This window comes from Benincasa hispida, unplaced genomic scaffold, assembly GCF_009727055.1.
Source record: "Benincasa hispida cultivar B227 unplaced genomic scaffold, ASM972705v1 Contig491, whole genome shotgun sequence".
Taxonomy (NCBI): domain Eukaryota; kingdom Viridiplantae; phylum Streptophyta; class Magnoliopsida; order Cucurbitales; family Cucurbitaceae; genus Benincasa; species Benincasa hispida.
The window spans coordinates 161,951-234,039 of NW_024064879.1; the positions used below are offsets into that span (position 1 = coordinate 161,951).

General features: G+C 34.8%; 2 long non-coding RNA genes across 4 annotated transcripts; both read left to right on the plus strand.

The window, feature by feature from the left end:
* The first annotated feature begins 3,474 nt into the window (after window positions 1-3,474).
* On the plus strand, window positions 3,475-7,770 carry LOC120069550. 2 transcript variants are annotated; one of them, XR_005479578.1, is made up of 6 exons: window positions 3,475-3,943; window positions 4,059-4,296; window positions 4,415-4,521; window positions 7,100-7,155; window positions 7,237-7,278; window positions 7,448-7,769. It is a non-coding gene; the product is annotated as an uncharacterized LOC120069550 (long non-coding RNA). The 2 variants fall into 2 exon arrangements; XR_005479577.1 differs by having other exon boundaries at window positions 3,475-4,296; window positions 7,448-7,770.
* Window positions 7,771-23,691: 15,921 nt separating this feature from the next.
* On the plus strand, window positions 23,692-48,452 carry LOC120069546. 2 transcript variants are annotated; one of them, XR_005479572.1, is made up of 3 exons: window positions 23,692-23,774; window positions 24,043-24,103; window positions 48,059-48,452. It is a non-coding gene; the product is annotated as an uncharacterized LOC120069546 (long non-coding RNA). The 2 variants fall into 2 exon arrangements; XR_005479573.1 differs by lacking the exon at window positions 23,692-23,774 and adding an exon at window positions 23,806-23,944.
* Window positions 48,453-72,089: the final 23,637 nt, after the last annotated feature.

Sequence of the window (72,089 nt, forward strand, 5' to 3'; positions counted from 1 at the left end):
GGGTATCCTATACAATGAGTTTGCATATAGACTAGACCACGAAAATAGTCACCTTTCTTTATAACGACCGTTTATTGTTAAAACTGACTATTTCATTTTAAGTAACCTAGGTTAATTCGATTTTAATCTTGAGCTAGCTATGAACTCTTGTTTCTTCGGGATTATCCTTTGATCTGCATGGGTGAGAGGAGTCCAATAGCACTACTCAATAAGCCTTCCATTTTGGAGATAAGACCGGATGAATAACTGGGGACATAACCCTGCAAGATGAAATCCACTCCTACCCGATTTAGGGTTAGCAGATAGGTTGTTCTCTTAAGTACTGATTCCAGGTCTTGAACAATCGGGGCCCCACCTTCTCATGATAGAGAAATGACTTCATTCATAGGTATTATGAATCAAAATTATTCATTAGAGGGTCAGTAGGAACTTAAGGAACGAGATGTATTCACAGGGGTAAAACGCTAATCTTGGACCCAACTGTGATTACAACGATCTATGAAGGATCGACTTACAGATCATGGTTATATCAAGTGGACATAATATTTCTACAGTGAGGGGAGTTCAATTATGGGCTTTAGTGGAGTGACCGATTAGTTAACGAATGGGGGTTAATTCGGTATAATGAGTTTAGCCAATTAATCTCAGATCGTTGGAGCCCGTGATCTGTAGGTCTGCAAGGTCCACCTACTAACTCGTAAATGGATTAGCTTTAGAGTAGCATGATAAGTTAATTTGAAACGTTCAAATTAGAATTAAACAGAATAGGAGAATTTATATTTAAATATGATTTAAATATATGAAAATGGATTTGTGTAAAAATTATTTTAATATTTGATATTAAATTAATTAGAATTAATTGAATTATTTAAATAATTATTTATTAATTTTATTAGAAAATTAATTTATGAAATTAATAATATCTTCAATTTTAAAATCAAATTGATTTTAAAAATTGGAAAAATGACACAAAATGAAAATTTGGTTTTTTTTAATTATCTTCAACTAGCTCACACAAAACCCATTTATATTTGCCTCAATAACTCCAAGCATGAGCTGCATTTCATGTAGTCATCTTATTTGCATGAAAGACCTGCAATAAATAAAGAAGATTGGAGTGGAATTGAGGCATGCATTCAAAGAGATTTTACAGAAAAATTTGGGCTGAAGAAACTGTTCTTCATGTGGGTTGCAGCAGTGACTTCTCTCCAACTTTCCTTTCATTCAGGCTGTTCTTGAGTCCTATAACCAATTCTAAAACTCCAAGAGTATAGCGGGAAAGATCTTGAGGTAGTTCACAACAAATTTCGGAGAAGTTCATAGTTGAGAATCAAGATCTAAAGGAGTTATACAAATGTTTGGCTTCAAACCGAATGTTAGATGAGCATGCTTTAGTTACTGCCAAAATTAATGAATTATAGTGCTTATTGATTCTTGATTCATGAGCTTATATGTGTTCTCAAGAGTCTGTAATTTATTTGGAGTCATTAGAGTTGAAATTAAGATGTAATTGAAAAAATAAGTGAAGAAGGCCGAGCTGCAGATTCCAGTTTTTCAGCTTCTTCTCAAATATTGTCGTTGAGGTATAAACACTAAACGATCGTGTAGCAACAGGCGCTATACGATAGCACTACACGATCATGTAGCTTTATGTGGGCGTTCAACAATGTCAATAAACCCTAGACGATAGAACTACACGATCGTGTAGCTTTTTGCGGGCGTTGAACAATCACAAAAAGTGCTATATGATAAGCACTACATGATCATGTAGCTTTGTCAGGCGCTATATGATAGCACTACACGATCACGTATCTTTGCCGGCACTATACGATAAGCACTACATGATCATGTAGCTCTGCTCGACACTAGACGATGTCGATACACGATAGTTAGAAGGTGATAGAGATCGTGTAGCTCTGCCCGACACTAGACGATGGCGATACATGATAGTTGGAAGACATTACACGATCGTAGCTCTTCTCGACACAAGACGATTGTGCTAGATGATAGACATCAGTGCTACACGATGAGCCTTAGCAAGATTTCGAGTATTGATTGAGAGCAACTGGTTCGACTGGTTTTCTCAATGTCTTGTCCAGTTCAGCCTCAAAAGATTTTTGGCTGGTCTGATTCAGACTTTTTCGGTTTGGATCAAGTTATTTGGGTTCAGTTTGGAGTGGTTCGAGTGGTTTTGAAGCCGTTTTGTAATAATTAGGCATTTGTTTGCTTGTTTATGCCAAAACTAAAATCATATCAGTTTGTGTTTAATTGTTTATGCATGTGATTAAATAAATCATGTATATGCATACAATATGCTATGTAGATTTAAAACCCCACCGTAGGAAGCATGTTACATGCATGGAAAGTATGTTATAAAATGTTATAATATATAGTATGCATGTTAGGGTTTCTTTTATTTAATATAATTATTGTATTAGCACTACTACAAAATGGACCTTACTTGACACTTGTAGATTTTAATTACTTGACGTTTCTTTGGAAAAAAAACATTTTGCCACCGACAAATTAAATAATCATAACTACACAACCTGGGAAAACACAATCAATACAGTTTTAATTATTGACGGCCTGCGTTTTGTAAGTAATGTGATTTTGGACAAGAAAATGTCAAGTAAGAGGATTAAAAATCCAGAGATTGATGGAATATTTCGGATATTTTCATGCGAACCTTTACTCGACACAATTTTCGTGTCAAGTAATAAGGTCGTGCTTAACACGTTTTTCGCGTCAAGTATAAGAACCTCTTACTTGACATATTTTTCGTGTCAAGTAAAATATAAAAATAATATTTTTTTAATCTTTATTTTTTTTGTTTCCCTCCCTCCCCATTTTCATTTCCCTCTCAAATTTGGTTTCCCTCCTACCAAAATTATCAAATAAATTATTATTTTAAACAAGTAAAAGGATTAAATGTCCTAGTAAAAAAAAAAAAAAACTCCTCCCTCTCCGAAACCCTTTCTTCGCAGAACCCCACCAGTCTCAACTGACTTTCCTTCTCTCCACTCAAATGTTGGGTAATTTTAATTTAATTGTATTAAATTATTTGGGTTTTTATTTGCTTGGAGCTAGAATTTGAGATAATTTGATATGATAATTGGTTCAAATATATGGGTTAAGATATTTAGAATTTTGGATTTGATTTAGTTTAAATTTTAAAAAAAATGTGGAGGGATTTGAATTAGCTAAAGAATCTAAGAGATTAAAAAAGGAAAAGTGTAACACCCCAAATTTTTATTAATTGAGGGCATTTTTTGAAATTTTGGACTTTAAGTGTAATTGCAGGAGTTTAATTACTGACTTTGAAAATTATTCAATTTGAAAATTAATGGCAGGACTTCATTTCAATTTGCGAAGGAAAGAAATTCAATAGAATAAAGTGGAATGGGAAAAGAATAAAATAAAATAAATATATAATATTTTATTTTATTTTCCTTTTTTTTCTTTCCTTTTTCTTTCTTTTTTTTTCTCGTTTTCTTTCTCTTCCTCTTCCCTTCTTTTTCCAGCTGCCAGACCCCCCATTTCCACCTCTCTCTCTCGCACCTTTCCCTCTCTGCAACCCAATCGTTCGCCGGCTCCCAGCCGCCAGGCGTCGCAACGTTCGCTGGATCTAAAGCCATTCGCCGCAGCTCTGTAAGTTGTGTCATTCGCCTAGCTGTCCCAACCGTTCGCCTAGCTGTTCTTTGCCGTGCCGTGTCGTTCGTCTAGCTGTCCCAACCGTCGCTCGACTCACAACTGTTCGCCTAGCTGTCCATCGTCGTTCGACTCATTCGCCTAGCTGTCCGCCGCCGTTCTGTCTATCTCACGTAGGGACTGCTGCAGTCGACGACTTCCTTCGGGTTGTGTTTAACCAACCATCCGACGACCGCTTCTCAAATCTGGTCGACGCCCATCAGTCTTTTTGTTGTCGGACGTTGCCACTTAGGTTTTCGCTGGATCTTGAGTTTTGGTGTAAATTTTTGGGTTTTTCTTGAAAATTTACCCATTTAAATTTTTGGACAATACTTATTTAACCCATAAATTTTGGATGTTGGATTCAGGAATTTGAGGATACTAAACCGCCATCTAATGGTGTTTGAGGTTCGATTTTGGTGTTTTGGGTTAAATTTGATTTGCACTTAGGTTTTAGGGCCTGAAGTTGAATTCTTGGAAGGAGTTGTGTAGGCAAAAGTTTGTTGTCCAGTTGTTTCAGTGATCGACTTTGGAGGTTGAAGTTGACATCTTGAGATAGTTTTGGATCAAACCACTACTGGGTAAGGCGCGCCGTTAATTTTTTGGGTAAGGGGTCACAGTTAGTCTCATGTTCTATCTTATTTAATTTATGCATTAAGGTTACAACTATTAGTTATGATAATTTTTAACTTGTTTAATTTCTACTGTTATATTTATATCATAGGAGAAGGAAGTTGTTAGTGCATCAACCACACATGAGGAAGGGAAGAAGGTGAAGGAGATGAAAGTTATTAGTGTACAATCGATCTTGAAGGTGAATTGTATTATGAGGTAAATTTATGAGTAAATTTACTATTAGTTACTTATAAAATTATAACTTGGTGGTTTTAGGAGAAAGTTTCAGAGAATGCGGGAAAGGGTGAGGAAGTGATTGATATTAGTATACCATCGATCTTGAATGTGAATTGTATAAGTCCCATGTTCTTCTATCTTATTTAGGAATGAATATTTGATTGTGTAACAACCTAACCCTTACATACTAAGATCCGATCGCTACGACATGCATACTTAGATTTTTCTATCATGAGATGAGTTTTGGTAAAAATTTCAAAAAATATATCTAAAATTTTATTAATTAGGTAGAAAACTGTATAAAAAATTTATTTTACAAAACACCAGGATCCATAAAACATTTAGCGTAGTGATACAAAATGCATATATGACCATAATAGTGAGTTTGATGGTTGGCCCTTTTTGCAACGTCTAGTCCTGCCGGTTCTTACCTACAAAGTCTATAAAATAGGATGAGTATATAATAAGGATGAATATATAATATACCCAGTAAGTAGTTTTCACTTAAGGTAGTGATCAAATGCACAATCACATGCAACATGTCATGAAAACATATGATTGGGACCCAAAATATAAACTTATGATAACATGAGGTGGTCGGTTACACTTCCAACGTAAATTCCTCCGCCCTGGTAGGAAGATGAGGACTTAAGCAAAAACTAACCTATCTGATGATTAGCGGGCCATGCAGTCAGTAGGGCCAGAGTCGCATCCAACGTCAACCATTAACATAAACGTAAGGTTGGACTAGAGGGGTGCAACCATACATATCCTGCTAGTCCCTAGCATAAACATAACGTAAGATTGGGCCTAGAGGAGTGCAACCATATATGCCCTACCAGCCCTGGAAGCATAACGTATACCTAATTAAAACTTGATCTTAACATGATCATGAACAAACATAATACATGGGGTCTCTTATAGATAAACGTGTTTTAAACATGTAATGCAACATAACAATAAGAACAGCAACATAACAAAGGTACACTACCATAAAATGCTTAAAGAGAAGGTGAGATAAACTACTTATCTTGATTGTGATTCTTTTATTCCTAATTATTGCTTATAGTTTGGTCCTATAAATTGAATTATTTATAAACACTAGCATTAGGACTAGTAATATAAGTAAGGTATATTGTTATTTAATTTGTAAAAGTATTGTAATTCTCTTTATAAATTTTAATAGAGCTAATATACTTATTAAGTAGTGAAATATAATTAGTTATGAGAAAAATATATTGTCCAACAATAACCCAACACTAATAATAGTGAATATTGAAGGTTTGGTAAAAGGATAATATTAATTAAAATAGATGCTTTATAATTTTAAAGTTAGTTTATCACTAAATATTGTTTTTAATTAGAAACAATATTGTATCATAATTTACTAAAGTTATGTACATATGTTACTGCATAATATTATTTAACTTAGGTAAGTTTGTCTCATGCATTACTAAATATTTTAACATATATAGCCTAAAAGTTGAGAAAGTTGTAAATTCAAGTATTGACAAATATGTCAAGTAAAACAATTAAAGAGAAAATGGATTTGTCTACTTAATTACTTAAGGTTATATCATAAATATCCATATATATATTAATTGAATTGTAAAAAAAAATAAGTGGAAAGAAGTTTATATATATATAAATATATATTAACTTAATAATTAAGTAGAAGTGTTTAAGAATAGGAAAGAAAACAACTTACTTGATAATAGCAAAACTTCAAAGTGTGTGCGTGTTTTTTTTTTCTTCTTCTTCTTCCTCTCCAACTTCCTTCTCACCACTCTTATTTTTCAATAATAATAATAATAATAATTTTATTATTATTATTTTTTAAATTCACTCAAACCGACTTTCCTTTTGTGTTTTCTTTTTTTTTAAACCGACTTTCTCACTTTCTCTTCATTTTATTATTATTTTTTATTTTATTATTTGTATATATATACATTTTTTTTTTAATATTACTCAAATCGACTTTTTTTTGTTTATTTCTTTTATATATATATATATTATATATTATGTTTATCTTCTATATATATATGTATCTTTTTTTTTTTTTTAATGTTTATCTACATTTATATTTATCTCTTTCTTTTCTCTTTTTTTTTTTAAAAATATATCATTATTATCTTAACCCGTTTACATATTATTATTATTTATTATTATTATTAATATTATCTGCTTACTATTATTTACTTTAACCGACATACATATATACATCGACATACATGTATATAATGGTATATATATATTTTTATTTCCTTTAATTTATTTCTTTACTTAACCGACATAGTCATATAATAATTTATTTTGCTTTAGAAACTTACTAGATTTTTCTTCTTAAAAATCTTTCTATGCCATCTTTATTTATTCCTTAGATATTTACTTGTTTAGATATTTGTTTAATTAAGCTTTTATTTGTCAATTATTCAAGGATATCTATGGACCAACTTTTAACCTTATGTATTAAATCTAAAATTGGTCTTCTCTAACAAGTCTTACAAAATAAAAAAATTTCAACTTGTAATTTATGCACATACTTGGGTTGTTACAGATCGAGTTTTGTAGCATGCAAAAAGTGAAGACTTTATCAATGGTGGCTTATATCGTGTAAGTAAGTGTTATTTGTTTATGATATATTATCACTTTATTAATTAGTAGTAAGTTAATGTGTTCAATCTATTATTGTAGGTACCTACACTCGTTCATTAGTTATTGCTCCTTATAATCCCGGTAAGTATAATTAGTTATGTTCTACCTTTTCCTATTTTTTTCCAATGTAGAATTGTGTTGGGATCATTGTACTTGAAAGCTCCTTATACTCATGTTCTATCTTATTGTAATGAGCTACTTCATGTAAATAGTAAATAGATATATATATTTCACTTTCTATGTTTTATAGATTGATACGAGGAGCTCGTACTCGCAACTTGAATTGGATGAAGTACGCGTGGCAGGTTGAATATTTAGGTCGCTATATCTGATGGACTTCCTATAAATCTTGTGTATGTGGCTACATGGGAATGCCCAAAACTTTTTTTGTGTAAATGTTTTGTTCAACCATTATAGGTTATATACTTTAAAGAAATGTGTGGTGGAGGATAGAATTTTAGTCTTCTGATTTTTGGAATACATAGCACATATAGATTGGTCTTACAATTTTGGAATTATCATATATTGGGGTGGGTTGATAGAGTATATACTGTTGTACGATTGGTCTTATAAATTTTAGAATCATTCATATAGACATAAGTAATAGAAGAATAGAATTTTTTATTTTAGTACTCTGAATTGTTACGTTGGATATATTGGACTGATATGTAGACCTGAAATATGTGCAACTATTTATTTTAGTTGATGAAATTGTCTTATTGGAACAAATGTAATGCAAGAAATGAGAAATGAAAATTAAATTCGAATGTTTAATTTGAAAATAAAAAGCATAGATGGGAAATGTGTCAAGAATAAGATTACTTGACCATTATTTCGTGTCAAGATAAAAATATATCTGACAAATAAAAAATGTCAAGAGTAATCACGATAATAAGTATCAAGAATTAATACACTTGACATGTCATCAGTATCAAGTGTATTATATTTCTTGTCATGAAAATTGTGTCAAGAATTATTTCTCTTGACGTTTTTACAGTATCAAGTTATGACATTATACTTGATAGTCGAATAGACGACGCTTTTATTAGCGTCAAGTATACCCTCTACTTGATATCGAAAAAACGTCAAGTAATCCAATTTTTATAGTAGTGTAGATATTGAATGCCTTTGTTGTATGTTGTGGATGTTTAGCATGTCTAAATTTTGTAAGTTATTATAAAATTGGGTTAGACGTTTAAAATCCATAACGAAGAACAGTTGCATGCTCACGTAGGTTAACCAGTCGTTTTAATAGTTAAAATAGATCGTTAAATTGTAAAACTCAGGTTACAAACTCAACCGGTATATAATCCTGTCTAAAGCTGGGGGGTACTTAAGTTAGTCTACAAAACACCTCCTACCTGGGGATTATAGCTGAATTATTGAGCGTTGTTAATCGGTTTTATGAGCATACGTGAGCAGTGTAAGGTTTAAAACTAGTTTAAGCACTTAGACATTGTAAGGTTATATCCAAATATAATTGTTATACTTGGATAAAAATGATATAGACTTAAGTTGTTTAAATTTAGCCGTCTTATACCTACGTAAATACCCAAACATATAGAACACTTCAGTGGGAGATTAAGAATATATTCGATATGTAGTTATTAGCTCTCACGCCCTCAAGAGTTCACATCGTGAGATCCATGCTCGGTTTCATGTCGCTTTTACCGCGATTACTCCATTCGGAAAGTGTTTGCATGGGTCAATAATAAGGTGAATGAGGGAAGTAGCTCATACTAAGTGAGTGAAGGAAATGTGTCAACATTGTCCTACGGTCTCCTCCATTAGTTTAAACGTGAGATTCCTATATTGCGCCTGCTGTCGTTTTTAGATGGCACTAGCTAGTCGTTAACCACGACGATCCCCTTGGAGGGTTGTAACATACGATTCGGAACAACCCAGGCTTCAGTAAAATGAATAGGGTCTTATAGTTCCGTCTTGGGTATTGTCTTCTATTTCGAGGGCATATTCATACCGTTCTATAAGATCTGGAAATGGTGGGTCACACTTCCAAGAATTACTAATTGTTAGTAAAGATTTTGACCGAAAACGATAAACAAAAGAACTATAGGAGTAAAAAATTATTCTGATATAGTATTTGGTCAAGAATTTTCTTGCTTCAGTGAAGGAATTCTTGATTGCCCTTCAGTAGCAATTATTCTAAATCACTAAATTATCGTTGCAAAGAGATAAAGATTTATTGGGTACTTTATTAGTTTGCTAAAAGTGGATTTAGATGCATAATTATTTAATAGAATTTGTTTAAAATGTTTCAGTAATGTAAAATTCAATCATACAATTGCTAGCTTCCGACAAAATTTAACGGTGGAGGATATTCAAACTGGAAATCCAACATACAATATTAGTTCTGGATGATTTGAGGTTTGTGTTGACGGAGGAATGTTCTTCAGTTTTCAGTACAATAGCGAACCGAAATATTCGGGTCATCTATGATAGGTGGGTAAGGGCTAATGAAAAAGCCCGGGACTTAGCAAGTATATCTGATGTACTTAATAAGAAACATGAGGTTATAAAAATTAATTTGATATTTGATATTAAATTAATTAGAATTAATTGAATTATTTATTAATTTTATTAGAAAGTTAATTTATGAAATTAATAATATTTTCAATTTTAAAATCAAATTGATTTTTTTGAAATCATTTGATTTAAAAAATTGGAAAAATGACACAAAATAGAAATTTGGTTTTTTTCCATTATCATCTTCAACTAACTCACACAAAACCCATTTACATTTGCTTTAATAACTCCAAGCATGAGCTGTATTTCATGTAGCCATCTTCTTTACATGAGAGATCTGCAATAAATAAAGAAGATTAGAGTGGAATTGAGACAGACATTCAAAGAGTTTTTACAGAAAAATTTGGGCTGAAGAAACTGTTCTTTGTGTGAGTTGTAGCAGTGAGCTTCTCTCCAACTTTCCTTTCGTTCAAGCTGTTCTTGAGTCCCACAACTCATTATAAAGTTCCAAGAGCATAGTGAGGAAGATCTTGAGGTGGTTCACAACAAATTTTGGAGAAGATCACAGTTGAGAATCAAGATCTCAAGGAGTTCTATAAAAGTATGGCTTCAAACCCTCTTATGTTAGATGAGCATGTTTTAGTTACTGCGAAAATTAATGAATTAGAGTGCTTATTGATCCTTGTTGCTTCCGCTGCATGATGATATACTCTTACAGAGATGACCTGCCCCGTTACAACTTGCGGAGTCATGTCTCTAGCCTTTAGCTACTGTCAGGAACTAGTTTCCTGTAATGAAGAATAAATGTGGTTAGTGGCTCTTGAATCAAGTATCTAGGCGGAATCGTCATTTTCCACTAAACAAGTTTCTAAAAAAAGTAAATCATATTTACCTTATTTCGTCTTCTTCTTCTCGTCTAAATACTTTAGGCAATTTCTTTTCCAGTGCCCATCCTAGTTGCAATGAAAACAAGTTCCCTTTGCAACCTTGACCTTTTTGTCTTTTTGGGTAGCAACAGCAAGTGTGATAGCTTTATTCCCCTTACCACATTTCTTCTTCTTCCACTTCCTAGAGTTTGAGAAAGAAGGCATAAACTTAGTCGCAGAGGTAGAACCCCTGTGGAAATTTTTCGAAAAACTGACAACATTTGTCTCTCTGTACTGTCCTTTGACTTTCATCAATGACTTATAAGTCCGCAACTTGCTAAGAAGGGTGGTAAGGTTATATTCTATTTTGTTCATGATAACATTGTTGTGAAACTATAGGTAACTCTTCGGAAGAGTTTCTAGAATAAAGCTTACCTGGATTGACTCATTTATGACAACCCTGTTCATCTCTACCACATTGAACTAGCCCACCATATTAAGAATATGCTCCCTAACAGATGATCCCTCGTTCATTCTGGCATTGAAGATGTACTTTAGAGCTTCATGCCCGAGACGTATGGCTGGTTGCCCAAATATTTCACACAATGACTCCATAATCTTGCGAGCAGTGATCATGAGCTCACACTTTTTGGCTAGGACTTTTGTTAAGTTTGCCAAAATATAGACTTTGGCCTTATCGTTGGCCTTAGGCCATCTGTCATAGGTGTCATGACATTTTGTGACGCTGCATGTGCAAGAACTGGAGGACATTCCTCCGTTAAGACGAATTTGAGGTCGTCGATGATCAGAACGATGTTAATCGTATTTTTCTAAGTAGCATAATTTTCTCCAGTTAACTTATCAGCACCAAGCAAGGTTATTACCGCGCTAGTCCTATTTATAGGATGTTGATACAAAACAAATTACTTATATTAGATATGCAAACAAAAACTCATTTAATCCAATCAATTTAGCAAAAAATTTTAATCAACCCTAAAACCATTTATTTTTGCAATGATACTTTAGTAATTTAGGATAAATGCCATCTCGGGGTGAACAATTATTCCTTCACTGAATTTAGACATTCTCAATTAAATATTACACCAGAATAACCTCTTATTCCTATAATATTTAATTACCACTCATTTGGTTAGAAATCATTAACTACCTTAATATTTTATTGTAAGTGTGACTCAATTGACTATAGTGATCTTATCCATTTTTGGAGTTTGTTGTGTCCTTTTCCATGCAAACACCTTGTCAGGTCTTTAAAGGATGTATATTTTCTATGTTAATTTTCCCAAAATAGTATTGATTATTTACTTTAATTGATAATTTTGTATGTAAAACGGTCTCCGAGATGTTTAGAAGTCATTACAAGAAAATTGTGCCAAAAGGATTAAAAAAAATGACCAAGAAAATCAACTAAATTAAAGAGAATCAGAAAATTACCAAAATGCCATCGATATCATCAAGTACCATCGAGTATAATCAAGCATCGAGTTTTACCATCGAAAAAATGCTAGTGAATACCATCGAGTAATCGACCATCGAGTAAAGATGTCGAGTAATTGAGTAAATCGATCATCGAGTAATCGGGTACCATCGAGTTTCTTCCTATTCTTTTTTCCATCGAGTAAATGCTATCGAGTAAAGGCCACCGTGCATCGAGTATCGAGTAAGGGCCATCGTGTATCGAGTATCGAGTTGGAGACAGAACACTCGCTTTTTCTGCAAAACTTAATGTGTTGCAATGCTCCCTACAACGTTGCAATGCTCCGGATTTTGAGGTGATCCATCCCACGCACCTTGCACAACCAAGCATTAGCGCAACATTGCAACGTTCGTCCAACGCTTTTTGTCTTTTCTACGATTTAATGTTGCAACGCTCGCCTTGGCATCACAACGCTATCCCTGTAACTATAAATAGTTTTCTTATTTTTGCTGAAGGGAGGAAGCACAATTTCGATGGAGGCTAGAATTTCTCTCTGTATCAATTAGTCTCTATGGTAATTTTGTTTCCTACCTAGGTTAGATTTTGATTTCTTTTCTAATTGTAATCAATAACTTGTAATTCTTCATGAATTTGTCTATGGATTTGTGAAGTAATTCAATCTTGTTTCTATTTCAAGATTTCTTGCAAGTTCTTTTGAGTTTTCTACTTTTCATTATCATTAGAAATTTGAATTTGAGCATTCTTGAATCTGTTTTTAATTCTTGAAGGATGTTGAATAATCCATATCTTGAGCATGTTTAGCCTAGATGCTTGGTTTTGTCATATTCACTCATGATTGAATAAGTTGCTTTTAATGTGTTCGATATAATGTCTAGCCAAGATCTCCAAGAGGCAATAGTAATTGTGTGTTGAATGGCTGACTATCCTAGGACGCACTAATTACTAGATTTAGAGAAAAACCAGTTAATTGAGTAAGCTATCTTGACAATTAATCGACGAAATTGAATCCTGGAACCTAATGCGTGTGTTTTCTCTTCTATATGGCCACTAAGGAGCCCAATAGAGGTAGAAACATGATAGATTAGGATTAGAGCTATCCTACCTTAATCATTGATTAGGACGCTTTCTTGACTAGGTTATGCTAATTGTCCACCTTTGTAAATACTACTTTAATCTAGATTAAGTAAGTAGTTGTGTGCTATCCGATTGTGATTTAAATTTGTAGAATTCAATGATAATAATTGCAATGAACGTCTAACTTGAATTAGAAGCAAGATTGTTTTAAACTTGGTTACAACTATCCTTTATCTTTTGATTTTTAGCATGTTTCTTGTCTTAATCCCCCCGTTTTATAGCTTTCATGCTTAAGCTTGGTTAAAGAAAAGATTAAATAACATTTCCCTATGGATCGACCTCTTACTTCCACTTTAACTATGAGTTAGTTAGGTTGTTATTCGAGCTTTATAAATATTGTTTGTTTCGAGTCAGGTAGAACTAACGACACCTACTTAGCTCCGAATACACCTTCCTAAGGGGGACGCTCCTAGGGCGACACGAGGTCGAGCATGGAAAAATATTACAAACTAATGAAGGAGACCGTAGGATGTGTTGACATACGTCTTTCTCCTACCCACTAGAAACACTTTCTTCATTCACCTTGACATTGACCCATGTAAATACCTTCCTAAGGGAGGGTGCACCTGGGGCACCACCAGGCCGAGCATGAATCTCATGATGTAAACTTTTAGGGAGAATGCAACTCTTGATTATAGAGTTGCACTCCCAGATACATTCAGCCTGTTGTATCAATTTTTCATCAACATCAATACTGGCAATAACAGATTTTTGCAGGTTGATCTTAATACTACAAGAAATTTGGTTTTCTCCAATGTTTTTCGATGCTTAAAAAAGTGTCGAGAGAAGCTATTTTCCCAAATATTTATTTAGGGTCATGAAAATAGGCTCTCCCAATGGTTGTTTTACTGGCATCGAGAAAAATAGGCTCTCCTGACGCCATTTCTTGGATTGTTGACATAAAAAACGTTAGGAAGAATTGTTGACCTCTCCCGACTCTAAGGTTGAGGTGTTGGGAGATAGAGCTTATCCGGATGGTATAGGAGAGCCAACAAGATAAAAAAAGTTGAGAAAATCTTTTTGAAGGCTCTTCCGATGAAAAATTAAACAACCGTTGGAAGATCCAACTTTGCCCAACGCCGTATAGAAGCGTCGAGATAGGATGATTTAAAATCTTTGTTTTTTTCCTCATTCTTTTTGCATATGCCACCGCCCAACCCAATTTTTTCCTTTCCCCAATTTTTTCACTCCTTTGTTCTTCAGTCCTATGCTACTTTGTCGGACTCATGCCAATTCGTGCCGACGAGCTCACACTGTCCAAGCTGCTTTAAGAATCGATCGTCGGTGCTGGTTCCCAATTTCTTGAGAGTGCTGCTGCACGATTCGATGTCGGCATTGCTAGCTGCTAGACGATTCTGCTTCGACAACCCACAACGATAAATTTGCTGCCGCTGAACTCCACCTACGATATGTTTTACGTTGTCTTTGCTTATGAGATATCTATAGGTTAGCATTAAACTTGTACGCTTGAACTAAAATTATTATTCTTATAATTGTGAATCTTGTTGGATGGTTCTTCAGAAAATTGAGAGGTAAACGAGCATCATAGGTTTCTTCAGAAAAATAATATATAAATAATGTAAATATATGTGAGAATTGAGAAGACCTATTGAAAATCATAGACAAGACCATGCCAATTTGATTGTTTGATAGGGTTCTTCTAGAAAGGAAATTCCCAAGTCCTTTGAGGTAGAAAGCATATAATAAAATGAAACATCATTATATTGGGTGTTGTTTGTGAGCATAAATGTTAGATTCAAGTTGAAATTTTAGATAGGTTTTAAGATTAAATTTCATATTTATATGCTTGAAACTAATTTTAGATAAATGTTAGATTTAAATGTTATTATTTTGAATTTCATAATTAATTTAATGTTGAGTTAAGTTGTTTGTTTTGGATGTTGAGTTAAATTGTTTGTTTTGGAAGTTGATCAGTTCATTGGTTTATTTTGGATGTTGAGTTCATGTTTGTTTTGGATGTGGAATTCAATGGTTAATTTTGGATGTTGAATTAATTGGTCTTTTTGTGTGTATGTAATTTAATATGTTAGTTTTAGATGTTGAGTTCAATGGTTTCTTTGGATGTTAAGTTAATTATTTTTTTTTTTTATGTTGAGTTAATTGATTTGTTTTGTATATTAGTGTTAATTTGTGGGTGAATATTATTGTTAGATAATTTGGGATTATTATTTGGTTTAATTATTATGTATATTTGGAATTGTGGAAAAATAAGTCCACTTCCTTTTGGCTTAATATATTAAAATACAATTTCTCTTTCAAACTATTTCAAGGAAGATAAAACTTAATAAGTTTGAATCCACTAAATGGACTAGTATATTAAAAAACGAAGATTGACACTTTTTATGCACTAAGTTTGAATCCACTGAATGGAAATTAAGAATTTTGTGTTTCTTTTGGTTTATTTACATTGCATTACTCATTTCACATTAATTTTTCGTTTTATTAGAAAATGGCGGAGACTAATAAAAAGAATTGATCGGCTCTAATGTTCATTCATATAATTAGTTCTAAGACTTTCATACGCTTATGAGGATCCACAGTAGAAACACAAATATTTTTCCATTTGATTTGTAAGAAAGTATTATTAACATCTTTTATGTGAATTGTTTTACAAATAGGACCCGATGATATCAAGAAATTGACCTAGTAGACTTGTTTAAGCGTACATGATAGCTCTCCAAAGGAGTTATCTATTCCCGACTAAATTTAGGTACATTTTGTATCAAGACAGTGCAACAGCAAAAAAAGGAGCAAAACTACTATTTTGCCCTTGGAGGTTGTGTAGCGGTGTCTTGCTCGGCTTCATACACTGCGCTCAAAGGAAGTATGCGTCCAAGGCGAGAGCGTTGCAATGCTGTCAACAGCAGCAACACTTCACTCATCAGGTGCAACGCATCCCTGCGTGCGAGGCAGGCACTATGGCAATGAAGGCCAGAGTGTAGTTGCGCTCGCCAACGGCGTAGTGACGGTCGAAAAACCTTTATATATAATCCTTTGAATTTTAGGGAAAAATAATGCAATGGATGAGATGATGGATGAAATTTGAAGAGAAAAGATGGAGATCACAGCTAACCAACCCAATTTTCTCTTATTCTTCATCTTTTAGCTTAGGATTTTATTTCTTCTGGGTTGTATCTATGTTTTGTAGCATCTTCCTCTTGTTTGTCTATGAATCTATGAGGTAAGTTGTGTCTAGTTTGTGGGAGAAAACCTTAGTAATTTTGTGAGATGTTGTAAATTAAGTTTAATAAATTCAAACTATGTTTCTTTTGAATCTTGTACTTATTTATTCGTATGTTCTTGAATGGATCGACTCTCCTTTCCTCGAATGTATATTTTTGCTAAATGATTTAGAGCTCATACGTTTAGTAATTTATTCATCAACGCTTGAAATCAATTAAGTAGCAAAAGTTGAAATTTGTATGCTAGGGCTTATAAGGTCTTAGTTGTGTGTATCTTGGCTTATTTCAAAGGAGAACTAGGTTAATTAATTAGGGCATTTCTATTAGTTAACCATGCAATTGAACCCTTAATCTTAATGCTCATGACTAAGGTTTTTATGATCCCTTAGAACTCAATAAAACTCGAGGCTTGAAGTTTATTTAGGGCATAGGCTTTAATTAATAATTATGGTGCTTTTTTTGAATCGTTCCAAATTAGTTGTCCACAAATGTAGAGTCTAGTCATTCTAAGTCAGTAGTTGTGAATGCATAAGTTGAATGTATGTTTAATCAACAATTTTCATTGATCGAAACTATTAGGAATCCCTCAACTCCCATAACTAGATTTTCCAATTTATTATTGCATTTACCCGCTTTATCTTACTTTATGCATTTATTTTACCTGCGGATCGACCCCATGCTTGCCTACTTTTTGTAGTAGTAGTTGATGAGTTTGGTAATTTATAAACTTTGTTTGATTTTTAGTCTTTTGCGAGCGACGACAAAAGGCTCAGGTCAGTATACACTCTAAGAGTGATAACTTGTTTGTTAATTAGGTCACCAATGATGCATATGGTAATAACTATGCATATGCATATTCCTCAATGTAACTTTAATTATATAAAATTGTCATACATTTATTTGTTTAAATTATTGATGAAGTTCCAAATGGTAATACAATCCTTAAAGGCTAGATTTGACGAAATGGCTAGATTGGATGAAGCCTAAAAAGATCAAGAAAAGAGAAACATTATCGAGTGCATCCTCCTCACAATTTATAGCTTAGCAACTACAAAAGATACAATCCTTAAAGGCTAGATTGGATGAAATGGAAGAAAAATGACAAATTGAGATGGATGACTTTAGCCATGATTTTATAACTCATGAAATCACGAGATAAATTGACTTAAGTATGAGCTCTTCAACTTTGGTAGTAAACTAATTAGAAGAACGTATAGTTTGAGATTAAAATGTGTAGATTTGGGTATGCTATATTGAGTTTGAGAGGTTAAAGGGTTTAAAGTTGGTTTAGGTATAAATGCATAGTTATGGTTAAGTTTATGTTAGATTTTGAGTTCTATATTGAGTTTGAGATTAAGTTTGAGATTGGTATATGGTATATTGAGTTAAGTGTCATGACCCTCTCCCTGATTTCCATTCTTACCTAAGAGAAGGTGTGATGTTAACTGATGCTACTCTTTCATGAAAACTATTGACGTTACCTTATTAGTCTTTTTTTTTTAAACAATATTTACTACAGTAGCGGAAAATCTTAATGGAAAAAATGGTTACACATGCTTTATTTAGGAAACTAGTTTACAAATTTAAATTACATTTACTAGTGTGGCACTACCCCGACTACAAATTTCTTTTAGTACTATTTCTAAACTTATGGCAGACCGTGACCAACTTCGTAACCTAGACTCTTCTGCTACCTGCGAGAGAAACACGGAAAACAAACCATGAGCTTTTACAAATCTCAGTGAGTGGAATCATAAATACAAGTCTTTTCAGATCATAAGCATTATATCATGAGGTTCCAATGCAAACCTACATCATTCCATGAAGCTTTTCACAAACCTACCTACACACACGGTAGATAGTTAACATTTCATATCTAAAAATATTCATTAACCTATGTGCACATAGTTCTCCCTTTCATGGGCTTAGAAGCTAGACCCTTCGACCCTCTAACCATCCCATTCAAGGTTTTTCCTTCCCACAGACTTAGGAACTAGACTCTTTGGTCTCCTGACCATCCTGTAAGGATTTATTTTGGGCTTAGGTTCTAGGTCCATAGACCCCTTGACCATCCCATCCTCATATTCATCTCATAATATAAACTACAACATATTAATTCTAAATATGCTTAAAAGAGTAAAAGAAGAAACCACTCACAATGACCTGCTGAGATTTCATTTTCCTCCCAATTCACCCGGTTTCCCTTACTCTTCTGCTAAACCCTATTTCATATTTAACTTTAAGCTTAGATTACTCACTCTTCCATGCCTCATCTCAAGACATTTCCTTCTTTAAAAATGTGTGAAATTGTCATAACTAGTTTACCTTAGAGTTTCGCCTTCAAGTTCCTTGGTGATAGTTTGGAGTCTCGAGTTCACTCCCCCTGGCCCGACTGTTTCCCTACTGGTGAGCACCTCTCGGTTTTCCTTAAATTTGATAGTTTTAGAGTTAGAATTTCATTAAGGTAGCCCTTACACCTTATCTACATTAAATTTAAAAACTTTTGGTCTAAAAATCATCTGATTTGCACGAGTAGTCCGGAATAACTTCTCGTTTGAATGCCTAAGCGTCTGTCCGTACACCTAGCTTCCTTCAGTGCCTCTGTTCTGACTTTCGTTCGATCAGCACCTCTTTTCCTTCGTTCAACGCACGAATGTCTCTTACTTACTCCTTTCTTTGTGATCTTTAGGAACTTAAATGGTTTGTGGGTTAAAGTGAAGCGTTCTGCTCCTTTTATAGGCATCTTACCCTTCTCCTTTACCTAACACCTCCTCCTTTGATCACATCCAGGCGTATTCCTCTCATTCTACCAATGCCCAGCCTCATCCACCTCCTATATATGTCTTCTTCATGCATCGAACTCACTTTGCATAAATATTTATTCGTCCAGCTTCTACTATCTTTGTTTCAGACTTCTGTTGGTAAAGCCATTTGTCCTGATGAGATTATCAATCTTGCGTAACGCAGTCCTCAGCACTGCTCCATCGTTTAATTCCTACATATATCGCTTAGCTCCAACAGCCCATCGTGTAGCTCAATCGTTTAGTAAACGATCTCGCTTTCAACGATCTCGCTCTCAACGATCTCACTCTCAACGATTTTGCTCTCAACGATCTCGCGCATAGCCTATTGCTTAGCTATTGCGCGCATCGTTTACCACAATTGTTTAGCGCAACACCTTATCATCTAACTCATCCACTAATCGCTTAGCGTCATCGCCCAGCGCCTGTGTCTATCGCCCAACGCCTATCGCTTTGTATTTCGCCTATCGTGTAGCGCGTCTGCTCATTGCCTAGCACAACACGGCTATCGTCTAGCACCTACGCCCATCGCGTAGCACCATCGTGTAGTCCATCGCTTAGCGTCCGCGCATCGCTTAACGTTAAACGCTATCGTCTAGCGCTATCGTCCAGTTTCTACACTTATCATCTAGCACTTACACTGACCGTGTAGTACTTTTCCTATCGTATAGCTCGATCGTCTAGTGCGTTACTTCTCATCATTCAACGCCGCGTGCATCTTCACGATCGTCTAGCGCATCGCTTAGCTCTGCGCATTGCTATACGATCGCCTACCTCATCGTTTAGCTCCCCGCATTGCTACACAATCGTCTAACACCCCTCTACACGATCATCTACCTCATTGTGTAGCGCCGTTCACTTACTAGACGATCGCCTACCTCATCGTGTAGCACTGCTCATTTGTTACACAATCGTCTACCCAGCGCCTTGCCTTTAACCTCTCGCTTTCTCTGCTCTTGCTCATGCGTTTTGAACGCATGAGCGAATTTCATGCAATGCGTTCAACTTCACAAATTCACACATGATTGTCCTTGTCTTAGTTTTATTTTATGTGTTTAATACCGAACGCCTGGTTCCGTGTTAACCTTGCACTTAATTAAATTTCCATTAGTTAAATTCCAAACTTTTTTTGAAGAACATTTATTCAACACTTAGAGTTCTTCCTTTTTAGCATAGGGTTTCATACCTAGTCAGATTCTCCTAGTTATTAGCCTAAATAGGGAATAGGAATGCAGGTTTCACATTAAGTTAGATTGTAGATTTGTATTTTAAAGGTACTTTGTGGTATATGATTTGTGGATGTTATGTAATGTAATTTCAATACTTATATTTTGTGGATATAATGTAATCTTATTTCAGAGGTTAAGAATTTATGGATATTATGTAATGTTTAAGATCAGTCTTACTAATTAAATTTATCATTTTTTTATTTTAGTTTATTCGTGATTTGTAAGATTCAAATAGGTTTGATATTTGTTCAAAAAAAGTTTGATATTTAGTAAATAAAAAATATATATATTCCTGATGGTAAAGGCATCGGAAAAAGTGTAATTTCATGAATTTTGTTTATGTCAATATGTCATCGAGAAAGGTAACTTTTCCCGTCACTAAAATAGGTTGCCGTGGGGAGAAGGTAACTTTTCCCGACACTAAAGAAGGTAGTCATCGGGAAAAAGGTAATCTTTCCCTATAATGCCCCAGGCCCAGGATTCAGAATCCGGATTTGAACCCTAATGGCCTTGGCATTCCCCTACGTCCCCTGTGACCTGGCTATGTCGTCCTTATGTCATCCTCCCTTCCTCCCTTGCCTTGAATGGTTTTTAGAAGTGAAAGTTATCTCCATAAACCAACACGGGTCCTTTCAACATGCTTTGCCCTCACTCACATGCATCCTAGGAAAATTAGGAAAATTCCCAGGAAGTCAACCTAACATAAGATTGTTTCAAGCTAAGCACGCTTAACTTTGGGTTTCTTATGATTGAGCCACCGAAAAGGAAGGTGCATCTTGTTGGTATAGGTAGTAACTTTCAGTTCTTTTAAGTTTTTCTTGGCCATACTTTCATGTCCTCAGGACCTCCCTCTTCGGATATAATACCGGTTCATTCATGTACCCCTCTTGAACTCGGGTCGTTACATGCCCACCAGATTTCGCTTGGTTCGTCCTCGGACCACATCTTACTGGGAGAGGTTCTGCTCTGATACCATCTGTAATGCCCCAGGCCCAGGATTCGAAATCCGAATTCGGCCCCTAATGGCCCCGACATTCTCCTACGTCCTCTGCGATCTGGCTATGTGATCCTTATGTGACCCTTCCTCCCTTGCCTTGAATGCTTTTTAGAAGTGAAAGTTGTCCCCATAAACCAACACGGGTCCTTTCAGCATGCTTTGTCCTCACTCACATACATCCTAGGAAAATTCCCAGGAGGTCACCCAACATAGGATTGCTTCAAGCTAAGCACGCTTAATTTTGGAGTTCTTATAATTGAACCACCAAAAAGGAAGGTGCACCTTGTTGGTATAGGTAGTAACTTTCAGTTCTTTTAAGTTTTTCTTGGTTATACTTTCATGTCCTCAGGATCCCCCACGTTCGGATATAATACAGGTTCATTCAGTACCCCTCTTGAACTCGGGTCGTTACATTCCCAACAGCTAAATTATCGATTTGGCGTTGGGATGAGTAATTTTCGTATCACCCTTAACCTTCTGCCAACGCCAATACAAACCGTTGGCAAAATGTATTTCTCCTAGCAGTTCAAGAACCATTTGTAGCGTCAGGACAAGTAACTTAATTATTTCATGATCAAGTTGGAAAATTATTACGTTAGCTTGACCAACAATCTAATGGTTAGTGAAATAATTTGTGTGACGGCTTGGTTACTGATTGTCTATTTTACAAATCATTTATTAGTTTAAGAAGGTTAGTAGATATCTCAAATATCATTTTTGTTAGTATAATTGGAGCGCTGGGATTTGAATCACATACTTCTTTATCTTTGATATACTAAATGTTGGTTGAGTTATACTCACTTATGTTTTCTTTTAAAAGAAAAGAGCTATTTTCATTTGGGCAAAATTGGAAAGGGATTTTCTGTACAAAATATCCATACTTGTATAAAAAGCCAAAAAAAAAAAAAAAAAAATTAAAAAATCCATGAATTTCGCCCAACTTTTCAAACTTAAGAATTTTACGATTTTACTTACATCATCATCCGTTAACATTATCAAAATACCCTTATTTTTGTTTTTTTTAAAAAAAGAGCTAAATATCCATAGTTGTATAGAAAAAAAAAAAAAAAAAAATTAAAAAATCCATGAATTTCGCCCAACTTTTCAAACATAAGAATTTTACGATTTTACTTACTGATCCATTAACATTACCAAAATACCCTTATTTCTCTTCCTCTTTTGGATTCCCTTTTCTTGATTGATTATGGTTTCAAATCATAAAAAGCTATCCAATTAAAAAAAAGGAACAGTTAATTTGGTTTTATAAAACTGGAGAAGAGATCTTTGGTTTCAACTAGAATAATTGTCAAAGCTTTCTTAGTAGTAATTTTAATAAAAAAGCAATGTAGAAATATTTGTAAAATGATTAATTATTTCAATCCTATGAAGTTTTGCACACAATTAATACAAAAACAACCATAGATGTGTAAATTAAATGTTCATAAAAAAGTTAGGAGAAGTAAAGAAAAATAAGGCAGAAAAATTTAATTGTTATGTGAATACAATTATGTGCTATGGCAATGGATGGTAGTACGTGAGGTCATTCTTTTAAATTTTCACTCTCTTTAATTTCAAGGTACGAAATGTGTTGTTATTCTCTGTTTGGTCTCTAATTTAATGAAATTAATTAATGTAATTAAAGCTGTTATCCTATTAATTTTTTTTTTTTAACTTAGGCATTAATTATGATCCAACAGTCCAATAATCACTCAAATTTCTGTGCTAATTTATAGATTTTGTTTCTTCCACCTTCCATGTAAATTAATCTCATTAAATTTTGTCATTTTAATTTTGGAGAAATTTTCACAAATAGAAAAGATGTCAAATTATTTAAAGAAATAATAATTAAAAAAAACACGAATAGACATTGTTGGACTGTTATCATTCTCTATCCATAGACTTGTATCAATTTCTATAATTGATAGATACAGATAAACTTCTATTAACCTTTATATGAAGAAAGTCGATGATTAAATTTTGCTATTCTATGTAAATATTTTCCCTCGTTTTTATATTTTTGAAAATCTTCAGAAAACCCATCTCAGCCCCTTTTTCTCCGGTTATTTTATGAAGTAGAGTAACAAACTATTATTATTTATTATTATTTGAAAATAAACAAATGAATATATATAATAAATAAATAATATTGACCACACTAGTTATTTTCTTTTAAAAAAATAATATTGAACTTGACGCGCACGTCACATATAATGTGGGCAGTGGCTTAGATTGTTTTGACCAGCAACGGCTAGTTGACCGGTTACATGCAACGACTACTTTTTGTAGTGGTGATCGGTTATAAAAGGGAGAGCGGTGGCTCCTCTGCAACGGCTAACTTTTTGAACAATATTTTCTTGTTAGGGTTTTTATTTTTACGAATTCGAATGAGAACCTGCTAGCTAACCAGGTAACTTAAATTACTTTTACAATTCATCTTCTTCGTTAATTAAATATTGGTTGAATTATGTTGTTGTTTTTGGTTAATACTTGTGGTTTAGGGTTTTGATGTGGCCACGATCTGTGAAATGAAGCCTCTGTTTTTCTCTTCTTCTTCATACTATAACAACCCACTGCTAAGTTATTTCATTTACCTTTGTTTATTAATTGTCTTCAATTTTAATTATGTGCATCAAACATTGTTTAATTAATTATTGTTATTATGATTCTAATTTCAGATTAACATTGGACAATGGGATGAAAATGCCTTATTTGGCCCATTCAACTGCTTTCCCTCAGGTTTTTCTATTTCATATTCTTTCATTTTTTTGTTTTTTGCAATGATGTCATTATACTCCGACTTCTCGGTATTTCGTTTTTGGGTTTTTGATTTCTGGGTTTTTTGTTTTTGGGTTTTTTGATTTCTGGGTATTTTTCCTTTGTTTTTTTTTTTTTTTTCCAATTTCAATTTTAATACTTCTTTCTCGTTATTTTATTTTTGGGTATTTTGATTTTGTTTTTGGGTATTCTGTGATCCTTAACTTTTCTTCTTCAAATCTTCTAAAAGCCTTTGCATCCTTTTAACTTCTACTATATATATATCTTTTTGTTTTTGTTTTCCCAAAATCTCTTTTCATAAAATTTTCATTATTCTTTCATACTTTTTTCTTCTGTAAAAACTCTCCTTCAAAAAACTCTCTTTCAAAACATTTTCTCGAAATTTTATATTTCAATTTTGTTTTTATCAAAAATCAGTTCCAAAATAATTTTTTTTCACTTTAAATTTAATTTTAGAAGTTCTCTTAAAAAAAACCCTTTCAAATGATTTTCTCAAACCTTCTTTTTTTCGTTGTCAAAAACTATCTTTCAAAACACGTTTTTCCTGTTATTTTTTACTTTAAATTTTGTTTCAGAAACTCATTCCAAAATATTTTCTCAAACTTTTTTTTTCATATTAATAAATTTGAAATGATTTAGGAAAAATTGATTGACCGGGAATCAATTTTCCTATTTCATCTGTTTTTCTAATTTTATTTTCATAAGTATCTGGTTGCAATTTAGTAGTTAATGAATACTTTGACTTTTATATAATTATTTTATCTTGTTTTTCTCTTATTTCTCTTATGTTTCCTTTTATTTCACATTCCTTATTTTCTAGTTGTCTTGTAGATTTACACTCTACTTTTCAAAGGACTTCAACCTCTTTTGAAAAATTATGGGTTTTTTTTTACTGTTCTTTTAGTTTCATTTTTTTTGTTATTCATACATTTTCTCATTTTTTAAAGTAGATTATTATTATTATTACTACTAGTATTTTTTGGCATGGTAGGATGGTTCAATTGTTTTCATCCTTTCTTTTTATGTGACATTCTTTTGGTTCCTTTGATACATTGCACTATAGATTTTGCGATTATGTTGTTTGTTACATTCTTTAATTAATCCACTTTTTTACTATTTATTTTATTATTTTTTTATGGTCGTGTATTTTTACTTTTTGTATTCCCTGTGTTGTTTCTTTTAGATTACATTTTTATTTCTTTAGCTTTATTTTGTTTGGCTCTATTAATTTTTGATACATTTTTTTTTTTTCTAATGTTGTACTATGGATTATTTCAATTACCCCTTTGACTCTTTTGGTGTGACATTCTTTTAGTTTCACCATCTTGATGAATTGTATTTTGTATGAGTCTTCTTCATTTTTATATTTTCTTTTCATTGGAATATATTTATCTTTCTTTTCTGGTGGTTGTAAATTTACTCTACACAATCAAGAAGTTGTTTTTCTTCTTTGTGTCACTATATATAGATTGATAAGGTTTTAAATTTTTTCACAGATATCTATGTTGTTTGTCTTTTTTGTATGGGACATTCTTTTAGTTTTATTTTGTTTGCTTTCTATCATAAATAATTTGGTAAACTGATTGTCCAAATATTCTCGATAGTTTCACTTTATTTTTTCTCTACTTTGTTATTCTTCATATATTTTTTTATTTTTTTTCATTTGGCATTTTTTTAAATAGATTATTACATTATATTTCTTTTGGACTCAAGGTGTAATTTATCTATTTATTTTGTTTGCCAGTTGATTCTATTTTTCACTCCCTCTTTTGGTTCACTTGTTTGGTATTTGGTTTCATTGTTTGGTACATTATATGGATTATTCAAAAAATTTCACTTTCTTTATTCTCTATTTTATTATTTTTTGTGTATAGATCTATTTTAGACATTGGTTGCATTTACATTATATAACCTTCTTCTGTGTGACATTTAATTTATTCTCCTAGTTTAATTTTGTTTGGTTCTCTATTATTGTCTGTTTCATAATATATTTTTCAGTTTCACATTGTTCGTTTTATCTTATTTACATTTTTTGTTTATTGAATGATTGCTATCGTTCTTTCTCTTCTATTTTTATATTCATTTATACTTTTGTATGCTATTTTCTTTTTAGTGACTATTATTTGCTATATTGATTTGTTAGTTTTGTGAATAATGTTGCACATTATTATTATTATTATTTTACTAGTTTATGTGACATTCTTTTAGAGTCTTGTTTAGTTCTACAATTATTTGATACATTGTTTGGACTATAATTATTTTCTTAGTTCCTTTAACCTTCTTAACAAAATATGATTTTTTTTTTTTTTTTTTTGTCTTTTATTCTTTTTCTCCAGTCTCCTTTATGTGACAATTTTTCTTTGGTTCTATTATTATTCGGTAGATTGATTTGTTAGTCTTATATATAACACATTATTTTATATATATGTTTTCGGTAGGTGATTTTTTTTTTTTTTTTTTTAATCTTTATTCAGGTCATTGTTTAAAATAGATTGTTTTTCATATTTGTTGATTTTCTATTGCAGTATAATTGTTCATATTTTTTTCACTTTCTTCTATTGAGTGAAAGTTTGATCATTTTTGTATATTTTTTTTTCTCGAAGGAGTTTATTATTTTCTTAGTTCTACTCTTATTTGGTATATTGATTTTTGTAAGTATGGCATATCAGTAACAAATTAATTTTTCATATGACTAATTTGTTTTATATATATTTTTAAATTTATAATGGTAGTTAAACCTCTTTGGTGATTCATTTTATTTACTTTCTCAATTCTTTAAGGATTTTTTTTCATGGTTAGCAAGTAGAATTTGAAATATGCTTTCCACGCAATTTTTATAATTAACACTTTTGATAAATTATCTTTCGATTGCTTTTTGTGTCTTGTAGTTTTATTTCTGTGTGTTTCATTATTTTTGGCACTTTTTCTTAGAATTTATTTTTCTTTTGAGATTTTCAAATATGTATGGTTGAATTTCTTTCCATCTTCACTCTTATCGAATATGACATCCTTTTAATTTTAATTTATTTACTTTTAGTATTATTTGATACATTGTTCTTCTCAATGGGTTGTTCAAAATTTATCATCTTTCTGGTACGGTCTCTTTTATGTGACATGTTACTTTCACTTTGGTACTTTAATTTCTTTTACTAATCTAGTAATGTTTTATTTCTTTGGGATCAAAATATAGATTTTTTTTTTTTTTTTTTTTTTTTTTTTTTTTTTTTTTACATGCATATGTGTAAGCACTATATATGGTTTAAATTATTTTATCCTTTTCCTCTATTTGTGTCGCACCCCACCCCGTGCCCACATTCCTGAGCCCGGGGAGAGGCATGAGGGACCACATATTCCCTTTTGTGATACCTACAATCCATCTGAACCTCTTTACTCTCAGTAAACTTTTTAAGTCAAGAAGATAAACAACAACTGATAAAGTAGGTCCATTTTATTATAGCTATGTAATATTTATACAACTCCAAGACTTAACTACAAAGTTTACGACAACCACTCTTAAAACCCTCCGAAAGTGTAACTGTGGCTTGTGGCAGACCTTGACTTGCACCCTGGAACTCCTCACCCTTCGCTACTTGGGAAGAAAACATAAAATAGCAGAATGAGCTTCACAAAACTCAGTGAGGTAAACAACTTCTAGATTACATTCAAACCTCAGCTTTGAATGTGTCTATTCTCAACTCTATCTACATGCATGGTAGATAGCTAAACTGATAACTATTTAGAATGAGTCTATTCTCTACACACACGTTAGATAGTTAACTGATACTAATCATGAACGCTTACTCTTTTCGTTTCCTTTTGTTCCTTATGTCTTCTATGTGTACATAGCTGGCTCATGGGCTCAGAAGCTAGGCCTGTCGGCCCTTTAACCATCTCATACGAGGATCCTCCCATAGGCTTAGGAACTAGACCTCTCGGTCCCCTGACCATCCCGTGAGGTTTTGCTTTCGAGCTCAGGAACTAGGTCTATATACCCCTTGACCATCCCGATCGCATAATCTCATTCTCATGCTAGATACTCATTCATAACATAAGCACAATTGACTCTTAAAGGGAAAGTACCACTCACCTTGGTAAGGATAGGAATCTTTCTCTTAGAAGTTCCTCGATCTTCTCGGGCTCTTTTTTTTAACCCTAAATTCCATATTCAATTATTAGCTTAGATTACTCATAGTTCCAGATCTTATTTTAAGATACTACCTTCTGAAAACATATTCTAAAATGTCTCTGAAGTTTGCCCTAAAATCATAGCTCAGAACTTCTCGTGGTTTGGCTGGAATCATCAAAACATCAAGGCTGGCACAAGCTTACCTGACAACTCGACCCTTCTATCTTATCCTCATTCTCCAGCCCGACTCCTTGGAGCTTCTTCTCTAGTAGCCCTACCCTGAAAATTAGACTCTCAGAGCTTTCAAGTGGCTTTGGAATCACTCTAAACGCACGAGTATTCTGTGAGAACTCCTCGTGCCAAGTTGATGCTACTTCTAGACCACTGTCCGACAACACTCTTCTTGGAACCTCATGACCGATGCATGGTTTTGCAACCAACGCATGCGTTCCTTCATCAACAAATAGTCTCCTCCCAATTAGTCCTCATATACTCTTTCTAATGTCCTTTTGAAGAGAACTCAAGTTATGATCTTGTCCTTGGCCCTATTTATAGGCGTCCAAAATCTCTCTAAGGCCAACACCTCCTACTTGAATGCATGTCCAAGTGTCTTTTCCCCACACTATCCACGTAACTTTCATGCCATCGCAATCTAAGGTGTCTTCCAAGACCTTAGCCAACACATAGCCCTCAAATTTGTATGTCTTCTTATGCATCCACTTTATTTGCTTAAGGCCTAAGATTTCTCCCCAACAAGCCACATGTCCGAATGACGACCTTGAATGCGTCCATCCAATCTCATATGCGCCCATCTAACCACAAATGCATCCATCCAACCACAAATGCGTCCATCTAACCACAAATGCTTCCATCCAACTGTCGCAACATATCCGGACACCACCAAGGCGCATGCGTCCATCCAACATCAAAATGCGTTCATCCAATCGAACCTTGTGCATCCAATTGACGCAACTTGGTCACATATGCTAGATGCTCGTAAGGCTCATCTTTGGCCACATATCCTTCTCTTTTGCATGGCTTACCTTTGCCCTATGCGCTCAACTAGGATAATGACCTGCTCTTCCACCACATACTATTTAGTCCTATGCGCCCATATGCTTTTGGATGTCCAACGCATATAGAAGGTTGCATAGTTCACACCATGCATTCAATGCATGCATAGTATTAGCCTTGTCATATGCCCTCGAATGTCCTCGACACATAACACATCACCAACGCATAACAACCTACACCATAAGCCTTAGCAACGCTCGTTTCACCATGCATCCCCATGGCTTGTCTCATCGCATAGCTCATCATAGTACTACTGCCCCATAGCACCATCGCATAGCGTCTGCGCCTATCGCATAACACACAGTCTACTGCGCAACTCTTGCTCATCGTGTAGAGTTGACGCCCATCGTCTAGTGCATACGCCCATCACGTAGCGCCATCGTCCAGCATCATCGTCTAACACTAATGTCAATCGTGCAGTGCCAACGCCTCATCGTCTAACGCTATCATTCATCGCATAGCATTATCGCTCATCGCATAGCGTTATCGCTTAGTGTCACACCCCACCCTAGACTACCCTCTAAGCCTGAGGAAGGCGTCTGCAACAGTTATCAACCCTAATAACTCTTGTGGAAATAACTCTGATACCAATGAACAAATTCAACAAACAACTGATTAAGTAGGCCTATTTTATATTACAACAATGTAACATTTATACAATTGACTTAATTATAAGCTTACAACAATAATTGTAAAATCCTCCAGAAGTGTAACTGTGGCACGTGGCAGACCTTGACCTTAGCAGCACCCTGGAACTCTTCACCTTTCGCTATCTGGGAAGAAAAAGAAAAATATTTGGAAAGCATGAGATATAAAACCCAGTGAATGACCAGAAAACTTATTTTTATCAACAGAACTACCCCACACTTGGGTACTTTTGCTCAGATACCTTCTCAACTGTGTTTTTCAGTATCGAGCTACTCAACTACCTTCTCAAATGACCTTCGGTATCGAGTTTCAAGTAAAATAAGTCATACAATGACTTTCTTTAATAAAACTTAGAAAACATGTCTTTATCTGAAAGATCTTTCTTTAGCATATGGTTTCTTAAAACATTTTAAATATTTTAGTCACTCACCTTGATCGTTTAGTGAACTCTAGAAGTTCTTTTGTCACCTCAGGCTCCCTTTTGAACCCTAAAATCCAGATTCAATTTAAAGCTCAAATTATTCACTATGGCTATCTAGAGATACTTCTTTCTACATATATGCTCTAAAATGTCTCAGGAATATTACCCTAGAGATCTTAGCTCAGAACTTCTCGTGGTTTGGCCGGAATCATCAAAACATCAAGACTGGCCTAGCTTACCTGACAGCTCGACCAAGTCTTTTCCTCATTCTCCAGCCCTATTCCTTGGAGCTTCTTCTCCGGAAGCCCCACCATTGAAAACTAGACTTCCCAGAAGCTTTCAGGTTGGGTTTGGAATCCCTCCAAACGCATGAGTTGAAGAAACTCCTCGTCCAAGTTCATGTTTGTTTTCCAATGACTTTCACTGTCCAATGCATCGTCTTTTGAAGCTCTATGAATCAAACGCATGAATTTGCTCTCAACGCAAGGTTTACTCAAACCTTTCCCACTCTTTTACTTCTTTTTGAATTTGTGATCTAAAAATGGAAGTCTTTGGCCTTAATAGGCGTCCAAACCTTTCTCCAAATTCGAAACCTTCTACTTTGGCTGCATGTCCAAGTGTTTCTCCCTCATACTACCAAACACATCTTTTTTATCAACGCAATCTAAGTGTCTTTCTTCCTATGTAGGCAAACATGAGCTTCCAATCTGATGCAACCACCTCAAAAGCAAGGCTCCTCCCAAGAAGTTCTTTATGTGCATTCCAATTCTTGATGTTCAACGCATATTACTCAATGCAATAACAATCAACGCATAGCAAGCCAGTTCACTATTCATTGCAATCCAACTTAGCCATCGCAAGAGCTAACCATCACCAACGCATAGGGTGCCGCTCATCCTCGACGCATGGCTCACTAGGTATTACCAGCAAGGCTCGTTGCACGTGCATGCGCTTGGCATAGGCGCTGGCCGATCAGCGCATAGGCATGCTGCATAGGCGTTGGCCATCGCTCAACGCATGGGTGTACTGTATAGGCGCTGGCCATCGCTCGATGCATGGGCGTACTGCATAGGCGTTGGGCATCATTCGACGCATGGGCATGTTGCATAGGCGCTGGCCATCGCTCGCTTGCTCGGCCACATGGGCATGCTCGATGCATTGATGCTTGGCAGGGCGCTTTCGACAAATAGGCATGGCCGTTTCAATAGGGCACTCGCTGCATAGGCATGGCCGCTCGACGCATAGCAGGGGCGCTTGGCTGGCCGCTCGACGCATTAGGCAAAGGTGCTGTGCATTGACCGCTCGACGCATGGGTTGCCTTCCAACACATCACTTCACTTCCTATAGCCGCATGGATGCATAACCATCCTTCCTTTGCATCCAACGCATCCAATGCATCCAACACATCCATCATCCAACGCATCCATCATAGAGGTAAACTTAGCAATTTTCCAAGTTTTTCCTCAAAAGTCAAGCTTCCAAATTCACACTTTTTCACCCTTTGCCCAAGTAATCTCTCCAAGATCTTATGGCCAGGCGCTCATGGTAATGCCTCCAACACTTAGTCAATTTTTCATCAATTTAAGCTTAACTCGAAACTACTCAAGGAAAATCTATTCAACCCCTAGAAATTTCCTTCTCAACATAGGATCTAACTTTTACTTAGTTAATTTCCTTAACCACCTGCTGAAGTAGGAATAATGAAAATCTGGGTTTCACACTTAGCTCCCTGCATTTGCTATACGATCGTTCAGTGCTCGCCTACACGATTGCCTACCTCATTGTGTAGCTCCACTCATTTATTAAACAATTGCATGCCCCATCGTGTAGCACTGCTTATTTGGTACACGATCGTATACCTCATCGTGTAGCACTGCTTATTTACTACACATCAACCAGCGCATGCAACTCCAACGCCCAGCGCCCATGTCTGCGCAGCTTAAAGCTGCCGCATGCTTTGCGTCTTAAGACATAGGCTGCCACATGTTTGTCCCTGCATGGCCTTTCCTCTCGGCCATACACACCAACGCATTGTCTAATACTTAGCTATTTTTCTAGCTTATGCATAGTGTTTTTGGCATCATACTTAAACCAAAATTTCACTAGTTAAGGCTTATCTCAAAGCTAATCTTATTTAAACACTTAGAATTTTCCTCCTCTTTAACGTAGGATTTAACTTATACTTAGTTAATCCCCCTTATTTCTTGCTTAAGTAGGGAAAATGGAAATCCGAATTTCACAATTTGTCTCTAAATAAGAGAATTAAGGATACCCAGCAGAAAGACTAATGCAATCCATAATGATGTACCGGAAAATACAACATTTTTGTTACCCGACCAACCATCAGGAGAAGCAAATACAACGGGCACACTAATCAGTAAGATTGATGAAGTAACAATTAATGCAAAAACAGCCAATTGGAAAGCAATAGTCATGTTTCTAATCCTCCAATCTACCAACAAAATCTACCATTTGATCCCTTTACCAGCCAGCCAAAATTTTGAGAAAATGTATCAGGTAGGGATTTTACCATAAATCCATTGATTCTATATTACTTCTTACTTTTTAAATACTTTACATGGGATTGAGGGTAGTCTTTTTTTACTCGGCAAAAAGGGGTATACTGGATCATATATATATATACATATAGATAGACTTATAGATTCCACGCTGATATTTGTCTATAGTATAGACAGTAATGGTAGCAACTTATATGTCAATGTTCTATTCGATGGGATGGAATATAAATCAAATAGAAATTATCTTTCGGAGAGATGGCCGAGTGGTTGATAGCTCCGTCTTGAAAACCGGTATAGTTCGAAACAAAGAACTATCGAGGGTTCGAATCCCTCTCTCTCCTTTTGCTCGGCGAATAGATTTGTTTCCTTATTTTTGGTTTTACCCGGCTCAGTATCATAAAAGGGAATGGCTCGGCTAGGTGTGATAGCCGAGCCAAAACAGAAAAAAAGATTAGATAGAAATGAAGAAAGGAAAAAGGAAGACTTTTAAAATATAACCCGATCCGTCCAACCTGATATGTATGGTGGAATCAAATTGATTTTGACTTCAAGCATTAGATCGCCTGTCTCAGTTAAGAGGAGTCATGAACACAACAGGTTCAAAATCACGATCAATTCCTTTTTCAAATCCTGCGGCAGCTGCACGAGCCCTTCCTGCATGCCATAAATGACCTACGAATAGGAAGAATCCTAGAACAAAATGAGAGGTAGCTAACCAACTTCTAGGAGAGACATAATTGACTGCATTAATTTCGGTCGCTACGCCTCCCACGGAATTTAAAGAACCTAAAGGAGCATGGGTCATATATTCCGCGGAACGTCGTTCTTGCCAAGGTTGGATGTCTTTTTTCAGTCTACTCAAGTCCAAACCATTAGGACCCCTTAGTGGTTCTAACCAAGGAGCACGCAGATCCCAAAAACGCATAGTCTCTCCCCCAAAAATGACTTCTCCTGTCGGAGAACGCATTAGATATTTACCTAAACCAGTAGGTCCTTGAGCGGATCCAACGTTAGCTCCAAGACGTTGGTCTCTAACTAGAAAAGTAAATGCTCGCTTGAGAAGCTTCTGGTCCACTCGGCCCGTAAAACTCACTCGGATAAGCAGTATTATTGAACCAGACAAAACAACAAGCAATAAAACCAAAAACAGATAAATCACCTAAACTATAAGACAAGTAAGCTTCTCCAGACCATACAAGTGCATGGCGAGCCCATGCAAAGGGTTTTTTAGTTAAGATATGCCAAATTCCACCAAGTATACAAATGGAACCTAACCATACATGTCCCCAACTATATCTTCCAAATCGTCCACACTAACAATCCACCCTTCTCTGCCAAAAGGAGATTTTAGTAAATAACCAAATAATAACACTTGGGCTAAGGGTCATTTGGGTTGTCTACTGTTATTTTAGGTAGGTACATGATTGTAAGTGCATTATGGATTCTTCCAGCACTTTTTGTATTATTTGTCTTTATATTTTATTTCTTTGGGACCAAATATCTATAGATTGTTTAAATTTTCTCACCATTTTGAACAATTTCTCACCCTCTTCTCTGTGTTTTTTTTATGTGACATTCCTTAGATTCACTTATATTGACATGTTCGTTTTGTATATATTAATTTCTTATTGGATGTGTTTCATCTCTTATTTCTCTGATAACCTTTTTATTTGACTTTTCTTATTTTCTAGTTGTCTTTTAGATTTGCACTTTGCTTTTCAGGGACTTCAAGTCTTTCGAAAAATTAAGTTTTTGTTTTTTTGGTGAATGATCTTTTAGTTTTACTTCTTTTTTTTTTTTTTTTTTTTTTTTTTTTTTTTTTTTTTTTTTTTTTTTTTTTTTTTGTCATTCTTGGTACATTTCTCTTTTTTATGGTAGATTATTTGTATTAATTTTTTTTTTTGGGAACCGAAGATGGAATTCTATTATTATTATTATTATTGATGGTTCAATTGTTTTCATCCTCTTTTATATGTTTTATCCATTAGTACAATTATTTTTCCATTGCACGATGGTTTGTTCGATTTTACCTGCTTCTTTTATTTAACATTTTTTAATTAAATTTCACTTTTTGTATTCTCTATTTTATTATTATTTTATTGATATTTATTTATCTTTTGTCATCGTTGTATTTTCACTTTATGTATTTCTCCGTGTTGTTTCTTTTATGTTACATTTTTATTTTTCTAACTTTATTTTATTTGGGTTTCTACTATTATTAACATTATTATTTTATAGCACTTTAAATCCTTCCAATTTTTCCCCTTTCTCTTCTATGACCTCTTTTCTAAGCATTCATTAGTTTCATTTTTGTATATTAATTAGTTGATTGGTTAGTTTTCTGCTTAAAACACATCATTTTAGGACTGTTTTTAATATTTATGTTTTATTTATGATGCCAAACTTTATTTTTCTTTGTTAGCATGCAAGCAATTTTTTGTAACTCTCTTAGATAGATTATGGATTGCTTTATGTGTGTTTTATTATTTTTGGTATTTTTTTCTTTTTTACTTAATCATATTTTTCTTTTTGGATGTAGAATTTATTTTTCTTTGGCATAGTTACATATTTGAACTATGGCAGTTCAATTTTTTTACCCTTTTTTATTACAGTCTTTATCTTTTAGTTTTGGAAAATTATTTCAAATAATAAAACTATTGAAAATATTTATAAAATATAGTAAAATTTTAGAACTATCAATGATAGATGTTGATAGACACTAATAGACTTCTATCAGTGATATTGATAGACCATAGAAGTCTATCAATAGATATCAACGTCTACCATTGATAGTTGTAAAATTTTGTTATATCTTATAAATATTTTGGTTTATTTTTCTATATTTAAAAACAACTAAGTTTTTATACTTCTTTTATTAATTAATTATTTATTTTTTGCAATTCTTTATTTAACTCATTTGATCATTTTTTCTTCTGGCATATGGTTTAATTTTTTTCTTTTTTTAATTATATGACTGTCTAGTTTTTATATCTCTTTTTATTACTATTTTATTTATTTAACTCGTTTGACCAATTTTAGAAATAGATTCAACAAATTTTTTCACCCTTAATCTACGTTGTTTGTCTTTTTGAATGGGGACATTATTTTAGTTTTATTTTGTTTGCTTTATCATAAATAATTTGGTATATATCTTCCTAATATTCTCATCTAGCTAGTTTCACTTTTTTCTTCTTTGTTTTGTACTTCATACATTTTTTTTTCATTTGGTATTTTTAAAATAGATTATTACATAATATTTCTTTGGACCTAAGGTGTAATTTATCTATTTATTTTGTTTGGCATGGATGCTTCAATTTTTTTTTCACTCGTTCTCTTTGTTGTCTCTTCTCCTCCCTCTTTTGATTTAATTGTTTGGAGTTCTATTGAGATGATTGTTCAAAATTTCACTCTTTTTATTCTCTATTTTATTATTTTGGTGTGTAATAATATATTAGGCATTTTCAACATTTGCACTATGAATAATTCATTTTTTTTCACCCCCTCCATGTTGTATGACATTTTTATTCTTCTAGTTTAATTTTGTTTGATGTTTTATTTGGTACATATCTCTAATCCAATTTTTCCATTCCAGTTCTATTAGATCTTTTATGTCACATTCTCTAAGTTTCACTTTTTGTATAATTATGTAGAATCTTCACTATGCTTTCGGAGCCATTGTTAAAGTTCTATTTTGTATCTTCTTATTTCACTTTAGATTTTAAAGTAAATTTTATGAAATATCTTTACAAATTATGGATGGGATAAAATTTGGTTTTATCATGTTTCACTTTAGTTTCTTCATTTATCTTACTCATTTGGTTATGTTTAATAGATTATTATATTTGTTTCATTTAGACCAAATTTAGTATATATATATATATATATTTTGGCATTGTTGTCTTTGTATAACTAAAGGTTCAACATACACTTTTCTCTTTTCTCTTTTATATGACATCTTCTCTTAGTTTTATCTTACTTGGTGGTGATTGCTTTATTTTTGTTATGGTAGTTAATGCCAAATGTTGGCTAAGTATACACCTGACCTCCACGTGACATCAACGATAAATTTGTAATTTTTGAAAAGAGAGGCAAAACAAAGAAAAAGAGCTATGATGCCTAAGCAAACAAGAGAATTGTAGAATAGAGAAGAGGACTGAAGTTTAAGTTACCTCATATGGAGTCATAATGATGTATTTATAGGGGATTTGATCTAGGGTTTATTTAGATTGTCACACCCCACCCCGAGCTCAAACTCCTAAGCCCGAGGAGGGGCGTGAAAGACCGTACATACCACCCTTTTGTGATACCTACTATCCAACTGAACCTCTTTACTCTTCTTAAACTTTAAGTCAAGAAGATAACAACAACTGATTAAGTAGGCCCATTTTATATTACAACAATGTAATGTTCATACAACTCCAAAACATGATTACAAAGTTTACAACAACCATTCTTTAAACCCTCTGGAAGTGTAATTGTGGATTGTGGTCCCTTGACCTTAGCAGTACCCTGAAACTGCTCACCTTCCACTACCTGGGGGAGGAGGGGGGAGGGAAGACATAAAACATGGAAAACATGAGCTACAAAGCTCAGTGAATGGCAGCTTTAAACAAACATAAGTTTGATTTTAGAAATTCATCTTTGGGAAAATAATTCCACAATCAACAACAATCACATTGTAAAATGTAATCTCCCCAGCCTGTCAGCTGGACAACCCTAGCATGATTTATGTATTTTTCCTAGGTATTCTTAAGGCATCGCATCCTTGGCTGCATACCTTCCTCTCCCGCATGGCTTACCTTTGTCCTATGCGCTCAACTAGGATTATGACCAACCCTCTTCAACGCATACTATTTGCTCAAGCCTTGTCCTATGTGCCCATATACCCTCGGATGTCCAACGCATATAGCACATCTCCAATACATGTCAACCCTTGAGTCAAGCTAAGTCTCAGCTCAATGCCTCATGGTATAACTTACCATCGCCAAGCCTTTTGCTAACGCATCCCTCATGACCATCGCATGTATGTCTTAATTGCTTGCCAACGTCCTTAGTCTCTTGTTCAATACCAACGTAGCTAACCTCACAAGCCTTATGTACTGCGAGCCTTAGTGGCAAGACGTTTCACTATTTGTCCACCTGGCTTGTCTCATCGGCTAGCTCATCGTCTAGTACTCCTGCCGCATAGTACCATCGCATAGCGTTGCCGCATAGCACTAGTCTATCGCATAGCTTTTTCTCATCGTGTAGCGCTGACGCCCATCGTCTAATGAAGCACCGCTATCATCTACCGCACACACCCATCGTATAGCGCCATTGCCCAGCTTCATCATCTAACGCTGATGCCAATCATGTAATGCCGCGCCTCATCGTCTAACGCTATCACCCATCACATAACATTATCACCCATCGCATAGCGCTATCGTTTAGCTCCTCACCGTTCTACATAATCGCTTACCACATCGCTTAGCTCCACGCCTTTAATATACGATCTTCCAGTGCCTGCCTACACAATCGCCTACCTAATCGTGTAGTGTCGTCCACTTACTATACGATCGCATACCCCATCGTGTAGCGCTGCACATTAGCTACACGATCGTCTACCTTATCGTGTAGCACTACTTATTTACTACACGATCAACCAGCGCATGCAACCCCAATGCCCAGCGCCCATGTCCGCGCAACTTGAGGCTGCCACATGCTTTGCTAACCTCTCAAAACATTGGCTGCCGCATGCTTGTCCCCACATAGTCTTTCCTGAAGCCACACTTTAGCCTCTTTCAACGCCCAAATAACCTCTCAAATGTTCATGGCCAATGCATGGCACAATACCAACGCTTAGCACAAGGCCAACACATTGTCTTACTTAAGCCATTTCTTTCTTGGTTTCCAACACATGGTTCCTTTTGGTATCATACTTAACCAAATTTTCACTAGAGGCTTACTCAAAGGTACTCAACAATCTATTTAAACACTTAGAGTTTTCCTTCTCTTTAACATAGGATTTAACTTCTTCTTAGTTAATTCCTTTAATCACCTGCGTAAGGAAAATGGAAATCCGGGTTTCACATTTATTTCCCCCTTAAGAAAATTTCATCCTCGAAATTTACTGAGACTAACTCCGATTTAAGGTTTCACAACAACCACTGTTGTAACCTATAACCTTGTTTATTACCACGCTTCCACTGCGCTACTTTGATATTGATTTCTTAGTTTGTCCAACGATACCCCACCTAGCCATCGCGAAGCTAGATGTTGAAAGTTATCTACAAAATAACTTTTCTATCTCAACCTCTAAATGGGAATAATTTGAATTCATTCTTACCTCCCTCAGTAGATAAGGTAGCGTTGTGAGTTCCAACTCTGGTTGCCTGCTAGGTCATGCTATTTTCGCCATTTGTCTTAGTCTACTTTGACTAGTTCTTAGGTTTCTCTTAACCCTTTATTCTATAACACTTCCTCTGGTTTTACTTAACTCAAACCTCGGGTTTTCCTAACTCAACTCGCTGGTTTCCAAGAATTTATGCTTTGATACTAGACTAGTATCAACTCAATCTCCACCTTTCCCCAGATTTTACATATACCTTTGCTCTGATGCCAAGTTGTCACACCACGCCCCGAGCCCGAATTCATGAGCCAGAGAAGGGGTGTAAAGGACCGCAGATACCACCATTTTGTGATAGCTACTGTCCAATTGAACCTCTTTACTACACTCGTCTTAAACTTTAAAGTCAACGAGATAACAACAATTGATTAAGTAGGCCCATTTTATATTACAACAATGTAATGTTCATACAACTACAAGACTTGATTGCAAAGTTTACAACAACCCTTCTTTAAACCCTCTGGAAGTGTAATTGTGGCTTGTGGCAGACCATGGAAAATGTGAGCTACAAAGCTCAGTGAGTGGAAGCTTTAAACAAACATAAGTTTGATTTTAGAAATTCATCTTTGGGAAAACAATTCCACAATCAACAACAATCACATAGAAAAATGTAATCTCCCCAGCCAGTCAGCTGGACAACCCTGACATGATTATGTATTTTCTCGGGTATTCTCTGCGAATAACCCGTGATGACCAACATGGACATAAGCTCAATACCCTATAACCCGTCAACTGTGCACATGTCGACATTTCTTGTTAGCCATGTTTGGGTATGCTGACAATTCCAGCCAAATATTTTGACGATTCTAGCCAAGCGTCCCGCCAAGCACGCTAACAATATCTCTGGGTATGAATCCCATTTCCTAATACAAATATACACGCATTATGACAACAATACAACAACAATCAAATCCAGGCAAAACATATTTTCGGGTCATGCCAATATTTCTTATAGAACCTATATTCATATATATAAAGAGTAACCATACAAATGGTGGAACAACCACTCACCTTGGTTGGTTAGGAACTTTCCTTTCCGAAGTTTCTTAGGTTTCCTTGGTTTCCCTTTTGAACCTAAATTCCAGATTCAATTATCAGCTTAGATACTCATAGTTCCAGACTTTATTTTAATATACTTCCTTTTGAAAACATGTTCTAAAATGTCGCAGGACTCTTACCTAAAAGCTTAGCTCAAAACTCCTCGTGGTTTGGCCGGAATCATCAAAACATCAAGGCTGGCCCAAGCTTACCCGACAGCTCGACCCTTCTGCCTTTTCCTTATTCTTCAGCCTAATTCCTTAGAGCTTCTTCTCCGGCAGCCCTACCCTAAAAACTAGACTCTCATAGCTTTCAGGTGGCTTTAGAATCACTTAAAATGCATGAGTATTCTGGGAGATATCCTTGTCCCAAGTTGATGCTACTTCCAGACCTTCCTGTCTGACAGCATCTCTTCCTCTTGGAACCTCTTGACTAATGCATGCGTTCATCAACACATAGATTCCTCACAATTGGCCTTCATACACTTCCTAATGTCCTTTGAGGAGAAATCAAGTGATCATCGGAAGTCCTTGGCCCTATTTATAGGTGTCCAAAATCTCTCCAAGGCCAACACCTCCTACTTGACTGCATGTCCAAGTGTCCTTTCCTACACTATTTGCAATCTTTACGTCATCGCAATCCAAGGTGTCTTCCTCCCTTTTTACCAACACATAGCCCTCAAATTTGTATGTCTTCTTATGCATCCATCTCATTTGCTTAAGGCCTAAGATTTCTTCCCAACAAGCCACATGTCTGGATGACGACCTTGAATGCGTCCATCCTATCTCATATGCGCCCATCCTACCTCAATGTGTTCATCTACCGCAAATGCGTTCATCTAACCATAAAATGCGTTCATTCAACCTCAAATGCGTTCATCCAACTTCATATGCATCCATCCTTCACATGCGTCGATCCGACTAGCACAACACACTTATGTCCGAACACTACCCATTAGCGCATGCTTCCATCCCATCTTTGCGCACTTGAGGTGTCTTATCTCAACATAACACCCTTCAAGTCATTGCCGCCTAGCATCTTTCCCCATATGCGACCAACTAACCTCGATTCTACCATTTCTAATTAACGTAACCTTACCTTGTGCATCCCATTGACGCAACTTGGTCACATATGCTAGATGCTCGCAAGGCTTATCCTTGGCCGCATGTCCTTTTCTCGGTTAGCCATCATCAACCCATGGCTTTCTCAACACATAACTTAGTCATTCTAAACTCAAGGCATCGCATCCTTGGCCACACCTTCCTCTCCCGCAAGGCTTAACTTTGGCCTATACGTTCAACTAGGATTATGACCAACCCTCTTCAACGCATACTATTTGGAGCCTTGTCCTATGCGCCCATATGCCCTCGGATGTCAAATGCATATAGCACATCTCCAACGCATGTCAACCCTTGAGTCAAGCTAAGTTTCAACTCAATGCCTCATGGTATAACTTACCATCGCTTAGCCTCTTGCTAACGCATCCCTCATGACCATCACATGTTTGTCTTAATTGCTTGCCAACGTCCTTAGTCTCTTGTTGACCAACGCAGCTAACCTCACAAGTCTTATGTACTGCAAGCCTTAGCAACGCAAGACTTTTCACCATGTGTCCACCATGGCTTGTCTCATCTCCTAACTCATCATCTAGTACTGTGTCGCATTGCACCATCGCATAGCGTTGCCGTATAGCACCAGTCTACTGCACAGCTCTTGCTCATCGTGTAGCGCTGACGCCCATCGTCTAGTAAAGCACGGTTATCATCTAGCGCACAGCCCATCGCGTAGCGCCATCGTCCAACGTCATTGTCTAACACTGATGCCGATCGGGTAGTGCCAACGCCTCATCGTCTGACGCTATCGCCCATCGCATGGCGCTATCATTTAGCGCCTCACCATTCCGCACGATCGCCTACCGCATCGCTTAGCTCCACGCCTTTGCTATACGATCGTCCAGTGCCTGCCTACACGATTGCCTACCCCATCGTGCAGCACCGCCTACTTACTATACGATTGCATACCCCATCGTGTAGCGGCATATTAGCTACACGATCGTCTACTGTGTAGCACTGCTTATTTACTACACGATCAACCAACGCACGCAACCCTAACGCTCAGCGCCCATGTTCGCGGAACTTGAGGCTGCCACATGCTTTGCTAACCTCTCAAAACATGGGTTGCCGCATGCTTGTCCCCGCATATTTTCCTCTCGGCCACACTTTAGCCTCTTTCAACGCCCAAATAACCTCTCAAATGTTCATGGCCAACGCATGGCACAACACCAACGCTTAGCACAAGGCCAACGCATTCTCAAATACTTAAGCCATTTCTTTCTTGGCTTCCAACGCATGGTTCCTTTTGGCATCATACTTAACCAAATTTTCACTAGTTAAGGCTTAACTCAAAACTACTCAACAATTTATTTACACTTAGAATTTTCCTTCTCTTTAACATAGGATTTAACTTCTTCTTAGTTAATTCCCTAATCACCTGCAAGTAAGGAAAATGGAAATCCGGGTTTCACATAGATGAGCTAGGTTATCTCTCAAGCTAAATGTGCCCGCTTGCCTTACCTTTAAGGCCTATATATTGGGTCTTTGGCCATTGGGTTACTAACATAAAGAAGATCGGCCTCGATTTCGATTGGGGTCGAGGTTGATCGGCCCAATTTGTCCCTGGGGCACTTCTGTCTTCACTTGTTCTCCTTTGACCACTATACTCTTGATTTCAGAATCCATTTATAACAACTATCATTCTTTCTCTTCTAACTTCATATGCGGTAACTTAATTTCCTCTGATGGGTCATTGCTTTTACTTTATCTTCAATAATCATGTAGTTTGATCATCAGTCTCGTAGCTTCTTTGTTCATCTCCAGTAGCTTGATCATTAGTCTCGTAGCTTCTTTGCTTTATCAGACCTAAGTGAGACATTTATCACAGGCCTGCCAACTTCCATGTCTCTTCTTCACTGTTATGGGTCATAAGAATCTTTACAACTTCACCCATTAAACTAGATAATAGTTGAACGGTGCCAAATGGCCTGGAATATCAATGGAAAAGAATCCGATCAAATATGACCAACCATATAAATTAAAAAGCAAGACTATCAATGGAATCACAAGAAATGTTCTTTTACTGACCAGATTGATTTAAGTAGTTAATCACAAAAGGAGTTGTTATGGTTGCAATGGATAGCAGCAATGCATGATAACCATCAAGCATTTCACTTAACCCAAGAAAAAGATATTGCACATTCAAAAAGAAAGTAAATATTGAACAGAAGAATCATCAAGAAATCAAGAGCGCAAGTTAACCTTTCACATTTTCTATTTTCAATTGCTCTTGAAATAGAATCCAGAGATCAATCCACTGTATTATCTCGAAAAGGAGCTGTAATAGATGATTTTCATGCATCTGCCCATTATCTAATCATTAAACAACTTTCTTACTACAACAAAAACAGTTGAAAATGTTACCTTAAGGACATGTCTTTTTACGTACTGTTTATAGTCTACGGTTTCTTACATTTGGTTATTTATATACATGTCCCTGTATTGTGTACCATATCAGAAATTAATAAAAAACTCTTATCGTGGTTTTTTCTCCCTGGTTTAGGGTTTTTCACGTAACTTTGGTGTTTTCTCTTCTACCCTTTACTTTTCAATATTGTATCAAAGCACTGTGATGAGATTGTAGCTGAAATAGAACTTCGGTGGAACATTAGCAGGGGAAGGAACTCCGGTGGAAAATTCCCAAAGTGCTGAAATTAGGGCTGCCGTCAATCAATATTTACGATCATTACTTAGACCATTACAGATCCAACTGTTCATAAGGCAGACAACCATCGATCGAATAGACCTGACCGACCATGCTTCTTCCATCGCGTAGCCGTACGTGGGGCGCCTCCGATTGGGCAATACTTCCCGATCGAGCGAGTACTCCAGCAGCCATTGGATATTCTCCATCGCAACCGTCGTTTCTACTCGATCATAGCCAGGTCGTCTTTCGCAGCCCAGATGCAGTCGGCCTTCAGTTGTAGACACTCTGCCATCATAAACGAACCTTCCATCTTCTCTACGGTCCTTCGAACCAGTCGTTTCAACCGATCTAGTTAAACCAGTCGATCCAGGCTTTCTGTTATGTTCAAAAACATCGGTAACTGCTTACAGCTTTACTTATTGCAAATATTATGTAATTCTGTGGGCAATTCTGCAGGAATATCTATCGGCGAAAAACTTAACAGTCAGAACTATTTTTCTTGGTCGTAATCTGTGAAAATGGTCCTCAAGCGATGGCACAAGTCTGGGTATCTAACCAGGGAGATACCCAAACAGAACCTTAGGGATCCTCAGGAACGTATAAAGGGGGAGGATTCTCTCATTCGCTCAATTTTGATAAACATAGAATCCCAGATTGGGAAGCCACTACTATACTACATTAGCTCGGGATATTTGGAAAACGCTTCACGACTTTATACATTGAGGAAACAGGTACATGAGTGCAAGCAGGGGACTCTTGATGTAACGTCCTATTTAAATAAATTGTCACTATTGTGGCAAGATGTGCCGGGAAGTAGTTTGAAATTGCCCAGTCGACAGAGTTCAGTATTCGAAGATTGAGGAGGCTAACCGCGTATATGATTTTTTGGCTGGCTTAGACTTGAAATTTGATGGCACCCAGAGCTGAATTTTGGGACCAATGTTGTCGCTAATGGAAGTTTCTCAGAAGTTAGATTAGAAAAGGATCCGAACTCTATGAATGGTACAACAACTACCACCTTAGACTCAGCTGCATTTGGAGTCAAGTTATCTGGATCAGAGAATGACAAACTTGAAAGACCCCTTCAATTTCTGAACATTGTAAGAAACCATGGCACACAAAAGACATTTGGAAATTACACAGTCGTCCATGAAATTACGCAGTCTTTCAGTCGAGCGATTGATGAAACGGTTGATGGTGCTCCCCAGGCGGCCAGCCATGTGGTTCCAGGTACAGTCGGAACCGGCAATATTGTCCAATCAGGTACTTCTTAGTCCTTTAGTTTCTTTGTTAAGGGGGATGTGTCACACCTCCCCCTCCCCTTCCCTTCCCCTCCCCCCCATTTCTGGGCCCAAATAGAGGTGTGATGCTAACTAATGCTACTCTTTCATGACCACTATTGACATTTACATGCTACAAATACTCTTTTAGTACTATTTCTAAACTTGTGCAGACCTTGACCCACTTTGCAACCTGGACTTTTTTGCTACCTGTGAGAGAAACAAAGAAACAAATCATGAGCTTCACAAAGCTCAGTGAGTGGTATCTTAAATACAAGTCTTTTACAGATCATAAGCATTATCACGAGGTTCAATGTGTACCTCCATCTTATCATAAAGCTTTCACAATCCTACCTACACACACGGTAGATAGTTAACATTCCACATCTAAACATATCAACCTATGTGCACATGGTTCTCCCTTTCATGGGCTCAGAAGCTAGGCTTGTCAGCCCTCTGACCATCCCATTCAGGGTTTTTTCCTTCCCATAGGCTCAAGAACTAGACTCTTTGATCCCCTGACCATCCTGTAAGGATTTATTTTGGGCTCCGGTTCTAGGTCCATAGACCCCCTGATCGGATACGTCATATTCACTTCACAATATAAACTACAGCATATTAATTCTAAATATGTTTAAAAGAGTTAAAGAAGAAACCACTCACAGTGACTCGCCTATCTTTCCTCCCAATTCACCAGGTTTCCCTTATTCTTTTGCTGGACCCTATTTTTTAAATTTAGGCTTAGATACTTACTCTTTCGGGACTTATCTCAAGACATTCCCTTCTTCAAAAATTTGTGAAAATGTCTTAACCAAACTACCTTAAAGTTTCGCCTTGAAAATCCTTGGCGAAAGTTCAGAGTCTCAAGTTTACTCCCCCTTTCCCCACTGTTGAGCAACTCTCGGTTTTCCTTGACTTTGACAGCCTTAGATTTAAAATTTCATTAAAGAAGCCTCACACCGAATCTACATTTAATTTAAAAACTTTTGGTCTAAAAATCACCTGATTTGCATGAGTAGTCTGGAATAACTTCTCGTTTGAATTTAGTCTAGGCATCTGTCCGTACACCCAGCTTCCTTCAGCACCTCTGCTCGTACTTCCGTCTGATCAATGCCTCTCTTCCCTCGTTCAATGTACGAATTATCTCTTATTTTCTCCTTTCTTTGTGGTTTTTATGGACTTAAATGGTTTGTGGGTTAAAGTGAAGCGTTCTGCCCCTTTTATAGGCATTTCACCCTTTTCCTTTACCCGACACCTTCTCCATTGATCACATCCAGGTGTATTCCTCACCTTCTGCCAACGCCCAACCCCTTCCACCTCCTATTTGACGTGTCTTCTTCATGCATCAAACTCACCTTGCATGAATATTTATTCGTCCAGCTTCTACTATCTTTGTTACAGACTTTCGTTGGTAAAGCCATTTATCCCGATGAGCTCATCAATCTTGCGTAACGCAATCCTCAGCACCGCCCCATCATTTAGTTCCTTCTTCTATCGTCTAGCTTTAATAGCCCATCGTGTAGCTCAATCGTTTAGCAAACGATCTCGCTCTCATCGATCTCGCTGATCTCGCTCTCAATGATCTCTTTCTTAGCGATCTCACCCTCAACGATCTCGCGGATCTCGCTCTCAATGATCTTGTTGATTTTGCTCTCAATGATCTTGCTCTCAGCGATCTTGCTGATCTCGCTCTCAGTAATCTCGCTGATCTCGCGCATAGCTTATCATTTAGCTACCGAGCCTGTCGTTTACCTCCACTGTTTAGCGCTGATGCCTATCGTCTAACGCATCCGCTCATCTCTTAGCATCATCGCCCATTGTTTAACACTTAATGCTATCGTTTAGTGCAATCGCCTAGCGTTATTCTCCAGCTTCTATGCTTATCGTCTAGTGCTTACAATGATCATATAGTACTTTGCCTATAGTAGCCCAATCATCTAGCGCATCATTTCTCCTCATCTAACGTCGTGTAACTCTACACGATCGCATTGCTTGGCTCCGTGCATTTACTATACGATTTCCTACCTCATCGTGTACCTCTCTGCATTGCTACACGATCGTCTACCCAGCGCCTTGCGTTTAACCCCTCGCTTTTTCTACTGTTGCTCATACGTTCTCAACGCATGAGCGACTTTCATGTAATGTGTTTAACTTCACAAAGGCGCACATGATTGTCCTAACTTAGTTTACTTTATGCGTTTAACACCAAACGCCCTGCTCCGTGTTAACCTCGCTTTGTTAACTTTCCATTAGTTAAATTCCACACTTTTTGAAGAGCATTTATTCAATACTGAGAGTTCTTCCTTCTCAGCACAGGATTTCATACCTAGTCAAATTTTCCTAGTTGTTAGTTTTAAACAGGGAATTAGGAGTGCAGGTTTCACAAGATGAATCTTGGATTCTTGACTCGGGAGCAACTGATCCCATAACTGGATCATTTGATCAATTCCTCTCCTATTATCCTTGCATTGGAAATGAGAGAATACAAATTACAGATGGGTCTTTTGCCCTGTTGCTGGGAAGGGTCACTCATCTCCGATTCAAGGATTGATTTTACAGAATGTTTTGCATGTGCCAAAGATATCTTACAATTTGCTTTGGTCAGTAAAATAACCAAAGATTTGAACTACAAAGTTGTTTTCTCATCATATGATGTTTTGTTTCAGGACCTGAGTTCGGGGAAGATGATTGGCACTGCTCGAAATAATAGGGGGCTCTATTTCCTCTCCGATGATGCTTCTTCTAAATGTCTAGGACTAGTTTATTGTCTTCTCTTACTGTTTATTCTACGTATTCTTTCTTTTAGGTTACCATTTTATTCCTTTAGCTTTATTTTGTTTGGTTATACTACTGTTTGATACATTTATTTTTTCTAATGTTGCACTATGGATTATTTCAATTACCCCTTTGATCTCTTTTGGTGTGACATTCTTTTAGTTTCACCATCTTGATGAACCGTATTTTGTATGAGTCTTCTAGCTTCACTTTTATATTTTCTTTTCATTTGAATATATTTATCTTTCTTTTCTGGTGGTTGTATTTATTCTATACACAAGGGATCAAAAAGTGTCTTCTTCTTTGTGTCACTGCATATAGATTGAAAAGGTTTTAAATTTTTTCACCCTTAGTCTATGTTGTTTGTCTTTTTTGTATGGGACATTCTTCTAGTGTTATTTTGTTTGAATATCATAAATAATTTGGTAAACTGATTGTCCAAATATTCTCATCTAATTTCACTTTATTTTTTTCTCTATTTTGTTATTCTTCATACATTTTTTATTTTTTTCATTTTCCATTTTTTAAAAAATAGATTATTACATTATATTTATTTTGTTTGGAGGTTGATTCTATTCTTCACTCCCTCTTTGCTGTCTCTTGTCTCCCTCTTTTGTGGTTCACTTGTTTGGTATTTGGTTTTATTGTTTGGTACATTACATGGATTATTAAAAAAATTTCACTTTATTTATTCTCTATTTTATTATTTTTTGTGTATTGATATTTTAGGCATTGGTTATATTTGCATTATATGGTTTTTTTGTGTGTGATTTAATTTATTCTCCTAGTTTATTTTTGTTTGGTTCTCTATTATTGTCTGTTTCATGTCACATTTTTCAGTTTCACATTGTTTGTTTTATCTTATTTGATATGTTGTTTGTTTATTGAATGATTGCCATTGTTCTTTCTCTTCTATTATGATATTCATTTATAAGTTTTACTTTTGTATGCTATTTTCTTTTTAGTGACTATTATTTGCTATATTGATTTGTTAGTTCTGTGAATGATGTTGCACATTATTATTATTTTTTTACTAGTTTATGTGACATTCTTTTAGTCTTGTCCTGTTTAGTTCTACAATTATTTGGTATATTGTTTGGACTATAATTATTTTCTTAGTTCTTTTAACCTTCTTAACAAAATATGAGGTCTCCTTTATGTGACAATTTTTCTTTGGTTCTATTATTATTCGGTATGTTGATTTGTTAGTCTTAATAGAAATATATAACACATTATTTCATATCTATGTTTTCTATAGGTGATTTTTTTTTATCTTTACTCAGGTCATTGTTTAAAATAGATTGTTTTTCATATTTGTTACATTATTTTCTATTGTAGTATAATTGTTCATATTTTTTTTCACTTTAATTTCTTCTATTGAGTGATAGTTTGATCATTTTTGTATATTATTTTTTTCTCGAAGGAGTTTATTATTTTCTTAGTTTTACTCTTATTTGGTATATTGATTTATGTTACAAATTAATTTTTTAGGACTAATTAGTTATATTTTTTTTTCACTTTGCTTTTCAGGGACTTCAAGTCTTTCGAAAAATTAAATTTTTGTTTTTGGTGAATGATTTTACTTATTTAATTTTTCGAAACAGGCAATATATTTTTGTTTGTTCAATTTTATTGCCTGTTTCTTTTATTTCACATTCTTTAATTAGTTCCATTTTTTATTCTCTATTGTATTATTTTTGGTTTTTTTTAAAAATTCACTTTTTGTATTCTCTATTTTATTATTAATTTATTGGTATTTATCTATCTTTTGGTATGGTTGCATTTTCAATTTATGTAGGTGTTTTTTCTTTTATCATTTTTATTGTTTTGGCTTTATTTTTTTTGGGTTTCTACTATTATTTGGTACATTATTATTTTATAGCACTTTGGATTGTTCCAATTTTCCCCTTTTTCTTCTGTGATCTATTTTTTCTCTAATTTTTATTTCTATGAATTATCCAAATTTTTTTTTATCACGTTCTCTTCTAAGCATTCTTCATTAGTTTCACTTTTGTGTATTATTCTATTAGTTGATTTGTTAGTTTTCTGCTTAAAACACATTATTTTAGGACTACTTTTATTTATTTATGTTTTATTTATGATGCCAAACTTTATTTTTCTTTGTTAGCCTGCAAGCAATTTTTGTAACTCTCTTAGACAGATTATGGATTGCTTTATGTGTGTTTTATTATTTTTGGTTTTTTTTTTTTAATTATTTGATTTTTTTTTTTTTTTTTTTTGGATGTAGAATTTATTTTTCTTTGGCATAGTTACATTTTTGCACTATGGCAGTTCAATATTTTTTTACCCTTTTTTATGAGTCTTTATCTTTTAGTTTTTATACTCCTTTTATTATTATCATTTATTTATTTATTGCAATTCTTTATTTAACTCATTTGATCATTTTTAGAAGTAATTCATTTTTCTTCTGGCATATGGTTTAATTTTTTTCTTTTTAAATTATATGACTGTCTAGATTTTATATCTCTTTTTATTACTATTTTATTTATTTAACTCATTTGGCCATTTTTAGAAATAGATTCTACCATTTTTTCATCCTTAATCTATGTTTGTCTTTTTGAATTGGGACATTATTTTAGTTTTATTTTATTTGCTTTCTATCATAAATAATTTGGTATATAGATTGTTCAAATATTCTCATCCAGCTAGTTTCACTTTTTTCATCTGTGTTTTGTTGTACTTCATACATTTTTTTATTTTGTTTCATTTGGTATTTTTTTAAAATAGATTATTACATTATATTTCTTTGGACCTAAGGTGTAATTTAACTATTTATTTTGTTTGGCATGGATGCTTCGATTTTTTTTTCACTCGTTCTCTTTGTTGTCTCGACCCTCTACTGGTTTAATTGTTTGGTATAATTCTATTGAGTACATTGTATGGATTGTCAAAATTTCACTCTTTTTATTCTCATTTTATTATTTTTGTGTGCGTATAGGCATTTTCAGCATTTGCACTATGAATAATTCATTTTTTTCACCCTCTCTATGTTGTGTGACATTTTTATTCTTCTAGTTTAATTTTGTTTGGTGCTTTATTTGGTACATTGTTTCTCTAATCCAATCTTCCCGTTCCCGTTCTATTAGATCTTTTATGTCACATTCTTTAAGTTTCACTTTTTGTATAATTATGTAGAATCTTCACTATGCTTTCGGAGTCATTGTTTTTTAGTTCTATTTAAATAAAGCAATTTTTATGAAATATCTTTACATGGGATAAATTTGGTTTTAGTTTAACTTTAGTTTCACTTTTGTATTTTAGTACTTCATTTATCTTACTCTTTTGGTTATGTTAAATAGATTATTATATTTTGTTTCATTTAGACAAAATGTAGTTTTTTTTTTTTTTTTTTTTTTTGCATGGTTGTCTTTGTAGAGTTAGAAAGGTACAACATACACTTCTCTTTTCTCTTTTATATGAGACTCTTAGTTTTATCTTATTTGGTGGTACATGATTGCTTTATAGCTATTGTTGATACCAAATATTGGCTAAGTACGCGTATGACCTCCACGTGACATCAATTTATAGGGATTTAGCGATAGAAGAATTTTTTTTTTTAATCTTTTGTTGATTATCATTTGTGACAATGCCTTCTGAAGTAGGAGAAACAACCATTACATAACACGGAAAGAAAGAAAAAGATAGTGGTGTATTAGAACTAAAAAATGCCTCAATGCATGAAAAATTGCTTCTTGTTCGAAAAAATTATTAAGCTAATATTTAAAAAATGTGGAGAAACAATTAATACAATAAATATCCAATGATATGAAATAAATTAATTAATTAAAAAAAAGATCCAATCCAGTCCTTAAGAAAGATAAAATATTAACAAGATTGACCTGGGCATCAATACTTGATAAAAGAAAAACTCCTTCTCAAAGGCTTCAAAATCGAGTGGGACACAGTTGGGACACGACTTTGCAAAATTAAAAATAAAAAAACAGTTTTATTAGCCCAGCCCAAAAGCTTAAATTTATAACAGTCCAAGCCCAAAACTTTTAGGGTTATTGTATTTTTTATTTTAATTTCTCAAAATCTATTCTTCCACTTTGACTCCTCAAAATCTCAAAACCCTCACTCCAAGAAATCACACTTCTCCCTACGCCTCAAATTGCCGGAAAAGGGTGGAAACTACGTCGGGAGATCCTCTCCCGACGACGGATTGATTGTCAAGAGTTTGGTCGGGAAAAATCCGTCAAGAAAGGATCTCCTGATGCATAAAGAAGGGCATTGGGAGTTGTCCTAGAACTCCCGACACATAGAATAGGGCGTTGAGAGTTCATGCATTAGGAGTTCTAGGACAAACTCTCGACACCCTATTTTATGCGTCGAGAGATCCTCTCCCGACGGATTTTTCTCGACCAAACTCCGATCGATCAATCTGTCATTGGGAGAGGATCTCCCGATGCAGTTTCCACCCTTTTCCGGCGATTTGGGGCGTCGGGATAAGTGTGATTTCTTGTAGTGAGAGTTTTGAGATTTTAAGGAGTCAAAGTGGAATAATATATTTTGAGAAATTAAAATAAAAAAAACAATAACCTTAAAAGTTTCGGGCTAGGCTGGTATAAATTTAAGCTTTTGAGTTGGGCTAATAAAACTTTTTTTTTTTTTAATTTTGCAGAGTCGTGTCCCAACTGTGTCCCACTCATGTCCCACCTGTGTCAGAAAATTTAAAAAAATAATAAAATATTCGACATGCAGCTGGCGTGGCACGTGTCGGCGACGTGTTGGGGCGTGTCGGCGTCGGACACATGTCCGACACCGACATTTGGCCATCTTAGGAGTGCCAGTGCTTTATAATTGATAAAGTCTAAGTAAACTATTTGATATCTGTTAGACGAAGTACAATGACAATTCAAAAGGTTCTTATCCTTAGGAATACACCTTTCTTTATGTGTCGGGAGTTCTAGAGCTATTTGATATCTATTAGACGAAGTACAATGACAATTCAAAAGGTTCTTATCCTCAAGAATACACCCTGTTTTATGCGTCGGGAGTTCTGTTTGTTTTATTCATCAGGAGTTACGGGAACTCTCGACACACTACTATGCGTGGGGAGTTCCTTCATTGGTTGAATATTGACTTTTAATTTTTTTTTTAATTCATAATTGTAATTTTTTTCAAATTTGATCTGAATAACCAACCTATAAAGCATCATTAACCAACTCAAATAGATTCACATAATAAATAAAACAAAGAAAAGGAAGTCCATACTATAACAAATAAATGAAAAGTTACAAGATCTTACAATAAAACAAAGTCGATATAAAAGAAAGTTTTTCTTTCAGAAACATATGGAAGAAATAAAATGAAAACAATGTCAACAAATACAGAAAAGAAAACAATGTCTAGAACATAGCATCTTAAACAATCGTCCAACCTCATCTCTGAACAGCATCCTACAATAAAACAAAACATTCAAATATCATAATCTTTAAACATCCACAACATGTTCAAACTTCATAAACAAAAACATTCACAAATGTCATAACCGTTCAACCAAACTTCATAAATAAACAATCTAAAACAAACTAATAACCAAGAACATAAAACTCAAACTTTTTCCCCAAAAAAATCTAAACCAAACTCGACCCACCCCCCACAACACATTCGTACTTCATAAACATACAAAAACTCCAAGTTCAATGGCAAAACAACCAAAATAAATATAATCGAACTCTACCCACCTCCACAACATATTCAAACTTCATAAACAAGAACGAACACACATAAAACTCAAACTTTCTCCCCAAAACAATCTAAACCAAACTCGACCCACCTCTCACAACACATTTGAACTTCATAAACATCCATAAACATTCATAAACACACAAAAACTCCAAGTCAACGACAAAACGAGCGAAACGAGTATAATCAAACTCTATCCACCCCCACAACATTCCCAACACTCAAAAACATAAAAAATACACACGAAAACCTACAAGTTCAACTCCAAAAGAATTATAACCGAACTCTACTCACCCCCACAACATATTCAAACTTCGTAAAGAAGAAGGAATACACATAAAACTCAAACTTATCCAAAACAATCTAAGCTAAACTCCACGCCCAAGTCCAACAAACGAACTCGACACTCAATCAACGGTCGGCCGCACCTCCACGCCAAAACCTCTACACCCAAACACGTCGACGATTTGGTTTGTTTCTTCCTTCTTTTTTTTTTGCATTTTCTCCCTTTCATGAACATACTATTTTTGGAACATATGTTTGAACTGAACAGTTATGTTTTTTTTCTTTCCGTTAAATCTTATTTTGTTCTTTTTGTTTTATTTAAAAGTAGTATGACAGAATCATCTTTAAGTTCCACTAAAATCAATTAAAAATGACTACTAACGATGAAACAAAACCGTTATGGCAATAGGTTACCAAAAGTGAAAGATTGAATAGAGGAGTGGGGAATACTTGGCAATGTAATTTTTTTCAAGAAAATAGAAAAAGTTCTTATACAAGAGTTAGGGCACATCTACTAAAATTGAGTAGATTTGGGATTGGAGTGTGTAAAAAAATCACCCCTAAAGATCTTGCTGAAATGCAAAAGTTAGAAGATGAAGCTAAAGCACGTATTGCAAGGAATTCTCCTAAATAAGTTCCTTTACCACCTTCATGACATATGCAAACTGAATCTCAATCTTTTGGAATGGGAAGTATGGGTAGCTATTCATATTCTTATTCAACAATGGTGAAGGAAATCAAACATGAGGATTTCCATGAGCAGCGGAAGGATCGTTCCAAATTCCATTCGAATTGAACATAAACAATTATATTACAAGAACAGAAACTAACAGGTCATGAAGAACACCAAATTACAGCATGCTAACAAGAGTATCAAGGGATAGAGTATGCATACCTTTGAAGAAACATTCTTCAAGAATCCCTCGATCAGTCTCCAAGCGTCCAAGAACAGCAAACTCGAACGCAACAACCGGTACAACACGAGCAACAGCACGAACACAACGAACAAACTCCATGAAACCAATCGAGTCACACTCGATTCACGAAATGAGTGAAGACACTACCATAATGGTTACCTTGATATTCTCGGTGTGAGAATCCAGGAGTTATAGGCTCTGTATGATATTGGCTTGAGGAAGAGACTGGAGGACAACGATCGTGTAGACGATCGAGCGAGTGGGAGAAAAGAAGTTGTGTATCGTATAGACGATGTACTCGATCGTTTAGTAAATGGACGCCTATCGTATAGACTTAGCCACTTGATCGTTTAGTTATGATCAGCTGATGAACTATCGTACAAATCTCCACGATCATTTAGTCTCTGCCAGCTATCGCTTAGTGAAACTCTTTCACTTGATAGCTTTTCCGTGAGTTCTTTCCGAATGGAGGCAACTTTCTAAATTTAGGAAAATATTTTTCCTTTTATCTGACGGTTACCGTAAAACCATAAATAACCTCACACTCAATCGGTTATAAGAGAAAAAGAAATTAATTATCATATAATTAATGTATTATAAATAAATATGATAACCAACTTACCATATTTTATTTATAGCCTATAGTTTTAATATTTCATCTCATGAAACATACAAACTATAGTTCTTTTTCTATTTTATAGTATTTAATGTAAATCATATTTACATTAATCCTCCACTTGATGTATCTTATACATCACACCAATTAATATATAATTTAATTTTCTCTTGTTAATTTAAACACTTCAAACTATCCTCAAGAACTAATTCTCAACTTGAATCCATTGAGCTACCAAGGGGACCAACTGTCGGGCACTCCACTAAAGACCGACAACTGCACTCTTCTCACTACAGATATATTTATGTGTCCATATCAACAAATCAACAATGCGATAACCCTTCACAGATCGCTTGTAAGTATAGCTAGGCCAATTTATCATTTTACCCCTGTAGTTACATCTAACTTCTTAAGTACCATTGATTCCTCTAATGAACAATAAGCCATAGTCCTACTATGACTGGGACCTCTCTTTCAAATAGAAGATGTGACCACTATGTTCAAGACCCAGAATCAGCCCTTAAGGGAGCAATCTATCTACTTACCTCTACTTCGGGGAAGGAGTGAATTTCGTCTTGTGTAACTGAGTTCCTAGCTCCCCAATCAGACAAATCCCCAAAAAGGTAGGCTTGTTGAGTTGGCAATCTGGCCATTCTCTCCCATACTAATCAAAGGACCGCCCTCATAAGCAGGAGTTCCCAAAACACTTAGGATTGAGGTCATGTCACCTATGGTCATTTTAGTGAGATGTAAGTCTCAATTATCGACAGCGTTATATAAAAAGACGAATCATATCGTGGTCCAGTCTTATACAAACTCTTTGTATAGGACACCCTCGCTCGCATGTCTCCACATGAATGGTCAAGATCAGACCATCTGTAGTAGTTCACAACAATTGTAAACCTCTACAAAGCGGATCGTATCCGTAGTGTCACCAGGATATTGTATATCTCATATACATGCTTAAGTTTACATACAATATCTTTCTTTATTGGATATGAGTAAATGCAAATAAAATAACTCTTATGATATTCATAACAATGTGTACAAAGTTTACAAACTACGAGACTCCAGGAGAATTAGGACATCAATCCCAACAAATGGAACAAAAGAAAAGGAAAGAAAATGTTAGTGCACTGAAGAAGTCATTTAATTTGCCAATTCGTGATCAAGTGGATTCAAAAATAGCTGGAATGTTTTATTCTTCAGGTTTGCCTTTTCACTTGGCTAGAAATCCACAGTATGCGAACGTATGCTTTGGTTGCAAATAATATTTTGTCGGGTTATTTACCTCTGGGGTATAATAAATTGAGAACAACTCTTCTTCAAAAAGAAAAAGCAAATATAGAGAGACTTTTGCAATCTGTGAAAAGTATATGGTCTCAGAAGGGGTTACATATTGTTGGTGATGGATAGAGCGATTCGCAGAGGAGACCATTGATTAACAAGGCGATTATAGAAGGAGGACAAATTTTTCTTAAAGTTGTAGATTTCTCAAGCGAGACTAAAGACAAATACTTCATGGAAAATTTGATGAAAGAAGTTATAAATGAGGTAAGACATGAGAATGTGATTCAAATAATCACTGACAATGCTGTAAATTGTAAGGGTGTAGGACGAATTATAGAATCACAGTTCCCCGACATAGTTTGGACACCTTGCGTAGTTCATACCCTCAATCTTGCTTTGAAGAACATTCGTGCTGCAAGAAATATTGATAGTAATCAACATGTATTTGCAGAGTGTAGCTGGATTTCTGAAATTTCTGATGATGTTATGTTTGTCAAGCACTTTATCATGAACCATTCCATGAGGCTTGTTATGTTCAATGAGTTTGTGTCTTTGATTTTCATCTACCATCATTATGCTTAGAAGATTTAATCCAATCAATTTAGCAAAAAACTTAATGAACCATAAAACCATTTATTTTTACGATGATACTTTAGTAATTTTAAATAAATGTCATCTCGGGGTGAACAATCATTCCTTCACTAGATTGAGACATTCTTAATTCCTATAATATTTAATTACCATTCATTTGGTTAAGAAATCATTAACTATTGTAAATGTGACTTCTATAGCCCCACCCCAATTAGTATGCCTCAGGGAAGAACATAATTGTTGCAATTGACTATAGTGATCTTATCCATTTTTTGAGTTCGTTCTATCCCTTTTCATGTAAACACCTTGTTAGGTCTTTAAAAGATGTATATTTTCTATGTTAATTTCCCTAAAATTGTATTGATTATTTACTTTAATTGCTAATTTTGTAGGTAAAACGGTCCCCGAGGCGTTTAGGAGACATTACATGAAAATTGTGCCAAAAGGATAAAAAATGATCAAGAAAATAAACTAAATTGAAGTGAATCAGAAAATTACCAAAATGTCATCGAGTATCATCAAGTACAATCGAGTATAATCAAGCATCGAGTTTTACCATCGAGTAAATGCTAGTGAATACCATCGGGTAATCGATCATCGAGTAAGGCTGTCAAGTAATCGAGTAAATCGATCATCGAGTAATCGAGTATGATCGAGTTTCTTCCTATTCTTTTTTCCATTTTCCATCGAGTAAAGGCCATCGTGCATCGAGTATCGAGTAAGGGCCATCATGTATCGAGTATCGAGTTAAAGACAAAACACTCGCTTTTTCTACAGAACTCGATGCGTTGCAACGCTCCCTACAGCGTTGCAATGCTTAAGATTTTGACGTGATTCATCCCACACACGTTACACAACCAAGCGTCAGCGCAACATTGCAACGTTAGCCCAACTCTTCTTGGCTTTTCTACGATTTAACATTGCAACGCTGGCCTTGGCATTGCAACGCTATCCCTGCAACTATAAATAATTTTCTTTCATTTTTGCTAAAGGGAGGAAGCACGATTTCGATGGAGATTGGAATTTCTCTATGTATCAATTAGTCTCTATGGTAATTTTGTTTCCTACCTAGGTTAGATTTTGATTTCTTTTTTAATTGTAATCAATAACTTGTAATTCTTCATGAATTTATCTATGGATTTGTGAAGTAATTAAATCTTGTTTCTATATCAAGATTTCTTGAAAATTCTTTTGAGTTTTCTACTTTTCTTTATCATTAGCAATCTGAATTTGAGCATTCTTGAATCTGTTTTTAATTCTTGAAGTATGTTGAATGATGTATATCTTGAGGATGTTTAGCCTAGATGCTTGGTTTTGTCAGATTCACTTATGATTGAATACGTTGCTTTTAATGTGTTATAGAATGTCGAGCCAAGATCTCCAAGAGGTAATAGTAATTGTGTGTTGAATGACCGACTATACTAGGACGCACTAATGACTAGATTTAGAGAAAATTCGGTTAATTGAGTAAGTTATCTTAACAATTAATCGACGCAATTGAATCCTAGAACCTAATGTCACACCCCGCCCCGAGCCTGCACTCCTGAGCCCAAGGAGAGGCGTGAGGGACCACAGATACCACCCTTTTGTGATACCTACAATCCATCTGAACCTCTTTACTCTTAGTATACTTTAAGTCAAGGAGATAACAACAACTAACTAAGTAGGCCTATTTTATTACTTAAATATAATGTTTATACAACTCCAAGACTTAAAAACAAAGTTTAGAACAACCACTCTTAAAACCCTCCGGAAGTGTGATTGTGGCTTGTGGCAGACCTTGACCTTAGTAGCACCCTGGAACTCCTCACCTTTCGCTATTTGGGAAGAAAAACATGAAAGAAAAGAATGATCTTCACAAATCTCAGTGAGTGGTAAGCAATTTCTAGAGTTTATTTCAACTCATAATAACAAGCATATCACCTACGATATGTTTTACATTGTCTTTGCTTATGAGATATCTATAGGTTACATTAAACTTGTATGCTTGAACTAAAATAATTATTCTTATAATTGTGAATCTTGTTGGATGGTTCTTCAGAAAATTCAGAGGGAGACAAGCATCATAGGTTTCTGCAAAAAAATAATGTAAATATGTGAGAATTGAGAAGACCTATTGAAAATCCTACAAGAGCATGCCCATTTGATTTTCTGATAGGGTTGTTCTAGAAAGGAAATCCCCAAGTCCTTTGAGGTAGAAAGCATATAATAAAATGAAACATCATTACATTGGGTGTTGTTTGTGAGCATAAATGTTAGAATTAAATGTTTTGAATTTCATATTTAGATAATTCTTAGTATCAAGTTGAAATTTTAGATAAGTTTTAAGATTAAATTTCATATTTATATGCTTGAAACTAATTTTAGATAAATGTTTGATTTAAATGTCATTATTTTGAATTTCATAATTATTTTAATGTTGAGTTAAGTTGTTTGTTTTGGATGTTGGGTTAAATTGTTTGTTTTGGAAGTTGAGTTCATTGGTTTATTTTGGATGTTGAGTTCATTGGTTTGTTTTGGATGTTGAATTCAATGGGTAATTTTGGATGTTGAATTAATTGGTCTTTTATTGTATGTTGATTTAATATGTTTGTTTTAGATGTTGAGTTCAATGGTTTCTTTGGATGTTAAGTTAATTAATTTTTTTCTATGTTGAGTTAATTGGTTTGTTTTGTATATTAGTGTTAATTTGTTGTTGAATATTGTTGTTAGATAATTTGGAATTACTATTTGGTTGAATTATATGTATATTTGGAATTGTGGAAAAATAAGCCCACTTCCTTTCGACCTAATATATTAAAAAATAATTTCTCTTTCAAACTATTTCAAGGAAGATAAAAATTAATAAGTTTGAATCCACTGAATGGACTAGTATATTAAAAAAACGAAGATTGACACTTTTTATGCACTAAGTTTGAATCCACTTAATGGAAATTAAGAATTTTGTGTTTCTTTTGGTTTATTTACATTTGCATTACTCATTTTGTTGGAACGTATCATTGTACAGTGGAAGAAACCAGGATCCATAAGTACTCTAATTCATTAATTTTGGCAGAAAAGAAAACATGATTCAGTAGAAATAAATGGGTTTTATGACATACCTCTGAAGTACTTCCTCTAAGTTTGAGATCAACTGCAAATCTCCCCTAAATCTTGTTGAAGATCAACTGCAAATCTCCCCTATCCTCTTGGTGCTCTAGATTGAGTAGTGGGGCTCAAAATAAGCTTGAATTAAAGGAATTTGGAGAATACTCACAATAGCAACTCCGCAAAAGAACAACTTCTTCTCTCACGAATTTTTCTGAAAAATTTGTTCCGTTGCCTTTCATGCAAAACACTTCAATCTCTTCAATATATTGCAGACATTCATGCAAAGAGATTTGTTGCATGAGATGCAACTCATGTTTGGAGTTAATGAAGGTTTAAAGTGGGTTGTTAGTGAGCTACTTGTTAGTGAGCTACCATTTTTCCATTTTGTGATTTTTCTCTTCTTTTTCAATTTTTTCAAAATTGATTTCATAAATCAATTTTATTTAATAAATTTGAAAATATTATTATTTTACAAAATTAATTTCATAAATTAATTTTCTTGATAAAATTAACAAATAATTATTTAAACAATTTAAATAATTCTAATTAATTTAATATCAAATATTAAATTATTTTTACACAATCCCATCTTCAAATATTTAAATCTAAATCATATTTAAATATTCTTTCTCCATTTTCATTTAATTCTAATTTGAACACTTCAAATTAACTTATCATGTTATTCTAGAGCTAATCCATTTACGAGCTAGTAGGGGGACCTCGCGGACCTACAAATCATGGGCTCCAACAATCCGAGATTAATCGACTAATCTCATTAGACCGATCTAACCCCCATTTGATAACTAATGGGTAATTCCACTAAAGCCATAGTTGAACTCTTCTTACTGTAGATTTATTATGTCCACTCGATATAACCATGATTAGTAAGTTAACCCTTCACAGGTTGCTCATAACAATGGCTGGGTCGAATCTTTATTTTACCCCCGAAATTATCTCTTGTTCTTTATTTAAGTCTCACTGACCCCTAATGAACAATTGATTTGTGATCCAATCAAAAAATCGAATCCCTCTCGGGCCAATGAGAGGGTGAGGCCTCTTGTTCAAGACATAGAATCAACACTTGAAGGGAACCACCTCTCTACTAACCCTAATCAGGTAGAATTGAATTCCGTCTTGCTCCCTATATTCCCAGTTATTCATCCAATTTTATCCTCAAAATTGTAGGCTTATTGAGCAGAGGCAGTTGGTCTACTCTCACCGTTTTCAGATCAAAGGATAATCCCGAACAAATAGGAGTTCATAGTTAGCTCAAGATTAAGGTCAAGTTACCTAGGTCATCATTTTGAAATAGTTAGTCTTAAACAGTAAACAACATTATAAAGTAAGAGTGATTGGTTTCGTGGTCCGATCTTGCACAAAACTCATTTACACAGGACACCCCAACGTCTCATATCCCAACATGAACGAATTAGGATCACTTCGTTTGTAGCACTTTACAACTCTTTTAACAACTATAGAGTAGGCCGCATCTAATAGTGTTATCAGAATAAGGCACCCAACCTTATTCATATACTATAGATCATTTTGACTATTTACTCGAACCTGATCTACTTGTATGTCTCCACATAAAGTTCAAGTACTCATGTAATAGTCAAGGGAATTTGGTTTATTGGATTTCTAAAAAACAATATATTCAATAACAACTTTATTGAATTTTCAAAATAAGTTCTATTGTTTACAAACCACGAGTTTTAGGACATAAAACCCAACGCATTTCACATTAATTTTTTGTTTTATTAGAAAGTGGTGGAGACTAATAAAAAGAATTGGTCGGCTCTAAAGTTCATTCATACAATTAGTTCTAAGACTTTCATATGCTTATGAGGATCCACGATAGAAATACAAATAATCAATTTTATTTGTAAGAAAGTATTATTAACATCTTTTATATGAAATGTTTTACAAAAAGGACTCGACGATATAAAGAAATTGACCTAGTAGATTGTTTAAGTACATGATAGCTCTCCAAATGAGTTATCTATTCCCGACTAAATTCAGGTGCATTTTGGGTCAAGACAGAGTAGGTAGTAGAAAAAGGAGCAAAATTACTATTTTGCCCCTGGAGGTTGTGTAGCGGTGTCCTGCTCGGCTCCATACACTGAGCTCAAAGGAAGTATGCGTCCAAGGCAAAAGCATTGTGATGCTATCAACAACGCAGTGACACTCCACTCATCAAGTGCAACGCATCCCTGCGCGCGAGGCAGGCACTATGGCAATGAAGGCCAGAGCGTAGTTGTGCTTGCCAACGGTGTAGTGACGCTCGACAAACCTTTATATATTATCCCTCGAATTTTAGAGAAAAATAATGCAATGGATGAGATGATGGACGAATTTTGAAGAGAAAAGATGGAGGTCACAACCAACCAATCCAATTTCTCTTCTTCTTCATCTTTTAGCTTAGGATTTTATTTCTTCTGGGTTGTATCCATGTTTTGGAGCTTCTTCCTCTTGTTTGTCTATGAATCTATGAGGTAAGTTGTGTCTAATTGTGGAAGCAAACCTTAGTAATGTTGTGAGATGTTGTAAATTAAGTTTAATAAATTTAGACTATGTTTCTTTTGATTCTTATGCTTATTTATTTGTATGTTCTTGAATGGATCGAATCTCCTTTCCTCGAATGTATACCTTTTCTAAATTATTTAGGGCTCATACGTTTAGTAGTTTATTCGTCAACGCTTGAAATCAATTAAGTAGCAAAATTTGAAATTTGTATGCTAGGGCTCATAGCTTTTCTTAGGTCTTAAATGTGTGTATCTTGGCTTAGTTCGAAGGAGAACTAGGTTAATTAATTAGGGCTTTCCCATTAGTTAACCATACAATTGAACCCTTAATCTTAATGCTCATGACTTAGTTTCTATATGATTCTTTAGAACTCAATAAAATTTTAGGCTCGAAGTTTAATTAGGGTTTAGGCTTTAATTAATAATTATGGTGCTTTTTTTGGATCATTCTAAATTAGCTGTCCATAAATGTAGAGTATAGTCGTTTTGAGTCAGTAATCGTGAATGCATAAGTTGAATGTATGTTTAATTAACAAATTTTATTGATCGAAATTGCTAGGAATCCCTTTGCTCCCATAACTAGACTTTCCAATTTATTATTGTATTTACCCGTTTTATTCTTACTTTATGTATTTTTATTTTACCTATGAATCGACCCTGTGCTTACCGCTGTTACTACGTTTTGTAGTAGTAGTTGATGAGTTTGGTAATTTATAAATTTTGTTTGATTTTTAGTCTGTTGCGAGCGACGACAAAAGACTCAGTTCAGTATACACTCTAAGTGTGATAACTTGTTTGTTAATTAGGTCGCTAATGATGCGTATGTAAGTCTTTATACTTTACTTATATAAAATTTTCATACAATTATTTGTTTAAATTATGTAGGGTCAAATGGTAATACAATCCTTAAAGGCTAGATTTGATGAAATAGCTAGATTGGATGAAGCCTTAAAAAATCAAGAAAAGAGAAACATTATCGAGTGCATCCTCCTCACAATTTATAGCTTAGCAACTACAAAAGATACAATCGTTAAAGGCTAGATTGGACGAAATGGAAGAAAAATGACAAACCGAGATGGATGACTTGAAAGCCATGATTTTACAACTCATGAAATCACAAGGAGATAAATTGACTTAGATATGAGCTCTTCAACTTTGGTAGTAAACTAATTAGAAGAACATATATGTTGTTATCCTACAGTTATGGTAACAACATAAACATATAGCTAATGTATGTGTAAATGTGTAAATATGTGTATGCTGTGGGGGGAGGGGGGAGGGGGTGATGGGTTCTATATTGAGCTAAACATATAGTTCATTTGAATTTGTTAATGTTGGGTTTAAAGTTGGTATAGGTGTAAATGCATAGTTATGTTTAAGTTTATGTTGGATTTGAGTTCTATATTGAGTTTGAGATTAAGTTTGAGATTGGTATATGGTATATTGAGTTTGAAATTAAAATGTGTAAATGTGGGTTGGTTTATTTCAATTTGTTGAGTTCTTAAATTGAGTTTTAAGTTTTATATTGAGTTAGATCTATGGTTTATTAAGCATTGAAACTATACAAATTTATATTTTATAGGCATCTCGAGATTTATGTTGAAGATGCATCTTCGGACGAGTTAAGTTAGATTGTAGATTTGTATTTTATAGGTACTTTGTGATTTATGATTTGTGGATGTTATGTAGTGTTATTTCAATATTTATATTTTGTGGATATAATGTAATCTTATTTCATAGGTTATGAATTTGTGGATATTATGTAATATGTAAGATCAATCTTACTAATTAAAGTTATCATTTTTTTTATTTTAGTTTATTCGTGATTTGTAAGATTCAAATAGGTTTGATATTTGTTCAAAAAAAAAGTCTGATATTTAGTAAATAAAAAAAATTATATATTCCTGATAGTAAAGGCTTCGGAAAAAGTGTAATTTCATGAATGTTGTTTATGTCAATATGCCATCAGGAAAGGTAACTTTTTCCGACGCTAAAATAGGTTGCCGTGGGGAGAAGGTAACTTTTTCTGACACCCAAGAAGGTAGCCATCGGGAAAGGTAATCTTTCCCGACAACCAAATTTTCGATTTGGTGTTGGGATGACTAATTTTCATAGCACCCTTAACCTTTTGCCAACGCCAATACGAACCGTTGGCAAAAATTATTTCTCCTAGTAGTTTAAGAACCATTTGTAGCGTCAGGAGAAGTAACTTATACCACCAATCACTATTGGTGTTGACAAATATCTTCCCCACTTATTTTGTTGCGAAATTTTTTTATCCCGATGATAAGGTTTTTTCGTTGGAAAAAAGATTTCCTGACGACTGTATCGACAGTAGAAAAAGCGTCAGAAAAACCTTTCTCGACAATTTTTGGACTTTTCCTGACGATTTCGTCCGTCGAAAAAAGGAAAATTTCTTGTAGTATAGGGCCAAAGCAAGTTCAAAAGATTTAACATATTTAATATTTTAAAGGTGCTCGATATTAGCTATCGAGAAAAGAAAAGTATCGTCTACAAAGAGTAAATGAGAGGGAGCCCCTTTGTATCGATGGTAAAGCTCTTTATCTTTTTTTTTTAGCATCCTCAATAAGGCTTTATTCAAAATCTTAAATAGATAGTATTTCCATATTAAAAAACAATTCAAAATTTATAAGTATATAAAAAGAAAAGAAAAAGAAAAAGAAATGAATCAATTTCTAGTGAATTTCGATCCAGTTTTAGTTAAAGTTAAAATTTTCTTTTGGACATTGCTTATGACTTCAGTATGTGTCAACATTTCATGATCAAATTGGAAAACTATTACGTTAACTTGACTTTGAGCAATCTAATGGTTAGTGAAATAATTTGTTTGATGGATTATATGATGAATTGGTTACTGATTGTCTATTTTACAAATCATTTATTAGTTTAAGAAGGTTAGTAGTTATCTCATAATATTATTTTTGATAGTATAATTGGAATGTTGGGATTTGAATCACATATTTCTTGGTCTTTGATATACTAAATATTGGTTGAATTATACTCATTATGTTTTCTTTTAAAAAAAGAGCTAAATATCCATAGTTGTATAGAAAAGCCAAAAATTAAAAATTAAAAAATCCATGAATTTCGCCCAACTTTTCAAATTTAAGACTTTTACGATTTTACTTACATCATCATCCGTTAACATTATCAAAATACCCTTATTTTTGTTTTGTCTCTTCCTCTTTTGATTCCCTTTTCTTGATTGATTATGGTTTCAAATCTTAAAAAGCTATCCAATTGAAAAAGAAAATAACAGTAGATTTGGCTTTTTAAAACTCGAGAAGAGATCTTTGGTTTCAACTAGAATAATTGTCAAAGCTTTCTTAGTAGTAACTTTAATAATAATAATAAAAAAAAAAAAAAGCAACGTAGAAATATTTGTAAAGTGGTTAATTATTTCAATCCTATGAAGTTTTGCACACAATTAATACAAAAACAATCATAGATGTGAATTAAATGTTCATAAAAAGGTTAGGAGAAGTAAAGAAATTAATAAGGCAGAAAAATTTAATTGTTGTGTTGAGTGCAATTATCTGCTGTGGCAATGGACGGTAGAACGTGAGGATGTGTCGTTATTTTAAATTTTAATATAATGTTTTAGTAAATATAATCCAAACAAATTAAGAACATAAACTACTTCACTCTCACTTTAATTTCAAGGTACGAAATCGGTTGTTATTCTCTGTTTGATCTCTAATTTAATGAAATTAATTAATGTAATTAAAGCTGCTATACCGTTTTTTTTTTTTTAATTTAGGCATTAATTATGATCTAACGATCCAATAATCACTCAAATTTCTATGCTAATTTATGGAATTTTTTTTCTTCCACCTTCCATGTAAATTAATCTCATAAAATTTGGTCATTCTAAGGAGAAATTTTTACAAATAAAAAAAATGTCAAATTATTTAAAAAATAGTAAAAAAAATAGCATGGATAGACATTGTTGAACTATTATCATCCTCTATCATTGAGACTTTTGCATGAGAAACAGTTTTCTTCCTTAAGTCAATCACTTGGCTAGCAAGCTCACCCCGTTTTCAAATGTTTTCCTTTCCCTTAAGTAGCGGTCAAATCCTCAGGAGGTAGCTTTGCATCTACTCTGCCACTAAAGAACAAAGTTATTGTAACCCATCTATTATGTGGTTACTGTAAATATTGTACACATGTTATAGTTGGTCATATAGGGACTAAGTTTTGGGTATTGGGATTTATAAAACTATAATGTAATCTCTCTAAATATTTTATGTGTAAACTTAATGTTTTTAGCCATAGAGGCATCTGCTGTGTGTGAGTTTACATATTGGTATCAGAGTTATTTTTGCTAGAGTCATTAGGCTGTAAGTGTCATAAAAAAGGTTGATGACTTCTACAGTCATTTCCTTTCCTAGGCTCAGAGAGTAGTCTGGGAAGGGGTGTGACAACTTAGTATCAGAGCATAAGTTTTTGGGAAAGTTGAGGAATTAATTGATACCAATTTGGTATCAGAGTATGAGATTTTGGGTGAAAGAGAGATGAGCATTAGGTTAAGTCCCATAAGTAAGTCCCTAACATGTGTACAAGTTAACAAGGCAAAGATGCCGAGGAAAAGTGGCAGGCAGAGCAGGCAGACTGAGGAGAGGAATGTTGACCCTACCAATAGAGGCCCTGAAGTTAAACAGAACCCCGATCTGAAGGGGGAAAGAGTTAAAGACCAGTAGGGCAAGAAACGACTTCTGAAAATGAGTCGAGTACCCCACGTATGCGGATCCCCAGATGGAGGATCGAGTATTTGATAGAATCACCTAGAGATTGGCAGCGAGTGTAGGATCGATTCAGACCGATCCAGAGAAGAAATTCGGCATCGAGAGGCAGAAAGCTTTAGGTGCCACGACGTTCGATGGATCCACAGATCCAGTAGATGCTGAGGTCTGGCTGCACTTGATTGAGAAATGTTTTAATGTTTTGAGATGCCCTGAGGACCGTAAGGTCGGGTTAGCAGCGTTCTTGCAGTAGAAAGAGGCTGAGAAATGGTGGAAAGTGATAGATGTCAGGAGAAGTAGTTCAAAAGTTATGACTTGGCTTGAGTTTAGACAAGTATTTGAGGATAAATACTACCCTAGTGCTTTTAAATAAGCAAAAAGGGAGGAGTTTCTTAGGCTGACTTAGGGATCGATGACGGTTGCTGAGTACGAGCAAAGATTTACAGAGTTATCTAAATATGCCCTTCCGATCATTGAGGAAGAGAAAGAGAGATGCATGTGATTTGAAAATGGCCTAAAAAGAAAGATACGTACACTTGTTACCTCTACAACTAATTGGGTGAATTTCACTTAGTTAGTTGATACCACTATTAGAGTTGAGTGGAGTGCAACGAGGATAGATATACTCCACCCAGGTGTGAAGCAGTTCAGGATTCCAGGAGAAACGAGATGTAAGAGTTTTAGACCTCCGTTCTATGGACAACTAGGTATGAGGAGTTTTGGAGGTGCGAGCCAACAGAGTTCCAGTCGAAAGAGGCCAAGACCTGCTACAGTTGGACCAAGTGGAAGATCGATAACAAGTCGTGCTAGCAAGTCAGTAGCTAGTACAGGAAGGAAACCACTGTGTGCAAACTGTGGTAAGCGCCATACAAGAGTAGTGTTAAGCCGACAGGAATGTTTGTTTTTAGTGCGGACAAGTAGGGCATTTCAAGAAAGATTGTCTGTAGCTAGGTCATGGAGCACAGGGTGAATAGAGAGGAGTTACCCAGGTTGTAGACCAACCTAGAGCAATCAGAGCCAGAGGTGAAGGATCCGGCGCAGCTAAGCATAAAGGGGTAGCTGGAAGACCCCAACAACAATAGCAACAGCAACAGCAGCAGGGTGGAGTGTACACTAACACACTAGGAAGCAAAAGAGGCTCCAAATATCGTAACTGGTACGATAACTTTATGTAATCAGTCTGCTTATGTGTTATTTGACCAAGTGCTACGCACTCATTCATATCTAGCATGTGTGCATTGCATATAGATAGAGTGCTTGAGCGTATAAATGAGGATTTGTTATCTCTACACCTGTAGAAGATGAGTAGTTGTACATGAGTATTACAGGAATTGTGAAGTAATTCTTGGGAATCAGAGTTTATGGGTTGACTTGATTCCATTAGAGTTACTAGAGTTTGATGTTATCTTAGGCATGGATTTCCTAAGTAAACACTATGCCACTTTGGATTGTTTTAAGAAAGAGATGGTGTTTAGGAAACAAGGTGAAAAAGAGATAACCCTAGTAGGAAGTAAAAGAATACTTCCAGGAAGTCTAATTTCAACAGTGAAGGCTAGGAAGCTGCTGAGTAAGGGATGTGAAGCTTATTTAGCTTATGTGACGGTTTCATAGGATAGGAAGCTGAGACCTGAGGATGTACCTGTGGTGCAAGGATTCTTAGATGTGTTCCCTGAAGAGTTACTAGGGCTTGCCATGACAGGGAAGTAGAGATTACTATTGATTTAGTTCCAAGTATAGCACCTATATCTCAGGCACCATATAGGATGGCACCAACAGAACTGAAGGAGTTAAAAGTTCAGTTATAGGAACAAGTGGATAAGGGGTAACCTAGTATGTCAACCTAGGGAGCGCCAGTCTTGTTTGTCAAGAAGAAAGATGGTACTCTCATTATAAACTATAGACAGTTGAATAAGGTGACCATTAAGAATAAGTACTCGTTTCCTCGTATAGATGATCTTTTCGATCAGTCAAAGGGAGCCACAGTGTTCTCTAAGATAGATTTGAGATCAGGTTACCTCCAATTGAAGATGAAGGAAATAGATGTTCCAAAGACTGGTTTTAGGACTAGGTATGGACTAAGTGAAGTTATGCCGTTTGGTTTGATGAATGCTCCTGCGGTATTTATGGACATGATGAATAGGATATTTCATCCTTAGATTAGTTTGTGATAGTTTTCATAAACGATAAGTGTATATTTTAGTAGTGCAAAGAAGTACAAGGAACATCTGAGGTTGGTGTTGCAAATGTTAAGAGAAAAGAGGTTATATGCCAAGTTTAGTAAGTGTGATTTTTGGTTAAATCAAGTCGTATTTCTTGGCATATAGTTTCAGTTGATGGAGTTAATGTAGATTCCCAAAAGATAGAAGCGATAGATAACTAGGAAAGACCCATGACCGAATACACTAACGATCGGTCGATTTTGGGAGGAACCTCGTCAGAGCCATTCTGAAAGAGAGATGCGTGTTGGTGGACTTGCAGTGGCACTGTGGCGAGAAAATAAGGGAAGAAGAAAAGAAACATGGTCGTGGAGCTGTGGCGATAGCACTCATCAACAAGATTCTAACAATGAAATAAATTAGAGAGAAGGTGTTGTGGGTGGGAGAAAAAAGGTACAAAGAAGGGAAAAAAGAGGAGACGGAAAAGAGAGGGAGAGAAAATAAACGAGAGAAAAAACGAAATTGACGAGTTCATACAAAAATAATTATATTATATTAGCCTTACTAGTATGGTTTTGAGTGATGTGTGGGCTACGTCGTGGGTTGTCAGAATTTTTTTTTCCTTTTAATATATATATTGATACGATCGGTCAATTTTACTTTTTTTTTAGCTCACTGACCAATCAATGGTCAATTTTGCATTATGAAAAATTGACCACGACAAACCAAAGTCAATTTGATTGGCTTTTCTCGTTCAACTCGGGTTTTGACGAGGGAGGGATTTGGTGAGAGGGAGAGGAGGGGAGGCTTGAAGCACCTACATCAGTCGATGACAACAATGATGGTCGAAGGCAACAAGGGTTTCAACAAGAGAGGTTGAAGGTAGGGTCTTAGCGATAGAGGTTTTTTTTATTTTATTTTTTTTATCTTTTGCTGATCATTATCCACTACTATAGAAATTGGATTACTTGATGTTTTTTCAATAGTAGAGGGTATACTTGATGCTAATAAAAGCGTCGTCTATTCGACTGTCAAGTATAATGTCATAATTTGATACTGTAAAAACGACAAGAGAAATAATTCTTGACACAATTTTCGTGTCAAGAAATATAATACACTTGACACTAATGACATGTCAAGTGTATTAAGCCTTGACAATTATTATTGAGATTACTCTTGATATTTTTTATTTGTCAAATATATTTTTATCTTGATACGAAACAATGGTCAAGTAATCTAATTCTTGACACATTTTCAAGGTCACGTATGCCTTTTTTTTTTCCAAATTAAACATTCAAATTTAATTTCCATTTCTCATTTCCTACATTACATTTGTTCCAATAAGACAATTTCATCAGCTAAACAGTTGGACATACATTTCAGGTCTACATATCAGCCCAATATATCCAACGTAACAATTGAGAATACTAAAATAAACAATTCCATTCTTTTCTTACTCATGTTTACATGAACGATTCCAAAATTTACAAGACAAATCGTACAACAGTATGATAATTCCAAAAATTTACAGTACTCTATCAACCCACCGCAATATATGATAATTCCAAAATTTGGTCCAAATAATCAAACATTATATTCTAACAGAATCACAACAACAGATAAAACCAAGTAGATCAACAAAATATCAGCAATAATAATAATAAACAATCAATCTAATCTAATCACAACACTCTAACCAAACTCAAAAGTCCAAACTGCATACATAGAACAGAACAAAAAAAAAAAACTGCATCCTCAATCACAAACTAATCACAAACTGCATCCTCAAACTAAAAAAAAAAAAAAACTACATCCTCAAACTAAAAAAAAGAAACATCATCTGTAAGTGCATCCCCAAACTGCATCATCTAATCTAATCACAAATTGCATCCTCGAACTAAAAAAAAAAGAAAAAAAAAAAAAAGAAACATACACGTAACAGATATATACACATTTCAATTTAAAAAAACATACACATAA